The 70,471-nt window shown below is 35.8% G+C and overlaps 8 protein-coding genes and 2 pseudogenes across 13 annotated transcripts; 6 read left to right on the plus strand and 4 right to left on the minus strand.

Moving 5' to 3' along the window:
- The first annotated feature begins 1,060 nt into the window (after positions 1-1,060).
- Positions 1,061-2,550, plus strand: LOC125192012 (phospholipase A(1) DAD1, chloroplastic-like). Its single transcript, XM_048089463.2, has one exon. The coding sequence runs from the start codon at positions 1,091-1,093 to the stop codon at positions 2,345-2,347; it is 1,257 nt and encodes a 418-aa protein (XP_047945420.2). The 5' UTR covers positions 1,061-1,090; the 3' UTR covers positions 2,348-2,550.
- Positions 2,551-8,524: 5,974 nt separating this feature from the next.
- LOC148927208 (non-specific lipid-transfer protein 1-like) lies at positions 8,525-8,832 on the minus strand (annotated as a pseudogene).
- A 3,176-nt stretch (positions 8,833-12,008) lies between these two features.
- LOC125192808 (heat shock cognate protein 80) lies at positions 12,009-14,975 on the plus strand. Its single transcript, XM_048090468.2, has 3 exons — positions 12,009-12,328; positions 12,785-12,926; positions 13,029-14,975. The coding sequence occupies exons 1-3, from the start codon at positions 12,206-12,208 to the stop codon at positions 14,861-14,863; spliced, it is 2,100 nt and encodes a 699-aa protein (XP_047946425.1). The 5' UTR covers positions 12,009-12,205; the 3' UTR covers positions 14,864-14,975.
- A 1,163-nt stretch (positions 14,976-16,138) lies between these two features.
- Positions 16,139-18,440, plus strand: LOC125194412 (uncharacterized). Of its 4 annotated transcripts, XM_048092607.2 has the most exons (5): positions 16,139-16,450; positions 17,033-17,146; positions 17,252-17,542; positions 17,724-18,171; positions 18,345-18,440. In XM_048092607.2, exons 1-5 carry the CDS (start codon positions 16,382-16,384, stop codon positions 18,353-18,355), a joined length of 933 nt encoding a protein of 310 aa, XP_047948564.2. In that variant the 5' UTR covers positions 16,139-16,381; the 3' UTR covers positions 18,356-18,440. The 4 variants fall into 4 exon arrangements, with proteins under 4 accessions (XP_047948564.2, XP_088926208.1, XP_088926209.1 ...); XM_089070082.1 differs by having other exon boundaries at positions 17,724-18,440; XM_089070083.1 differs by having other exon boundaries at positions 16,139-16,378; positions 17,038-17,146; positions 17,724-18,440.
- A 1,929-nt stretch (positions 18,441-20,369) lies between these two features.
- Positions 20,370-24,207, plus strand: LOC125194413 (uncharacterized). Of its 2 annotated transcripts, XM_048092608.2 has the most exons (12): positions 20,370-20,600; positions 21,286-21,370; positions 21,696-21,747; positions 21,838-21,858; positions 21,934-21,987; positions 22,117-22,167; positions 22,557-22,619; positions 22,852-22,917; positions 23,186-23,224; positions 23,415-23,531; positions 23,623-23,715; positions 23,833-24,207. In XM_048092608.2, the coding sequence occupies exons 1-12, from the start codon at positions 20,504-20,506 to the stop codon at positions 24,067-24,069; spliced, it is 975 nt and encodes a 324-aa protein (XP_047948565.2). In that variant the 5' UTR covers positions 20,370-20,503; the 3' UTR covers positions 24,070-24,207. The 2 variants fall into 2 exon arrangements, with proteins under 2 accessions (XP_047948565.2, XP_047948566.2); XM_048092609.2 differs by lacking the exon at positions 21,838-21,858 and having other exon boundaries at positions 20,545-20,600; positions 21,912-21,987.
- A 98-nt stretch (positions 24,208-24,305) lies between these two features.
- On the minus strand, positions 24,306-27,289 carry LOC125191704 (phosphatidylglycerophosphate phosphatase PTPMT2-like). Of its 2 annotated transcripts, none has more exons than XM_048089111.2 (7): positions 27,050-27,289; positions 26,690-26,895; positions 25,935-26,057; positions 25,414-25,507; positions 25,216-25,298; positions 25,028-25,117; positions 24,306-24,911 (listed from the first exon to the last, which is right to left on the minus strand). In XM_048089111.2, the coding sequence occupies exons 2-7, from the start codon at positions 26,885-26,887 to the stop codon at positions 24,591-24,593; spliced, it is 909 nt and encodes a 302-aa protein (XP_047945068.2). In that variant the 5' UTR covers positions 26,888-26,895; positions 27,050-27,289; the 3' UTR covers positions 24,306-24,590. The 2 variants fall into 2 exon arrangements, with proteins under 2 accessions (XP_047945068.2, XP_047945067.2); XM_048089110.2 differs by having other exon boundaries at positions 26,690-26,949.
- Positions 27,290-31,012: 3,723 nt separating this feature from the next.
- On the minus strand, positions 31,013-32,926 carry LOC125194615 (uncharacterized). The gene has a single exon (XM_048092864.2). The coding sequence runs from the start codon at positions 32,898-32,900 to the stop codon at positions 31,215-31,217; it is 1,686 nt and encodes a 561-aa protein (XP_047948821.2). The 5' UTR covers positions 32,901-32,926; the 3' UTR covers positions 31,013-31,214.
- Positions 32,927-39,136: 6,210 nt separating this feature from the next.
- Positions 39,137-40,087, plus strand: LOC125192966 (homeobox-leucine zipper protein HAT4-like). The gene is made up of 4 exons (XM_048090653.2): positions 39,137-39,254; positions 39,369-39,514; positions 39,596-39,675; positions 39,766-40,087. Exons 1-4 carry the CDS (start codon positions 39,161-39,163, stop codon positions 39,983-39,985), a joined length of 540 nt encoding a protein of 179 aa, XP_047946610.1. The 5' UTR covers positions 39,137-39,160; the 3' UTR covers positions 39,986-40,087.
- Positions 40,088-52,389: 12,302 nt separating this feature from the next.
- LOC125194616 (uncharacterized) lies at positions 52,390-53,449 on the plus strand. The gene is made up of 4 exons (XM_048092865.2): positions 52,390-52,678; positions 52,759-53,033; positions 53,120-53,191; positions 53,276-53,449. Exons 1-4 carry the CDS (start codon positions 52,390-52,392, stop codon positions 53,279-53,281), a joined length of 642 nt encoding a protein of 213 aa, XP_047948822.1. The 3' UTR covers positions 53,282-53,449.
- A 9,959-nt stretch (positions 53,450-63,408) lies between these two features.
- On the minus strand, positions 63,409-70,084 carry LOC148927209 (uncharacterized; annotated as a pseudogene).
- Positions 70,085-70,471: the final 387 nt, after the last annotated feature.

The raw sequence follows: 70,471 nt of genomic DNA on the forward strand, positions 1-70,471 counted from the left end.
AAAATTAGTTACTCCCTCCGTTCCAGATAATTCGTTCCAGTTTTCTATTTCGGTCCGTCCCACATAATTTGTCACATTTCACTTTTACCATTTTTGGTACTGCACCCCATATTCCACTAACTCATTCCTACTCACATTTTATTATAAAAACTAATGTGTAAAAGTAGGATCCATATTCACTAACTTTTTCAACCCACTTTTCATTATAATTCTTAAAACCCGTGTCCGGTCAAAGTGACCCGAATTATCCGGGACGAAGGGAGTAGATTCCTATATGAAGCAATATTTTTACAATTTTTTCTATTCCCCACTTCTATTTTATCTGTTTTTTGTCATTCTTCCATTTTGCCAATTCTGAATTAAAACTTACGCCGATAACAAATAAGACTATTTTTCATTGATAGAGGAAATATTATATATTCTCACATTATGCTTACCATCCTTGTTGCCGAATTCATATACTTCCTTCATCCCCTATTATGTATCTCAGTTTTCTATTTTGATATCTCCTTTATAAAAGTAGGACCCACATACTACTAATTTTTTAAATTCACTTTTCTTTATATTTTTTAAAACTAGTAATAGTTCAAAGTGAAACATGTATCAAGGGACTATTGTTTGGGAGTGAAAAATGTCAAATTCATAAATTTAAGAAAATAAAAATCTCATTGAAGATGACTCTTTTTTCTTTTTAGTTTGCCCCAACCAAAATGATTCATTATTTAAAATGGAAATACCTTTTATCTCTACTTTATTCTATTTCTCTAATTTTACTATCTTCATTAACAAACAAAATAAAGCTACATAAAATCCTGTGCTGTCCAAGGAATGGGTCATTTTCCTTGGGACGAAGTGAGTATTTATTTGTACATATATGGACGTATGACTTTAGTTACACTAGTACTTAATTTTTAGGTGCTCCACCAATGTTGACCAATAATAGTCCACATGAACACTTTACTACACAGTACTCCCATCTACCCTATAAGAATCCCAACTCAATACCCGCGAATCAGCGAAAAAACTCAACATCTCCGATTCTCAACAGAGAGAGAAATTCCTAAAGTTCCATAACTAATCATAGAGAAAAATGAGTTTCCCAATTACAAAATGCGTACGGCCATGCAGCCGAGCATCCATGCCCACACTCCAAAATGTGAGCACCACTATTACTCCTAAGCGTACCAATATCAGCATGAAGCCTCAATCTCCAAATAAGTTTGAGCAAATGAAGTGGTCGTCGTCGTCGCTGGCCGCGGGCAAGCTGAGCCAGAGGTGGGAGGACTACCAAGGAGTCGACAACTGGGAAGGCCTCCTCGACCCCCTCGACGACACCCTCCGCAGCGAGATCATAAGGTACGGCAACTTCGTCGAGGCCGCCTACTGCTCCTGCAACTTCGACACCTCCTCCTCCTCCTCCTCCTACGCCTCCTGCCGCTTCTCCAAATCCAACATTCTCCCCAATTCAGGCTTCCCCAACACCGGATACCGAGTCACAAAGAATCTCACGGCCACTTCAGGAATCCAGCTTCCAGGCTGGGCCGAGCGCGGCCCAACCTGGATGGCCATGCAGTCCAGCTGGATCGGCTACGTGGCCGTCTGCCAGGACCGCAAGGAGATCGCCAGGCTCGGCCGCCGCGACGTCGTTATCGCCCTCCGCGGCACCGCCACCGGCCTCGAATGGCTAGAGAATATGAGAACCAATCTCACTCCACTGTCCAACGACGACGACGAGCCAATGGTGGAAAGCGGCTTCCACAGCCTGTACACGTCAGCATCCAGCAACAAGCCGAGCTTGCAGACTCTATTAAGAGACGAAATATCAAACATTCTACAGAAATACGGCGACGAGCCGCTCAGCCTCACCATCACGGGCCACTCCCTCGGCGCCGCGCTGGCCACCATCGCAGCCTACGACATCAAGGAGACGTTCAAGCACGCGCCGCTCGTGACCGTGATCTCCTTCGCGGGGCCGCGCGTCGGGAACTGGAGCTTCCGCTGCCGCCTCGAGGAGCAGGGGACCAAGGTCCTCCGCATCGTGAACTCCGACGATCTCATCACGAAAGTGCCCGGGTTCGTCATCGACAACAACGACTTCTCCGGCAGCTACACGGCGGCCGCGGCCGGGTGGGTGAGGAAGCTCGTGGAGGACATGCAGTGGGTGTACGCCGACGTCGGGTGCGAGCTGCGCCTCAGCAGCCGCGACGCGCCCGACCTCAGCGGAATCAACATCGCCGCCTGCCACGAGCTCAAGACCTACCTCCACCTCGTCGATGGCTTCGTCAGCTCCAATTGCCCATTCCGCGCAACCGCTAGAAAAATGATGAACAAAACCCTTGCTCAATAAATTCACCATTCATCTCTAATTAAATTTAACACGTACAGTAGTACATTTGAATGTATACATTTAATTGATTTTTATTTTTACTTTTACCAAGATCCCAAAAATCTGTAAAAGGCATGAGTCATTCGCCACTAGTTAACGTGGAGTGATCATTGTACAAAAGATCAAGAATAGGAAAAATTCGATCAAGATATTTCTATATTTGACTAGCTTCGTGTGGCATGGCTAAAGATTGAAACTTTTTGCTTGGGACTTTTCTAGGGTTGGTAAAAGTGCAGCGCTGATAGAATAATTAAAAAAAAAATCAAAAGGGCGCACTAAGTGGAGTAGCACGTAGAAATATAGGAGGGTGAGTTTTGGGCGGTACTCAAAAAAGTTTTATTTTGTCTTATTTGGGAAAAGAATGAGAAAGGAAATCTTATCAATGATTACTAGAAAAAGGTTAGTGAATGAAATATGGCACCCAGCTCCCACCGACCCGGTTCAGGACAGCTGCTATCGAACCGGGCCGCCGTCCATATGCATCCAATTTTCTGACGGGTCTGAAGATAATCAACATTCAAAGGCCACCGTCCCATATTTTAGGAAATTTATATACTCCATTCAATTATAATTAAAGTAAATAGTGACCTTAAGTCATAGTCTGAATAATGGGAGATTAGTTTCCGTTCAACTTAAAATACTACTCCTTCACCAAATATATATCCCACTTAGATATACATGGATTTTAAGAAATGTAAAGGAAGTGAGTTAAAAAAATCAGTGATATGTAAGCCTTATTTTTATATATTAGTTTTATAATATAATGTAAGGAGAAATTAGTAGTGGAATGTGGGGTGCATAACCAAAAGTAATATACGTGATAAAAGTGAAGTGAGACAATTAATAAGGAACGGACCAAAATGAAAAACTGGGACATATAATGAGTGACAAAGGGAGTACAATACGGGCAAGTTCGGTTTGCAAGATTGTATCTCAATCGAAATTAAATATTAATGTGTTTGGTTCATGAGTTTGAATCTTACAACTCATTTCTAGATGTATAATCATTAATTATTCATAGTCAACGCCCTCCAACTAAAATAATCTCATAACTCAAAACTCACTTGGTATAGTTTTATCTCAGAAACCGAACACTGTATACAATTAATTAAAGATGGTCTTATGAGTTAACTTTTGTTTGATTATTAGATTGTCTAATCAACATTCTGTTGGTGTATTTGAATATTAATCCTTCTACAAAACAGACTCCTCCATTTATAAAAAAAGTAAGATATTTTCATTAAGTTGCTTGTTATAGAGGAACAAACATATGACTTCAATCAACATTTTTAGATCAAAGTATGTGTACACACGTTGAGTCGTTGAGATAGTCCTATAAGTAAGACATTCAGGACAATTCAAGATCTATACATATCAAGTCGAGATCTAGTAAATTCCAGCACCGTCTTACACTACCCAAAAGAAAAAATTGAATTACGCCAATCCTTCAGGAATTACCGACGGATTATTAACAGAAAATAATGGTACTGATGAATTTGATGGATCACTGATGGAATTATGTAGTCTAAATTTTTACCAACATGTAAATTACGGATAGAATTTTCCATTGGTAACACTGTTTACCAACGGAAAGTTGCGGTAAATCTGTTATTTTTTTTATAGTGTACAGTTTTTGTTTCGCCACTTCACACATACACACAAACACAACACACCATGTAAAGATACACACGCGCACGCATACATGAACACATTACACACACAAACTCTATGGGTTGGCCTGATTGAGTTTAAAATTGATTTGGTGTTGATTTCTCAGTTTGACTCCGATACAATTCCATATCATATCTTTGGAAATCCCAATTATTTAGTTATATTTTGATTTACCGTATCTTTTCTATATTTGTTTAGATATTTGTATCTTAGTATTCTAGTCTTATAAATAGGAGATATTGTATTCATTCATTAAAACCAATTAATGAATTATTATTTCTCCCCAAAAATAATGTATGTTTTCCAATCCTAATTTGGATTCCTTCCGCCGATCCTGATTGGACGCCGGAGTACTCTATCAGCCGCCTAGTTATCGTGTTGCCCGACGGGAGGAACTCGCGCACAACTCGAAACTAATATTTCCACCGACCCGACGAAGGGCGCCGGAACACTTTTCGATCGCCGCAAACACGTTGCAGATCGCAGTTAAGGAAAAGGTCCTTAACAACTGGTGCTTTCATCGTGATCTCACCCTCCCACCATCTTTAGAAATCCCAATTATTTAGTTATATTTTGATTTACCGTATCTTTTCTATATTTGTTTAGATATTTGTTTCTTAGTATTCTAGTCTTATAAATAGGAGATATTGTATTCATTCATTAAAACCAATTAATGAATTATTATTTCTCCCCAAAGATAATGTATGTTTTCCAATCCTAATTTGGATTCCCTCCGCCGATCCTGATTGGACACCAGAGTACTCTATCAGCCGCCTAGTTATCGCATTGCTCGACGGGAAGAACCCGCGCACAACTCGAAACTATTATTTCTGCCGACCCGGCGAAGGGAGCCGGAACACTTTTCGATTGCCGCAAACACGCTGCAGATCGCAGTTAAGGAAAAAGTCCTTAACAGACTCTCTCTGTCTCGTAGAAATAGGCTGAAATTTACTTTTTCATTCGTTCCATAGAAATATCCATGTCAATATATGTGTATATTTTCTCATTCTCTTTTAGTGTACTCCCTCCGTCCCTGAAAATTTGTCAATTATTTCCTTTTTTGTCCGTCCCTGTTCACCTTTCACTTTTACCATTTTTGGTAGTGGACCGCACATTCCACTAACTTATTTCCATTTACATTTTATTATAAAACTAATATATAAAAATAGGACTTATGTGTCACTAACTTTTTCAACTCACTTTCTATTATAGGAGTATTTCTTAAAACTCGTGTTGAGTCAAATAGTACCAAATTATTAGGTACGGATGGAGTATCATTTATGAACCCCATCATCCACTACATCATTTTAACTACATTTTCTTCTTATTTACTTATCAATTATACATTAAAACTTATATCATCTTCAAATGGCATATTTTTATAGGACGGAGGGAGTAGTATAAAAACATCGCAGATGTCTATCTCTTTTTTCTAAAAGATGGATCAATGACTGATTAGTGAGATGAAATTGAATTTGATTCATGCTTCATGCAATCTGAATTATCTGATGGAAATACATAGAGAATTAGAGACTGATTGGTAGGCCTGTAAATTCGGGTACCCATAAGTAACCAAATCCGAAAATTCGAGTACCCGAACTCGAAATCTTAAAAATATCATACTCAATATCCGACCTGTATGTAAATTTGGGTACCCTAATACCCGGTACAGGCACCCGAACCTAACTAATCGGGTACCCATAAACCCGAAATTATTTCAAATTTATTCTTTTATATAAATTATATTGTGATAAGAATATAAATTATTAAAAATAACACAATAATACTATTTATTGACTATTATTAAAAGTCTAAACTTCAATTCTAATTCTTAAGCTTTCTCTAGATTATGATTCTATGACTATATAAGGGAGTGATCAATTGCTAACTAATTAGCAATCTCAAATTAAGACTAAATTTTAGCCATTAGATTAGAAGATCTAATGGTTGAAATAATGTCACATGGATTATATTTTTAACTAAGAAAATTAATAAATAAAATTAGAGGGTATTAATCTCAATTCCCTCTCATTAATGTCAATTCCCTCTCATTAAAATCATCTTAAAACTTTAAATTTACATTACTCTCTCGATTTAAATTATTTTTTCGCAAAATATATATCAAATTATAGATAATTTTATAAGGATTCCAACGAGATCTCAATTGCATATGTTCCGACGACGTTCGGATGATGAAATTTGATATTTTTTATTTTAGTTTTCATAAATGTTGAAAATCAAATTTTTATCAACAAATACATTAAAAAATTTCAATATAATGCATATAAAATCTCAATAAAACCATGTGAAAATCTCAATAAATATGTGTTGATATTTTCTTGTACTGGTGTTGATATTCTTATGTAATATTATTGATATTTGTAATACACTATGTTGATATAAAAAAAACATTCACGAAAATTATCATATGATAACATAATGACGATATTACCCTTTTGTTGATATTTTGTCTACTATTTATTGAAATTCGTAAGGTTCAATTTCATCCACTCATTTTAAAATTTAAGGGTGAAGATTTGGTCTTGATTTTGTATTAGGATGCCATAAGCAATAGAAGATGACCCTGACTATATATATTTATATATAGTATATAATAGACGGGGAGTGATCAATTGATAACTAATTAGCAATTCCAAACTAAGACTAAATCTTAGTCATTAGATTAGAAGATCTAGTGGTTGAAATAATGTCACATTGATTATATTTTTAATAAATAAAATTAGAGGGTATTAATGTCAATTCATTCTCATTAAAATCATCTTAAAACTTTAAATTTACGTAACTCTATCGATTTAAATTATTTTTTCGCAAAAAATATATCAAATTAAAGATAATTTTATAAGGATTCTAACGAGATCTCAATTGCATATGTTCCGACGACGTTCGGATGATGAAATTTGATATTTTTTATTTTAATTTTCGTAAATGTTGATAACCAGGTTTTTATCAACAAATACATCAAAAAATCTCAATAAAACCATGTGAAAATCTCAATAAATATGTGTTGATATTTTCTTGTACTGGTGTTGATATTCTTATATAATATTATTGATATTTGTAATGCACTATGTTGATATAAAAAAACATTCACGAAAATTATCATATGATAACATAATGACGATATTACCCTTTTGTTGATATTTTGCCTACTATTTATTGAAATTCGTAAGGTTCAATTTCATCCACTCATTTTAAAATTTAAGGGTGAAAATTTGGTCTTGATTTTGTATTAGGATGCCATAAGCAATAGAAGATGACCCTGACTATATATATTTATATATAGTATATAATAGACGGGGAGTGATCAATTGATAACTAATTAGCAATTCCAAACTAAGACTAAATCTTAGTCATTAGATTAGAAGATCTAGTGGTTGAAATAATGTCACATTGATTATATTTTTAATAAATAAAATTAATAAATAAAATTAGAAGGTATTAATGTCAATTCATTCTCATTAAAATCATCTTAAAACTTTAAATTTACGTAACTCTATCGATTTAAATTATTTTTTCGCAAAAAATATATCAAATTAAAGATAATGTTATAAGGATTCCAACGAGATCTCAATTGCATATGTTCCGACGACGTTCAGATGATGAAATTTGATATTTTTTATTTTAATTTTCGTAAATGTTGATAACCAGATTTTTATCAACAAATACATCAAAAAATCTCAATAAAACCATGTAAAAATCTCAATAAATATGTGTTGATATTTTCTTATATTAGTGTTGATATTCTTATGTCATATTGTTGATATTTGTATTACACTATGTTGATATAAAAAAACATTCACGAAAATTATCATATGTTAACATAATGATGATATTACCCTTTTGTTGATATTTTGTCTACTATTTATTGAGATTCGTAAGATTTAATCTCATCCACTCATTTTAAAATCTAAGGGGAGAGTTTTGTCTTAATTTTAGACTAGGGTGCTATAAGCATTAGAATATGATCATATAATAGACATTAGATGAATAGACACTATTTAATTTTAAAATAAAGAAATTTTTGGCTTAAATCTACATGTGATAAAATAAATTTACTCTAGATTTATCCTACGGGCCAAGGCCCTATACTAAATAAAAATATTTATCACAAATACATAATTAATCGGGTTTAATCGGGTATTAGTCGGGTACCCTAAACCGGAAAAATCCTAGCATTAACTACCAAAACTCGTACCCAAATCCATAATTTCGGGTATTGGGTCGGGATCGGGTACACCCGAAAACCGCAGACTAAATTTGCAGGCCTAGTGATTGGATATAAGTAAATATTACATCAAGTTCTTGAATCATTAGTCTTCAAGAGCATGACTTCATTTTAGAAATTTATGTTTACTATTAGCATTAATTATTGATTATTGGTGCATATTTAACACATACAGGACTGTCTCTCTAAGTGTGTGGTATCACTAAAACACCAATAATTAGTTAGAACCACAAAAGATGTGGGACAAGACGGGAGTGTCGAGTTTGACACCACACTTGTCGCCTGTCGGAAAGAGTCTGCGCGACCCTGTCGATGAGGCCGGTGGCCTTCACGCACTCGCAGGCCGCCTTCTTGTCCCTAGAGGAGACCGCCATCGCCTTAACCACCCTCACCCCATCACAGCATCTGTTGCATGTCCCATCAAGAAGTCCACGCACGGCACCAACGCAGCTTCCACCTCACCACAGCTCACCACCTCGCCTCTATGCACCACTGCCACTGCCACCACCAGCATCGCCAGGATTGCCACAACACCCTTTCTTCTCTTACTTCATTTTCTTTTATCTTTCTTCCTCGGAGAAGTCTTGTGAGGAAGTGTGTGTGTGTGTGATATATACATGTGGAATTTATAGGCTGTGAATGTTGGTATACTATTTGTTATGGTGTTTTGGATTTTTTTAGCTACATTTCCTTGAAAAAGATTAATTAAGATGAGAATGGCCACCTCTTGGTTTCTTGTGTGTAGCCTTAGTTTTTCTTTTCATGCTTCATCATCACCGCTTCTTCTATTACAAACTTACACCGCCAGTCGTATTCTTTTTCGGATTATCCTAAGCTAGTTGACTCTCATTTTCTCTTTAGTATCAATTTCTTTAGTTTTACATTCAAAAGAAATATCTCTTACCTTGAAACAACGAGAGTTCCATAGTTTTGAATATACAAGATTTAATATGAAATTTATGTGTTGATAGTGAATTATTTTCGGCCATTCCATCATCAAGGAGTGAATATATTAGCTTTATATATTTAGAAGCTAAAAAATGTAGTTTTACGGTATAGGTCACTTTCAATATTCAAATATTGAAAAGATATTGAGTACTACTTATTTAATGTTCTTTGGAAAATGCATATGTATACACACTTTAATTTTTGTCCAAGTTGTTGATTAAGCTGTAAAAAAAAGTTTGGAATTACTCCCTCCGTTTCATAGTAATAGAGTCATTTCCCTTTTTAGTAAAATTCCAACACATTTTTCCACGGCTACTTTACTCTCTTTTACTTTTTTCTCTCTTTATCTCTCTACTTTTTTCATTTTTCCACTTTATTCTCCCTTTACCTAACTCACTTAACACAATTTTTCTTAATCTCTGTGCCGAAAAGGAATGCCTCCATTACTATGGAATGGAGGAGGTATATGTTTAATTTTAAATGCTCAATGCTCGACTTTATTTAAACTAGAAAAGTTGTTTCAGTTATTTTAGATTCTCAATGACATTATAATCACCCAAGGCACAGTTCAGTTAATCGGTCCAAGATAAAGTCTGACTAAAGCCATAATTATTCGTTTCGTTGGCAAGATATCAAATTTTCATGGCCCACCACTAATTAAAGGCCCGCAACAGGCTCGTATGGCAGTAACCATTTTTAATCTTTTAGGGTGCCGTTTGGTTGGAGGGATAGCCCAAGACTTTTTCTGTCCATACCCACTAATCTAGCGTTCGGTTTGCTTTACCCCCACAACTCGGCCCATGACAAAAGTATCTCGGCCCGTCTCAGCCCGCCTCCAACAGTAATTGTTCTAGGTGTTATCCCATGACTAGCCATCTGGGGCTTAAAACCACCCCCCCCCCCCCCCCGACAAATTAGTCGCGCCTATGGCTTTTTCTTTCTCCCCCTGGCGCCGCTAAACGACTTTCTGGGCCTAGAGGAGAGAGAAATTTAAATTTTTCAGTAGAATCCACATCTTTCTCTCACTATATAGGCATACATAGGGACGTCAATTCAACCCGAAACCCATGGGTTAGCTCGAATAGCCCGGTAAAATAAGCGGGTTAGGGCTGTAATCTAATTACCCGAATACAAACGGGTTGACCCGAATGGATTGACGGGTTAAACGGGTTGGCCCGAACGGGTTGCGGGTCGGCCCGATGGGTTGCGAGTTTTAATTATAAAATATTAAGTTTTAAGAGTTTTTTATATTTTTTAATCCCCAATCTTCATTCTACACAATTATTAGTCTTATTCAATTTTCATTCTATACTTTTCCACTAGATCCTACAATATCAGCTTTCAAGTTCCACCTCAACTCATTATTGCGCCGTCTTATCATCTGCCAATAGTGTCTTACCACCACCAAAGCCAATCAAGACAAAATTAATAACTAACCCATCAAAATCTCAATATAATTATCATTTTAATAATGATTCTTGTAAGATATGACTTTTTATTTTCATAAAGAATTAGTTACGAACAATGTCATAATAATGACACGAACACAAGCTTTAATTTATGTTGTAATTGATCGAGACGAAAGGCTTCTTTTCAAGTATTATTGAAGAGAACTATAAAAATTTGAAGATTTTATATGATTCCAAACTAAAAAGAAAAGAAGTATCTAAAATTTAAATCATTTTATAGAAGAAAATTTTGATACAAGAGATTATTTTCGAAAGCTTTTAGGCCCGAATAGCCCGATGGGTTAGCCCAAAACCAGGCGGGTTAGGGTTAGGGTTGAAAATTTATGACCCGAAAAATCCATAACCCGAATGACCCGCATCCAAATAGCCCGACGACCCGAATGGGCTGGCCCGAACCCGAACGGATTAGCCCGATTGACATCCCTAGGCATACATATATTACTCTCTATTTTGGTTTGTAGTGGAGAGATGGTACAAATGGTTTTATATGCATATTTTTGGTCTAGTGGGGTTTAGTGGAATGCTCAATTATTTATTTCTTTACAATAATTTAAAATTATAATTAATATTTAATTTTATTAAATACTAGTAATGAATATATAATTAGTCAATCAATTAATTAAACTTACTATTTTTATAATTTGTAAACTAAATTAATAGGAATCTCATTAATCAAACACATTACTAAAATAGTCTTACATATAATCTTAGCAACCAAACAACAAGATAAAATCCATACTAATTTAGTCTTAGACAAGACCCATATTATTCTATCTCATATTGTATCTCACTACTATTTAATCTATCAAACCGAACGTGACCTAGTCCAATTAGCCTAGACCCTGCGAGTCTCCAACTATTTAATCTTACAACCTTCTTTATTTTCTATTGCCTTTAACCCAAATAAAGTCGATCTTATTTTATCCTATATTGTATCATACTGTGATCTTATCTTACAAAATCGAATACCTCCTCACTTGGTGAATGCTAGGATGCAACTATAACTTGGGCTTGTTAGTGTTGCATTGGGCTAATATTGAGTAATTGGGCCACTGTGCATATTTCATTGGGCTGAAATAGACGAATTTTATTCATTACTCTAGTAATTAAGAGATACGGAGTAAGTGGAGTACTATATTTAGTTTTTTGTTCGGATTTTATTATTGTATTATTATTATTTTATATTTGAGGTAATTCCTCCATACACCATTTAATCATTCATTTTATTCATAGAAAAACAAAAGCGAAAAAGTCAATAAATAGTAAAATTCGGCGGGAGAAAACAAATAGATATGTTAATCAAGCTCCAGAAGGATCTAGGATCTCTAAGAAGGAGGAAGCCCCAGAATGATCTAGAAACCCTATTTTCTACTGTATAAAATCTTACTCGCTCGTGTTTCCTCACTACCCCGCGCTCTGTTCAACATTTCTCCAATCACAGCTCATATCTCTGTCACTGCAATTTTTTAGTTGTGAATCGCGATAATGGCCGAAACCGAGACGTTTGCCTTCCAAGCCGAGATCAATCAGCTTTTAAGTCTCATCATAAATACTTTCTACAGCAATAAGGAGATCTTTCTGCGTGAATTGATCAGCAATTCCTCCGACGTAAGCCTCTATCTCTCGTGTTATTTTGTGTATCGCCGTTCAAATATGTGGATCTGTTTTCGTTTGCTGGTTCTTACGTAAATTATGTGGATTGTTATCCGATCTGCGTCCTCTTCCCTATCCACGGGAAGTTAGACAAAAAATTTGGATTTAATTGATGTATTGTCGAGCATGAAGTTGTTGATAGATATAGCAATTTTGTCATTTTTTAGTAGGTAAATTCGTATGCTGTATGTTTCTACAATCATGAAACTGTGGGAATTTTCTGAGCATTTTATAATGGTTGCAGTTAATCTCTGTTACAGTGTTAATAGTGCTTCGTTATTTTCTTTACCTGGATAATTGGACTAGTATTATGTCATAGATCAGAGGTTCCAGGGCATTTGTATATGATTGTTCTAGTATCACATTATGCTTATGAACTCATGTGATTGTTTTGTGTGTGTATGCATTCAGGCTCTTGACAAGATTCGCTTTGAAAGCTTGACTGACAAAAGCAAGCTAGATGGTCAGCCAGAGCTGTTCATCCATATCATTCCTGACAAGACCAATAACACACTCTCTATCATAGACAGTGGTATTGGTATGACGAAGGCTGGTCAGTAATTTGTTCTTGGTTCTTGTTGTATTCCGGCTTCTGCTTAGTTTTATAGCCTTGGTTATGGAACTCACCTTGTTACCTGTTCACTTTGATTTTCAGATTTGGTCAACAATCTTGGTACAATTGCTAGGTCTGGAACTAAGGAATTCATGGAGGCCCTTGCTGCCGGTGCCGATGTGAGCATGATAGGGCAATTTGGTGTTGGTTTCTACTCTGCATACTTGGTAGCAGATAAGGTGATTGTGACGACAAAGCACAATGATGACGAGCAATATGTCTGGGAGTCGCAAGCTGGTGGTTCATTCACCGTCACCAGAGACACTTCTGGTGAGGCCCTTGGCAGAGGCACCAAGATCACTCTCCACCTCAAGGAGGACCAGCTCGAGTACCTTGAGGAGCGCAGGCTCAAGGATTTGATTAAGAAGCACTCTGAATTCATCAGCTATCCCATCTCTCTTTGGGTTGAGAAGACTACTGAGAAGGAAATTTCTGATGATGAGGATGAGGAGGACAAGAAGGATGAGGAAGGCAAGGTAGAAGAAGTTGATGAAGACAAGGAGAAAGCTGATAAGAAAAAGAAGAAGATCAAGGAGGTCTCTCACGAGTGGGACTTGGTGAACAAGCAGAAGCCCATCTGGATGAGGAAGCCTGAGGAGATCACTAAGGAAGAGTATGCTGCCTTCTATAAAAGTCTTACCAATGATTGGGAGGAACACTTGGCTGTCAAACACTTTTCGGTTGAGGGGCAGCTCGAGTTCAAGGCTATTCTGTTTGTTCCTAAGAGGGCTCCTTTTGACCTCTTTGACAACAAGAAGAAACCCAACAACATCAAGCTGTATGTCCGTCGTGTGTTCATTATGGACAATTGTGAGGAATTGATTCCTGAATACCTAAGCTTTGTGAAAGGTATTGTGGACTCGGAGGATCTGCCTCTCAATATCTCCCGCGAGATGTTGCAGCAGAACAAGATCTTGAAGGTGATCCGCAAGAACTTGGTGAAGAAGTGCATCGAGCTATTTTTTGAGATAGCTGAGAACAAGGAGGACTACAACAAATTCTACGAGGCTTTCTCGAAGAACCTCAAGCTTGGTATCCATGAGGACTCCCAGAACAAGGGAAAGATTGCTGAACTGCTTAGGTACCACTCCACCAAGAGTGGCGATGAGATGACCAGTTTGAAGGACTACGTCACAAGGATGAAGGAAGGCCAGAATGACATCTACTACATCACTGGTGAGAGCAAGAAGGCTGTTGAGAATTCTCCATTCCTTGAGAAGTTGAAGAAGAAGGGATATGAGGTTCTTTACATGGTGGATGCCATTGATGAGTATGCTGTTGGCCAGCTGAAAGAATTTGAAGGCAAGAAACTGGTGTCTGCCACCAAGGAAGGATTGAAGATTGATGAGAGCGAGGATGAAAAGAAAAAGAAGGAAGAGCTGAAAGAGAAGTTTGAGGGTCTCTGCAAGGTGATCAAGGATGTCCTTGGTGACAAGGTTGAAAAGGTGATTGTCTCAGATCGTGTTGTGGAATCTCCTTGCTGTTTGGTGACGGGGGAGTATGGCTGGACTGCTAACATGGAAAGGATTATGAAGGCTCAAGCTCTGAGGGACTCGAGTATGGCTGGGTACATGTCAAGCAAGAAGACTATGGAGATAAATCCCGAGAACCCGATCATGGAGGAGCTGAGGAAGAGGGCCGATGCTGACAAGAACGACAAGTCTGTGAAAGACTTAGTTATGCTGCTGTTTGAGACTGCTCTCCTCACCTCTGGTTTCAGTCTGGATGAGCCCAACACCTTTGGCAACAGGATTCACAGGATGTTGAAGCTGGGACTGAGCATTGATGATGATGCTGGTGAGGCTGATGTTGATATGCCTTCCCTGGAGGAAGCTGAGGCTGATGCAGATGGCAGCAAGATGGAGGAAGTAGACTAAATCCGCTCTTTTGCATTACCTTCTCTACTACCTTGTGTAATTGAACTAAACTTGACTAAACTTGTATGCTGCTGATGGATTTTGTAGTATGCAATTAATTAGTCTTTTCAAAGTTGTCCACTTGCAGATATTGATTCATCATTATGCTCATCTAATTGCATAATAGTACTAATATTTGTAACTGTAACCAAGTAAATTTGGACTGGTCTGCCTATGTTATTCGGCCAAGTTGATTCATGGTTCTTAAGTGTACTAGTCCAAAACTATTAATTTTGGGCGTCTAATAACAACTACGACGAACACCCTTTACAGTGGCTTCTTCACGTTGAAAAATCGTTAAAATCTTTAATGAGTGAAGAAGAGGGCATGAATCAGGGGTCCGGGGAGCTATCCCAATTAAAACTAAATTGAAAAAATATTTTTAGGTGATACGGATTGTTAGGAGAGACTTTTATTACATAAAATTTGCATAAATTGAACTACTCTAAAAGAAAGAAAAATGAAAAATATAATAGATTTATTAGGGGCTTAAGCCCCTTGATGGATACATATGCACTGGCGGATCAAAGTGTATTGGGGGAGGAGGTGTAAGCCCTCAAAGAATAATTTTTTATTTTTCTATTGATGGTTTTTAAAATTTAATTCAAATTTAGTGGATACATATGCACTGGCGGATCAAAGTGTATTGGGGGAGGAGGTGTAAGCCCTCAAAGAATAATTTTTTATTTTTCTATTGATGGTTTTTAAAATTTAATTCAAATTTAGTATAAATTATAGTGTAAAAGTCCCTACAAATTATCTAAATTACTCAAATATATTCTTTAAAACAAAATTTAAAAATCTCAGTCACTATATAAATATTTCTGCATTCGCCACTGTATATATGTCCGCCATTTGTTGAGGCTCCGAGCTAGATTGCAATGCATTTTTTTTATTACTTTGAAAATTATTTATTTTAATAGCATTTTAATTGAAAAATAATTTATTTTTTTCGATAATAATAATAATACCTCCTCCGTCCTGAATAATTCGTTTTACTTTGACCGGGCACAAATTTTAAGAAATGTAATGAAAAGTGAGTGGAAAAAAATTAGTGAAATGTGGGTCCTATTTTTATATATTAGTTTTGTAATAAAATGTGAATGAGAATGAGTTAGTGGAATATGAGAACCACTTCCAAAAATGATAAAAAATGAAATTGGATAAATTATATGCGGTGGTCCAAAATAGAAAAATGAGACAAATTAGTAATTGAAAACTAGGCTTGAGTCGGTAACTAAAATCTTCGCAGTCTAGATTCGATCCACACTACTCAGAAAAATTAGGAGGCACTTACCCAACTCTGATTTCCCTCTTCCCCATCTCTTATCAGATTTGCGATGAAGCAGCAGGCATATCGAAATCCTGTGGTTCGATAATATTCCACCGTTTTTTCTCCCAGTGTCGCCATCCGTTTGTTGAAATGTCTCTCTGACTTCACGTGCTTTTTTGTGCATCTTTTTCCGGCTTGGTTGGGTAATGATTTTTGATGTCGGATTGATGACTGTTGTGCATATTTTGGCATGGATTAGTTTCAATTTGAAGCTGGTATTTTAACTCAGTTTTTATCATCTCTACCTTATCCTATTCACAAGTCACAACTATCACTTTTCATTTTCTTAACCAAATCTAAGGCAAGTTTTTGTTTCATGAATGGAAAACGCTTTGCTCTTATTAAGATTGTGCGCCTCTAACTTGTAACCTGAAGTGATCATATGGTTAATTGATCTTACGTTTTATGAACCGTCATCTTTTCAGGAAATCTGAATGTAATTACTGAACTTTTTCTGAAACAAGACTATTTTGTTAATTGCTCTCGACACTGATTTGTCTACTATTTGCATTAATCAACGGTAGGGATGAGAAGTAGCTTCATGACAAGAGTGTAACTTCTCAACCGTTAGGGTGCAGCACCATCAATATAAGGATTTTTTTACCTTAACACCATTGATTGGTATCATTGAAACATGTTTCTCAATTATTTTCATGCACATGTATGTCATAACACTTTGCTTTTGGCTAATTGGATGCTCTTAACTTCTCCAAACAAATAGCTATTTTCTTTTATACAGCTTTATTTGCTTAAGCTAATGGAGTTTTAACATACTTACTACAATACTACTTGATCAGAAAAGCATGGATCGTTGGAGTGGCATCTTGAAAATCCGGTTGCATCCTCATAGCACTACTTCCTACCGAATTGCAGCATCCCTCGCCCTATCCCCTTCTTCGAAAAAGCTTGCAGTATGTGTTTTGGTTACAGTCTTGCATAGCTGAAAAAAGCAACCCAAAAAGAAATAAAGTTGTGAATGGTTACCTTAAAGTTTTTAAATGATTTACGTGAGATAGGTACCTTCTGGAAATGCAATATTCTTTAGTGGAGACCGGGTGGAAGGAACGGAAAATCCAGTGATTGAGAGATTATCTGATCCTCAGAAGATTGCTGAAGTTTTAGTTTCAAAATTTGGTGGATCCATTAATGCCTTTGTTGTGGAGGCTGCCATTTTTAACGGGCCATTTGCTGTTTATAAGGATTTCATCCCCTCTGTAAATGAGTATGGCGAGCCAAAATCGTATGATGCAACTGGATTCCCAGCTTCTACATCACTGGTCTTGCTCTTGTCAAAGTTTCTTGCAGAGGTAATGAACATATCTTATTTATGATCTACCTGTGCGGCTTGTATTGTATGTTTCGATCCTGTCATTTTAAAGATAAATTTAAAAACATCTGTCTGCTTGAGTTGAGACTTCTTCTTGGGACTATACATTATGCTGCTCGCTGAGGTATAACCTAAGTATGGCATTGGCCACTGCATTGCAGGCAAAAAATGTCGTTTCAGGAAAACAAAAAGAGCCATACCTAACTGAAGCTTCTTCGTCATCCCCATGCAAACCACAGACAGCGCTTCTTGGGTTCAGCAAGGGCGGTACAGTACTTAACCAGCTCATAACTGAGTTTGCCTTCTTCTCAGAATCTCCATCCGCTGTCAAAGAAGACAGCTGGATTGTGCCCACTTCAAAGGAGCGCCTCTTCAACAGCATATCCGAGATTCATTATGTGGATGTCGGTTTGAACTCTGAAGGGGCGTATCTCACCAATAAAGACGTGATTGATAGGATATCGGAAGGTCTCCCTCAGAGGCACCTGGGAATCAGGTTTCTCTTCCATGGAACGCCAAGACAGTGGTGTGATGAGAGGCGGATTTGGATCCGTAAGGAGAAGGACGCCCTCGTTCGACTTGTGAAGCTTGCTGCGAGAAGGAATACTGGTAAATTGCATCTCCGTGAGAGACTATACTTTCCTAGTAAACTCCCTGATATGCAGATGCATTTTGAAATTATTGATGCCTTGGATGTTAGTTAAGCTCAAGTTCGAAATTTTTACAGGATTTGATATCTGTGTTTATGGATATTCATCTGATTATAGATTTTGTGTACATAGGAAAAAACTGAGCATGATGAGATGCAGAAATAAGCATGCCATCTCGGATTAGAATCCAGTCATTTTTGCTGTTTATGCATCAGTTATTGAAGCATCGTTCCTTGGGTTTGCTTTAAAAATAGATTAAATAGTCCTGAACTCTAGGTTTGCGTTTTGCACTAAGGGGTGGGATTTCATATTTGGTTATAATCTTTTACTACATTAAATAGATCCAATAAAATGAAATCCGTTTTTGATAAAATGGGTGGATTATATTTTTCCTTGGTTTTTTGCATGAGGGGTGTATTTTTATATTTGATTGGAATATTGTTTTAGTCATTAATAATAAAATGATTTAATTGTAAAACATGTCATTCTATAATATTCTCTCTGTTTCTGAAAAATAGAAACTCTTTTTATTTTGGCCCTTTCATAAAAATAGAAATTTCCATTTTAGTGAACCTTTTTTCTATAAGGTGGGACTCATTTTCACTAACATATTTTTTTTCCATATATCTTAACCAATTCTGTATTTTTAAGAAATTAAGAGAGTATAAAGCATGTCATTCTTTAATATGAATATGCCATTCAATATGTAAACTAGGTCATTATGTAATACATACTCTCTCCGTTCTGTCTTAATAGAGGTCTTCTGGCACAGAGTCTAAAAAATACTCTCTGTGTCCCAATAGATATTAAATGTTTGCTTTTTGGTATGAGATTTTATGTAGTGTTGTTTTGTAAGTTAAAGAAAAGAGAGGAAAAGGTAGAGAAAATGTTATTTTTATTTTAGAAAACGTTTCATTTTTAATGGAACAATCCAAAAAGGAAAATGTTTCAGTTTTAACAGGACAGAGCTCCGTCCTATTAAATGGAGTATGAAACATTTGGGAATCGACACGAGATTTTGTATAGTGTTGCTTTGTGAGTTAATAAAGAGAGAGTAAAGTAAGAGATATGAAAAAGTAGAGATAGAGTTGTTTTTATTTTAGGAAACATTTCATTTTTAATTGAACAATCCAGAAAGGAAAACGTTTTATTTTTAACGGGACAGAAAGAGTAAATGTTTAATGAGTTAAATGGGTGGTCCGTTAATAAAGTAGATAAAGTAATGTGATAGTTGCCTTTTATTATTTGAATTATTATTCATAATATTGGTGCAGTGATACAGTATTTTTAAAAAATTTCTACTACTAATTTGAAGTCAAATTTGACAAATTAAATTACTGGTTTCGAGAACTAAATGTTGCATTTTTGAACTAAATGCAATTTTACTCACAACTTAAATTTGAAAAATTAAATATTGCATCTTTCCAAAACGTATTAAGGAATATGGATAACACTATCCATATCGATGAAGTATGTTTTTACATACTCAATGAAGCCAAAGTGATAAAAAAAATATATAGAGTATGACTGAACTAGCAGTTATAAAGAACTCAACGAATCGAGAACTTCAGAATATGAAAATTCAAAGTAAAATAATATTCAAAGTTTGTCTTTTTAGTCCAACAATTAGACATTTATATAGTAAACTTATGGAAAAATAAAACTTAAGAAAATAACTAAAAGAAAAAATAAACAAAAAGGAAACTCTAATTTTGTAGAAGGAAACACATTACTCCATCCATCCCCAAAGAGTATGGACATTTGGTTTAAACGAATTTTAATGCACAATTGGTAAAAGAAAAGAAGAGATAGAAAGAAAAAGTTTTAAAAGTATTATTAGTGGAGAATGAATCCTACCTTATTAAAGATAAATGAGTTTAAAAAATTAGAAAGTTCATAGTACTACTAATATTTTTCTAATTGAAAATATATTTTTTAATGTTGAATATGTAGATATATTTTATTTTAAATAGTGGAGTGAAATTTTGTTGTGAAATAAAATTTAAGTTAAGTTAAATTAAATTAATAATTTTTAATATGTAAATAAATAGTACTTCATAAATTTAAAGATGAAGATCCATTCAGTACAAAAGTTGACTTTAAATTAGTCAAATTAATAGGAGTATAAAATATGAGACGAACACAAACCAAACCTTGGCTCAGGTTTTACCACGGTTATTGGTCAAGTATCGTGTTCAATAATTTAGAGAGCCAACTACCTCTCATCTGCGACAAACGAACTAAACCATCCCAGCATTTCTGGAGCTAGAGGCCACTGATTTCAATAATCCATGGCCTCTAACAATCATTTCTTGCTTATGTTTGCTGTAGCTGTGCTGTCGTTTCTTCCAAGAACTTCTCTTTCCATCCCCTTTGTCGTTTTTCATGGTGATTTTCCTGTCTGCTGTGATAGATTTACTTCTGCGTTTCTTGTTGGGTATATTTGCTGTTTTTGGTTTTATTTAGTTTGCTGTTGGCAGTATTTGATCAATGAGTTTTCCGATCGATATTTTTTGGAGTTACAGATTAGCATATTTTATGAGCTTCTCTGCCTTCTGGTGCATCATTGTTTTGTTTATTTAGTGTTGGAATATTTGTTTTAGTGTCTCTGTTTTAACTACCATTGGGAGAGTTGAAGGCCGATTTCGATTTGGTGTTTTTCAGTTGCTTTGACTCCTATATGGAAAGGATAAAGATTACTCCTTTATGGAGTTTTCACTTTTTATTCATTGGGGGTTTGTTTGGAAGCATTTCTAGAAAACTCGATATTAGTATATATTCTTTAAACAGAGGCCAAAGCTGAGGTTGGTTAATAAGATGTTGACTGTAACAAAAGAATGAGTTATGGTTGCAAATGAGAAGAATTATGATAGCCTGAACTCTGAAGCACTATTGAAACTTGATTTTCGAAGGTGTTTTTGTGTGTGTGTGGATATTGCTTCCTCTTTCTGGAAATAGCATGTTTTCAGTTCTTGTAACTAGAATCTGAACCATTTACTTTCTGCATTTTCAGTAGTTGACTTATGAATCCTCATTGTAATATATGGCTTTGTTGTTTGGCTTAATGTTGCAGGAATATCGGACAAATGTAATAACAAAGGGATTTCACAGTTCACCAGTCTTCTCAGCGATTGGTCTGGTGCACAGGGACATTGCATGTATGTTATTGCTGTTTCGATTGTCTAATTATACGCTACTCATTTCTGCCATGGTAGAAGAATTGTGCATTTTAAGACCTAGCATTAAATCGAACTTGTTATGATTCCTGGGAATAAGATTTTGACTGTAGCAAGGGAATAAGATTCTTTGTGTCTGTCACCAGAAAGTTTAGTTTGCTAGTTGAGGACAAACCAGTTTAGATAGACATTGCTTAATATCTTTAACCGAAGAGTTATTGACTCTGCAATGCCAAACCATCCTTGTTAATTTTGTGGCAAATGGAACTAATTATTTCTTGTTATCTTCTCCTTGCCTTTCTTTTAGTGAAATAGGAAATGGTGCACTGGATTCATGGACTATGCCTTTCTTTGAACAGGTATTATTATTTCGTCATGAAATGACTAGATAATCACCTCTCTTATGAACAGAAACACAGCAAATGATGCATTCTGATTTTGTGATGTAGACAGCCATAGCCTGTGAGAAGGTACTGTAACTTTGTCCAAGGAGTTACTCTATTGACAAGGAATTCTTTCTCAGGGAGAATGCGTTCAACTTACAGGTCAAGAGCATGAGTGAGCTCAGTGGAGGATACAACATTGTCGGGCTCTCACAGGTGATATCAGATTGTCAATTTGCGAGTTCTGAGCTTACTCTCTTCTTCAGTCGTAAAACCTCCCTGTTGAATAATGTCATCTTTAAACGGTTTCCATCCTCATGTAAATCTCGATCTTATACTTTTCAGGGTAATTTGGTTGGGAGAGGCGTCATTGAGCTCTGTGACGGAGGACCCCCTGTAAGTGTATCACTGGATTTGTTTTGAAAGATTATTTTTTCTACATATATTTAGGATTCTTTCCTGCAGTCTACATATTTTTAATCTTCCTTTCAACCTTTTAGTAGTATGTGTCTAAAATTATTATACATACAAATTATTCAAATAGAAGAGACTAAATATTGCACATCCTTTCAGATATATGTATCTGGAATCCTTTCAGATATACTAATCATACTTTAAATTGCTGTTGTGATTGCTTCAATGCTCTAGTCTCAACTGGCAACCAGTAGTTTTATTTGCACATTCTGTTGTCAATAAGAACGGACGCATTCTTGTTCAAGTTCTAACTGTAATCTGCAAGCTGCACTTTTTATAGAAATTCTTCATATTTGTCACCTTGGCAACAGGTCAGAAATTTTGTATCTCTGGCAGGTCCACATGCTGGAATAGCTGCCATTCCTCTCTGTAAAGTAAGTTTTCCTTTTAGACTTGTTAGACGTCATGCTATTCAATGTCTTGTGATCACTAAAACAATAACAGCTTTAATACCTCATTACTGGGTTTTAACGAAGTTCCTGTGGAAAGATCTGAACAATTCATATGGTTAGAGATGGGCCAATTCTCTATTTCATATACCAATTGTTTCTCATGGCCTAAAAATTGTGTAGTGTGTACGATAATGTATTGTGCCTGATTTTGCAGTCAGCTTGGTTTTGCATTTTAGTGGACTCTTTGATCGAGTTGGCAGTTTACAGCAACTACGTTCAGGTTCACTATTCTCCACATATTGGTTGATTCAAATATTTACAGATTCTGCTGGTACATTCACACAAATAAAGGAAATTATGCTTTGCTTTCTGGGCCAACTTTAATTATATGTATATTCCTTCCGACTATAACTCGTTCGTTGTGATTAGCCACCAACATGTTGATCAATATCTAACCACGCTTCATTTCATTTTCTTGGCTGAAGTACTCAATTCAATTAAACACACTTCTTCACCCTTCTGAATGTCTAGCTTTATGTGGTTTGCAGGAACATCTAGCGCCTACTAACTACATCAAAATTCCAACAGTGAGTTAATATGATCTTCTTTTGAAACTATAGTTCTGCAGTATTTCTTCTTCAATCTCGATACGCCCTCACTACATCATTTTATTCTATCTCATTTTGAAGCTTTCTTTCACATTCAGTTAGTGTATAAGTTGCCATTCATTGTCGGATTTATTTGATTGGAATGGGCACACTTCTTTCTCATGATCAGGACTTAGATTCCTATGAAAACGGATGCAAATTCCTCCCCGTGCTAAACAACGAATTTCACAAGAACTCCACATACAAGAAGCGATTTTCTAGCTTGGAGAACTTGGTGCTAATCAAGGTGAAGTGGAACATAGTGCTTAATTAGTAATTTTTTGTTTTACTAATTTTTGTAGTATGGCTCAAGATTTTGTTTCTTCACTTTCATTCAGTTTGAGAACGACGTTGTTTTAGTGCCGAAAGAGACCTCTTGGTTTGGGTATTTCCCTGATGGCTCCTGGGACCCCATTTTGCCAGCACAAGAGGTATTACGCTTTATTTCAAATATTTCATCTTTTTCATAGATTTCATATTGATTGTTACATATTGTAAGGTCATTAGCTATGACTCCTTACATTTATATCCAAAAACCAATCTTGCAGACAACCCTGTACACCGAAGATTGGATTGGCTTGAAGACCTTGGATGAGGCTGGGAAAGTGAAGTTTGTCAACGTGTCAGGGTCTCATCTAGAAGTTTCCTACGGCGAAATGAAGGACTACATACTCCCATACTTGCTCGAAAACAGCATTGCACTACCAAGACTGTCTAAATCAGCCCATGCCTCGGCCTGGTCTTCTCATGATGGGAAGAAGCTCAAGCTGTATGCTTCTGATTGAATACACTAAATTTTGTAGACCTATTTCAGATCAGTCGAGATCTTCTATACCACGACGATACTGTGATTTTAGTTGTACTAACATGAACTTTTTAATGTATCCATTCTCAGTCCTAAATAAAGATCTGCCTTGAGTTCAGATTCTGACATTCTTGTCTGAATTTGTTATGAAACCATATAGAAATGGACATATTGTTCTTAAACCTAAGGTTCAAAACTCAGAGAGAGAGAGAGAGATTTAAAAAAAAGCAAGCAAGGCTGATTATATTAGATGAAGAAGTGTTGTGCTTATACATAGGGAAAGATGAGCCAAGAAGTGAGCTCAACTCGAAGTTACAAGACAAAATAAAACCCTGGTAAACAAACGCAGGATGACCACAACCTCTGTGACTGTACACTAACCAAATCCGGTAACTCTTCTTTGGCAATTGTACTCATACATAGATCCCTCTCACTTAGATGGACAACCATCAACCACTCGGAAAAAAAACCCTTCTTTATTCCCTAATCTCTCACGCCCCATCAATAAACATGTATGTCCACTCCCATACTCCTTGACACTTTCTGCCCTGTCTGGCAGCGAACCCACAGGTACGACAGAGTTGATATAGCTGCTTGACTCACAACCTGCACCCTGCAAGCAAGGTTTACTTCACTCTCACCTGCTTCCCCTAATTCATGGTTCTCCTCGTATCCATCAAGGTCCGACTCAGTAATCAACACCAATGAGTTGTCGTCAAATTCTTCCACATCCCATCTCTCAGGTAAGCTCAAGCTAGTTATTGGAGAATCACATTTCTCAATCCCAGACTCGTTCAACCTATAGTAATAGTCTTCAACAGCCTGTGATTTGACAAGGCAAAGAGAAATGCTACATTAATTCCAAGTGATCGATATTGTAGATAATTTCAACCATAAACATATAAGGCAATTGTTATGCCTTGTATAATCAAGCACACCTGCCGCTGGGAGGAGGCTAACAAGACCCTTGGCCTGATAGATCTCACATACTCATATGCAGCTCCAGGTGTCATGTGCTTGTATTTAACCTGTTATTATTGAAAGATAAATTTCGAAAGAAAATAAAATCTTTGAAACAAAACTGGATTTTGCAATTATGTGAAGATTCTCAGGTTAGGTTGTATACAAGGTAACAGAGAACAATTGTAGTGCTTCGTCCTCGGCCAGCCTTACAGTGAACATATGTAGTTTTGCCACAAAGTGCATTGCCTGTGACAGATGCACGAGTATATGTGAGAAAGCAGTGAAAGCTCGTTGAAAGTAAGAATATAAAATTACACTATGAAAACTGTGTTATGTGACTAAGAATCTAACTACAACTTACCATGGATAAATTCTACAGCTTGGCATATATCTCCTAGTGATGGAGCAAAAAGGTAATCTCTTGTAGGTATTAACAAGTGTTCAATGCCGTGATCCTTCAAACGGTAGACGAAACACATTATTCAACATAAACAAAAACCTGATGAGAAAACAAACCTACTAGCATCGCATGATAACATTTTATTTATTGCTCCAAATCTAAATGCCTAGAGAAGATAAAACTTCCCACTTTCATTAAAAATCAACTCAATGACATCAACTTATATGTATTTTAAAGCCTCTACAGCATGTCAGCCAAACTAGATGAATAGTTAAATCCTTAACAAATTGGACATGAGGTGAAAATATATGATGTTTGTGATGAGATATAGTATGAAGAACTAGGTAAAAATATTACATTATCATTCATCGCTAAATTATCTCATAACAAAGGAAATATCTCACAAATATCAGATAGAAGGAAACATTAAATTTTTTTAAATGGTTGAGTGTAAAATGGTCAAGGGAGTAAAATAAACTTACGTGATATAGTGAACTCGGAACTAAAGTCTCATATGATTCGTTTAAAGTAACAACCCCACCTACGCCAAGAGCTCTCAAGCGCGGCACATCAGTTGGAAATGGAACAGCTCCTAGCAAAACATACTGGAATAATAGAAAATCCAATAAAGGCTTGACAAAAAAAACACGAACAGAGAAGTACTTTATAAAAACTACGCTGTAGAAAGTTCAAATGTTTTGTTTCATGTATCAGGTGCCTACATAATTTTATGCAGGTTGTTATAAATTCTGTGTAAATTTACAAAATTCCAATAACATTCATAAATAGAATCATCTAACACAACCAGAAAATATGCAGAAAAGTTTCCAGAATCATAACTCTAGACCATTGATGACGACAAGAAGGAATACCTAAACGACACAAAAAAGAGATACCCAAAATACAAATAAGAATCTTCAACTGTCTCCACAAGATTTAATCAGATCCCCTTACAAGGAAATCATTTCCTTTATATGGGCTGAGGCTCAGGTAAGCATACCAAGTGCATTCTCTATATTAGTAGTAATATCTAGACAGGGTGTTTTATTTTTTTTATGAAAAATGAGTCTTAATTTCCAGACAGGCTAAAGTAAACACAAGACCAAGAGCCTTACACAAAGAGGAATACTAACACTCATTCATCAAATCAATGACAAATAGATACAAAGAAGAAGAGCCATAAAGCTAGAAGATATACTGATAAGTGGAATCAAGGGGTAATGTAATTAATATATACCTCATCAACCCTATCCCACCACCTGAACTCGGACTGAATCTTATTCCTGAGAACATTATACAACAATGTGGGATAGAAAAGAGCACGAGCCCCAGCCCCCACCAACAGCCTTTTCGGATCCCAAATAACCAAAGCCCCTTCACAAACTTGCTCTTCACCGCACTCAGAATCCCCCTCTTTCAATTCCTCAATATACATCTTCTTTACTGCAGTTACAACCCAGATTCAACCACACCCAAACGGAAACGCTCAGCGCAATACTAATTAAATACAACAGGCCCAGAAATTTACATTAAAAATTCAACCTTTTCACTAAATGATCAAAACCACAAGAAACAGAGATTTAGAAGAAAAACCCACTACCCTTTCACCTCGAATATCAACAACAACAAAACCTCCTATGTCCCTTAATTGTACACCAATTTCGATAATCCCTAGGAATAGAATGCAAATCGGGATCAAGAATGAGCATGTTCAGGAGAGAGGGCTATCAGTGGTTGTTGGGTGTAGTTTTCTTGCAAAATGTGTGCGACCCAAAAAAATAATGCAATGTAACGCCACTTCAGTTTTTCTCTCTCCACCTTTCCTTTTCACTCAACTAAATCTGCTGAAAACCGGAAAGCCACAAAAATCGAAAACTTTACATGTGTGGTTTGATGTCCGAAATTCAAATCGGATATACCCATATTCGGATCCTGGATACCCGGGTCCACTTGTCCTATAGTTTTGGATCATTTAAATTTACAAATGAAATCTATTTATAGGAAATATTCGAATAATTTATTGTGGAATAATTTAAAGAGGAAATATTCGCATAATTTATTGTCACAATAAAATTTCAACGAACAGCAATAATATTTGGACAATGGGGAATGTTATGTTTGATCAATTGATCACTTTTTGGTTTGTGGTTACATTTCTAGTGCCTCTACTTGAATAATTAAGTGTTTTCTTGAATGAATATTTGTCCAAAATTTATTCTCAACTTTGGGAATATTGCAAGATCTCTTATAATTTATAAATTCCATTTGTGCGTGACAATTCTTTAAGACAAGGTTGGTGAAGAAGTATAATCACGTTATTTTCAAAACAAAATTCCCATTTAGGAAGAGTTTTAGACCAAATTAGGTGTCACGAGTTTATTTATAAAGGTTTGACATTAACCCGGGGACCAGGACCCGAACCGTACCCGTTGGTATGGGTAACGGTTTAACCGATTAATTTGTGTATTCATTAATGCTGAGCGTTACTATGCTCTTAATTTCCATTTATTAAGATTTCATTAGTGTACAATATTAATTAGTAAATAATTAGAGAGTTGAGACTTCCCTTTGACCGTTACTTATCTATAAACCATTGTTTTACATGAGCAGCGGTTTTCTATCAAGCCGCATCCTGTTTTCCTATTATTTTATTTTAAATTACCATAGGACAGCTAAGCTGTCATTTGATAGTATTATTTGATTAGTTTAAATTATTGTATTTTGTATTTCAAAATTATAATAAGATTTATTTTTTTAAAATGAATCATGAAAACCAAATCTAATCTAGTATTTCCTAATTAAATCAATCAATCATCTTATAGTTATGAAAATTATAATTTATACTATGGACTTTGAAAACAATATGAGTTTTAATAAAAAATTGATTAACTATGAAAGAGATAAAAAAAAATTGAATGGATTATTGTTATTAGAAAAATCAAGTCCACCTCATAAAAAAAATATTGGCAAAAATAAAATTGATAAGTTTTATAGGATGAAATTACTAATATTTAAGAACGGAGGGAGTACACTCTAACAAAGAATAATAAAAATAAAAAATGATATTTAAGAAACGGATATAAAACCCCACCTTTGTTGTAGATACTTAAAATGTTATAAACATGAATAGTGGACCAGAAACTCAACATATAGATGATCTTATCCGTTCAGATTACTGCATATTGTGCAGATTCAGACGCTGATTATAATATTGGTAATTTAGGAGTACATATTGTGACTTGAGATATCAGAGAGCGACTGCAACCTATATAAAATACTATTCATACTCCAACCTATATAAAATATTCATAGTCCAGAATGTGCTTTTCAGTTTTCAGAGAGTTAGTCGTCTAGGATTTATTTTAACTTTTTGAATAATTATATACTATTATGAACAGTATTTATAACTTATTCATGTAATAATATGTGAAATATGACATTTGGTAATCGATATATCAAAGTTAAGGTGGTCTTTTTTTTGCAACAAAATTCCATCAAGCCAAATTTGTAGATTTTATGCATACTCATTACTCCATCAATATTCTTTGGATGAAAATCCATCACTCAAAGTGCAATTGTACGTATTAATTTTCACAAGCTAATAAATATCAGAAAATTTTCAAAACCATTTGGTACGTGATTCCATTGTCTGCTCATATATAGTCATAGATACGTTAGATTAGTTGAGTTGGTACATAAGATGCTAAAACAAAGTTACTCCTATTTCTTATCTACTACAGTAATACTATAATTAATATTTTAATTAAAGAGAATCAATATGATCAGTGTCAAACCTTTACGTCATTATATCACATGAAAATTGCTGGTTTTGCTTTGTTTATCTTCATTTTTGTGTTTAAAATAGATGTTAGACAGTTAGACTTCCATGGAACAACTTTGTTTACGTACGTAGTGTTGGCATAGTAAAAATAGTATAGTAAAAATAGTACTTTTAAATTGTTATAACTTAATTGACTCATTTTTCTTTATGATAAAAGATAAAACATATAATTTTATTTATTTTATTTTCATTCATATTTACTCTTAATCTCTTATATTCCATCCTATTTTTTATTTTATTTTTATCTTCATTTTATTTTTAACTCACTAAACCCAATTTTTTTAAATCTCATAAAAAACATTGGAGAGAGATAGTAACCTTTAAGCCGTGTTATGTAATTATATTAAAAGGATAACACTTTTAAATATACAATAAAACCATGCAATGATAATATGGCCTGCCACAAATTTTTGTTAACAAATGTAGTCATAAAATATTAAAAAAATAGTATTTTTAAATACATTTACATGGTTATTATATTTTAACAAATTTGGATAGAGAATGAGACTGTATATTTTAATTTAAGCAAGAAATAAGACAAACACAGGAATCGCAAACCATATTCTCAAAGTTGTGATTCTTATTCATGGCATTTTGGACAATGAACAATACTCCCTCCGTCCCCAAAGAATATGCACTTTGAGTTTGGTACGGATTTTAATGTAAAATTGATAAAGTGGGAGGTAAAGTGAGAGAGATGTAGAGATAAAAAGTAATTAAAGTATTGTTAGTGGAGAATGAGTCTCACCTCATTAGAGAGAAAAGACTTTTCAAAATTAGAAAGTGCATAATCTTGTGGGATGAACTAAAAATGAAATAGTGCATATTCTTGTGGGACGGAGGGAGTAGAAAACTAATACTACTATACAGATTTCTGGAAATTTACCGACCATGGATTGGGAATCTTCTCCGGCAGCAACAGCGAAGCCTCACCGGAGCTCCAAATAACTGCTGACGATGTCAGCTCCCTTGACAACAGAGCCGAAACCAAGCCTTTTTAACAACTAAGCAAAATATTTCACCATTCGCAAACAATAGCAGAAGAAGGAATAGTAATCAATGATTCTCAAGATTCACTTTCTATCTTTTGCCCGTTGCAATTCTAACAAGTTGAGCAGTGTGTCCATTGCTACTTCATTTATATCCTCTTCAACACTATCCCTACAGCTAAAGTCAACCAACCAGCCTAATTAAGAAATGGCCAAAAACAAATGGTTGATCAAAGATGGACTTTTGTCAATCACCGAGAGCTAACTCCTAATAAGCATACAAAAAGGGTGTCCTAGTCTACATAATCATACAAGAATAAAATGAACAAAATGCATAGCTGAATCCATCTTCATATAAAGCTTATCAGCATTCTGATGGCCTACTAGATGGAGGAACTAGATATTTTATGGAAATGTTGTAAAGATCATAACTTGCAATCCAAAAATAATCTTGACCTTTAAGAACATTCATACTTACAATCATAGAACTTGAATGGAACTATCATCCTGCATTGATGGTTAAATACAGCAGCAGTCCAATTGATAGCACAAACAAATCTCACCAAAAGAAAATTTTGAAGGGATTCAGCAGATCAAACCAGGCTAGATTCAGACCTGTACTCAGGTCACCTGGTTCACTTGAGCCATTAGTCGGACAAAGAAGCATCATCTTTAAATATTAAACCAGCAATAGGTCGTTGGATACATGGAGCAGAAAGATTTAAAACACTTGAACAAAACAGTAATTCATGATACCCATAATTTAAACATAATATATCCGTGCTAAGGTGCTATGATTGATACATAATTGACAGAGAGAAGAATAAAAAAATACAATGCTGGACTGATAAGATCAGCTTCCAGCTAATAATGATACAAACTTACAGCTGCAAGCAAAGCAGCACAAGTCTTTGAGTTAACTTGACTACTTGCTACCAGCCACTATATCCTTCCACAGATGAAGTCGAAGCTTTCTGGCCCCTTATTTGCTTTCTGAACTTTGCTATAAACTCGTCGGCCTTTCTATCAACTTCACTCCCAAGTTCACCATCTGTGTCAATGTTAGGAATAGTTTCATCCTCAACCAAACTCTTGTCAAACCCTATCTCCCTATCAACAGACTTAGTAGAACTTGAGTCATCAATGCCTTGTTTCTCTTCACCGTGGAGCTTGGAAATAGTTGGTTTTGGCTTCGGCACGGAGAATATACTCCCAGATTCTTGGTTTTGATGATCAACTGGGGGAATTTCTGGTTTCTCCTCTCTTCTTTTAATCAAAGAATCTGCTGCTTCGGTTTTAACAAATCTACTCCCAAACTTGCTTTCACCTCGACTAGGGTACTGCTCCTTCTGATTCACAAAGTACCTCTTCGGTTTGATTGTCCTAACAGACTTAGCTCTTGCTGGGACCTTAGAAAGGGTTGAGGATTTCACATCACTGTCAAATGATTCAATAGATTGTTTCCCTTTTCTTACTTCCTCTTCAACACCAGAGCTTTCAAGGTTGTTTCCCAAATCCCCAACACTGTCCATGTCTGAAGAAGTACTACTGCTAAAGGGGTCAGAATCTATGGAGTCTGCTTTTGAATGTGAGGCAGAAAACACCCTTTCACTTGAGCTTCTCAATTCAGGATTACTAGAAAACTTCTTACCACGGAGTGGCCTATACTTGAGATGCTCAAACTCAAATTCCCCAACAGAGTGAGGCCTACAACTATGTGCAGGTAGCTTGGAAATACTACTACCACTTATTTCCTCCTCAGTTTCCATACTCCCGGATCTCGAGCGCCAAGGTATTGTTGATTGTCCAATTACCTCCCCAAGCTTCTTATCCAAATTGACAACAATCCTAGCATCATCACCATCTTTATCAGTGCCCATAGTCTCATAATTTTTACTACTAAACTCATCTACTTTCTTGAATTCTTGCTTATCACTAGCATTATCGGCAGTCCTCGACTTCAAACTCCTAATGGGTAAATTCAAGAGCTTAAACTCAGTCTCAGAGCTTCCACCATTAAAACACTTAGCATTAGAGACAACTACCAAAGATTCGGAGCGCCATGCTAGATTCCCATTCCTCTCATTTTCATCATTTGGCACGAAAGATCTAATCTTTGCAGCACTAGGAACTACACATTCATCGTTTCTTACAAACTGATCATCACAATTCACATAATTATGCAAAATATCATTTTCACAGCATGCATTTTCATAACCATGGTCGAAAATTGAAGTTATGTGAGAAATCCCAGATAAATAGGAGAGGGAATCATCACCAGTTGTGGGATCTGCAGATTTTGGGGGGACTAATCGAGAAGTTCTTCTGCCGAAGATGCCGTAAGAGACGGCGATTCCGATGAAGAAGTGGTGGATAATCTCCCAGCAATCGGTGAAGACGGTGTGGGTGATGAAGTCGGGCGCTTGTGAAGGAAATAGTGGAATGGCGAGAACAAGGACGAGGACTATGAGGGTTTTGCATAGGGCGTTAGAATCGGACTTACTTGGGATGTTGCGAGTGTTGAGTTGAGGTTCAAGTGTGAACGGAGAGTAATTGGGCGGCGGCGCTGCTGCCATTGTAGTTATGCAGATTGGGTGACAACCAGGTAAAGGAGACATATTATAACCATAGGCACGACTCTGGAGGAAGTGGGCGACCAATTTTTCAAAAATAAACAGAAAATACAAATATAATGGCATCAATTTTTAAGAAAAGAGTCAACTGCGTAAATCTTTCACTTTCGCACATAAATGGTACCTGATCTTTATTTTATATCGTTTTTAGTATCCCATAACAAAAATAACCCTACGTACCAAAAATGTGATTTTTTGTTATAAAGGATATTTTTGGAAATTTCAATTAAATAAAACCAAATATGTGATTTTTTTTTCTTCCTTTCTTATTTCTTTTTTTCTTCTTTAATTTATTCTTCTTTCTTTTTTTTCCTTAGTTTATGTTTCCTCTTTTTTCATTTCTCTTCTTTTTTCTCCTTTCTTTTTAGAGTTTTATATACATCTAATTGCATTCATAATATAAATCAATAACAAAACACCTAATTAAATTAATTATTTAAAGTAATTAAATCAATATAATATTTTTAATTAAATTATTTATACTCATTTTAGTGTTGAAACACCTCACTAAAAATATTCAACTCTTTATCTTTATCGTTATGAATACAATTCACAATCTTAGATTTTGATTAAGACTATACCGATTAGTTATTAATTTAATATAAAAAATAATTATTATTTATTAATTACTTCTAAATTTTTACTATTATAACAATAATATTATTATAATAATTAAATATAATTATAACTAATTATAATTAAATAAATTTAAATGATATTAAAAAATAAATTAATTATTAATTTATAACATCAAAATAATAATAATAATAATAATAATAATAATTAATAATAATAATAGTATAAAGAGTGAGAAGAATGAGAGAAAGTATTATGATATCACTTTTGGTACTAGTTTTGTCAATGCCCAAAATACCCTTTATGACACAAATGGAAAAATTAATTTGTTTAGATGGTATTTTGGGGTGAAAATTGCATCAGTACCAAAAATGTGATTAATAGGTACCAAAAAGATATAAAATAAAGATCAGGTACCATTTATGTGCAAAAGTGAAAGATCAGGTACCATTTATGACCCTTCCTTGGACGACACTGGATTTTATGTATATTTATTTTGTGTGTTAAGTGGAGAAAACAAAGTAAGAGAGAGGGAATAGAGTAAAGATAAAAGTGTTTCTATTTTAAGTAATGAGGACAAACCAAAAAGGAAAGTGAATCATCTTTAGTAGGACGGAGGGGGTATAAAAATAGTTTAAAATATAATTTTCATAAAAAATTATAAAATAGCATCAATTTTTGTCTATCTAATAGTAGCTCTTTTATATTTAACCTCGACTAAAATAAACATGTTAGGTGTATTACATTGTGGCATAACGAAAAGCTCACAGTTTTTGTTTATGGACAGAAGGAGTATTATACTACTATATACTAGTATAATACATACTATACGAAATTGCAAGTTGTAGGTGTTAAATGAGGACAATGATCCGTGGTCTCAACTTTTTAGGCATATTTTTGTAGCATGTGTTATTAATATTAGTTTACTTCATGCATTTATTATCGTATAGTGTCGATGTTCCTAATTATATTAGGAAAAATTGTAACTATGATTCATATAAAGTTGAAACTATTTATGTGATAAATTCTTATTGAGTTTATATTCGTGTTACATATTATGAAGCAAATTAAATTATGAGAATCACATGAACTAAGTGCATCAAGAAAGGGCCAAATTACTATTAATGCATTGAATCTTGTTAAGATAGCAATAACTTGTCGGGGAAAAGGTCGAGAGGTTTTACTTACTGAAATTTCTAAGTTTTGTATTAGTACGTATGAAATAATTAAGCTTAACATAGAAGATGAGTGTATAGTTCGAGGAAGATGAACAAGCTCATAAGTTAAATCACGTTTTGATAAAGTCATCACATATTTAATGCATGACATAGTTGATCATAACGATTCCATTTATGCATTTAGAAGAACGGACTTGGATCATCTGTTCTGATCTTTGGCATTTGTGGTTTAAACGCACAAGCCACAACATAAAACACAACATGTACGATTTTTTTATTTCAATTTTTTTTATTTGAAGTACATTATTTCTTGTTGTGCAACAAAGGAATCTAGTCATAAAAGAACCTAATACTTTGTCTTGCAAGATGTAATCCATCATGAAGTTTGCGTTGTATGAGTTTGAAAGTCAGTACGAAAATTTATTTGGATGTGTATATAAATAAAAGGTTTTTACTGATTTTATATGAATTGGAGATCTTGCTTAGAAATATTATTTTAAGGTAAAGATGAAGTTTTTTCAATGATATATTGTTAACTAAATTGTCATCGATCATACCAGTATTATTTTAGTAGGAAAAGCTTGATTCAATAATTGAGTTCATTAATTGTTTTATATCAGAGAATAACTGTGAAATTACCGTATATTGAAAAAAATGGAGTATATGTATATAGGGAGATGTTAAAATGACAACGCTATTTGTGATGATACCATATCACCACTCTCAGCCGTTAGATCTTGGACAAGATGCATTTTTAACATGACACCTGGCAGACTCAATTTTCTTAAAAAAATAATTAAAAAATTGCAAAAGGCTATAACTGGGAATAACAATTCCAGCCGTTTCTCTCTTCACGCCAATTACGATCTTTCTCTTCCATCTCTCTTTCTTCTATTTTCAGCATTAATCTATCAAATCTTTAGCCAAAAACCGCCACCGCTATATCCAGTCTCTGCAATTCTTTTTATCTTCTGCGGTATTTGCATTCAGTTCTCTGTGATTTTTCTTTCAATCTTTAGTCAGTAGTCAATCCATGGAGAAGATGTTTCTGCCGATATTCATTTCACTGATTTTGCATCGCATGTGCGCTAATACCATGTATTGCTTGCCTCATTTGTAGCTATAGCTTATTCTATATCCTACGCAGTTCCTTGTGTGCCCGATTGCGATGACAAATTAAAATCATTAGCTGGCAAGAAATTCGACACCTTGGACTACGAAATTGCTTTCTATGACGTTTATGCTCGTGAATCGACACGCGGAAACATGGAACCAAATCTTCACGTGAGTGTGTTACTTGGCAATATATTGGGTGCAACAGGGAAGGGTTGAAGCATGGGATTGAAATGGATCACATTCATGCACGTGAAGGATTCATTAAAAAACGCAAACGACCACCTTGAAGAGGCATGGAAGAAGGGACCCGTTGATGTTGAAAAGATGGTGGCAGAGTTCCCCAAACCTTGAATGGTGACTGTCATTGTTTTATAAAAATGATAATAACTTTGTTTTGATTTGGATGTGTTCAGAATATTGCTTTGTTTTGGTTTACGGATTGCTTGGTTTTAGAATTTGGTTTTCCGCTTTGGATGGTGAATATCAGCTACTTTATTTCAAGCTTATTTATTGCTTGGTTGGCCATTTAAATTTGCTTATCTGTGGAGTATATACTGATTTTTGGTTGGTTGTGCTTTTTTCCGTATTGAAAAATATGTTAACACTTTAATATATGCAAGCAAAATAAATTAATGTTTTACAAACCAAGCAAATCCATAAACATAGCCAACGGAAATAAACTTATAAATCCAAGGCAGTTGCAATGCTAACTCTATGTTAATTGTGAAAGTACATCAAGAACTATTCGAATTGAAGTAATTACAGATGGGCATGCTATATTTGTAATGCTATTTTGGAATAAGAATCAAGCAAGAAAATAAATGTAACCGAGCAATAGGTTATACGTACTATCTAAAACCTTCTTCCAATACAGGTATTCCTTAGCACAAATTGTTTGTCTTAATCATAAAGCGGGATGAAGCAATAATGGCTAGTCAAAGTGTATCCATAGTATGCGACAGAACATTATTAAGAAGCAATTCAGTATAAAATAACATGCAATATGCGATCATTCATTTTGTTTGCAATAGTAATGACGAATTTAGTAAACACTCCACTGCTAAGCAATTCTAAACGTCCAACCCACCAATAAATAAGCTTCAAGCAAAACAGCTGATATTCTACATTTGAAATGAAATAATAAAATATACTCAAATAAGAGAACATTCTAGCGCAATAATATGCAACTGAGATACAATGTTCAGCAATAAAAGTGAAGTAACACAACAAAATGAAATAATAGTTCCCTAGAATTACTAACTAATTTCCTATCCGACGACGAGGTTCAGCAGATTATCTTTGGCATCCCTCTTCGGGCGTCTTTCTCACCATTGTATAATCGTGTCCTAAAATAAATAAGAAAAAAAAGATTTTATTTTAGAACAAGCATATAATAACTTTTGACCAAGCAATTGGTCAGTCAGTAACAAGCAATCACAGCAAATTAGGGCACAACCAAGCAAAGAATTAGATAGAACAAAACACATCTCATCAGAATTACACACGGTGATGTCTCTGTATCAAGACAAGCAAGAATTACATTAAAACAAAGCACTTACAAGGTAACAATGTGCCATTAATATGTATGAATCCCAACGGCACCCCGTTAATAAAATGTGTACAAAATCTTCTTCCAACAAAGTAACCAACACAATAAAAACAAGCAATTGTTAATGCTCATCACAGCAATTCACAGGAACCATGACTACAATGAAGCAAACAGTTCCTACTGCTCAACACAGCAATTCTTAATGCTCATCACAACAATTCGCATGAACCCTATCTACAATGAAAGCAAGCAATTCCTACTGCCCAACACAACAATTCCTAATAACAAACAAACACCGATTCATACAAATGCAATCCAGAAACAGATCAAGTATAAATCGCCAAAAGAACCCTAAGGAAACATGGTCTATCATGAGACCAATCATTTTCTAACTCTAGAATAAGCAAAGAAATCAATCTTCAATAAGCAACGAAATGCATTTTAATAACACCCAGCATTTCCTAACTCTAGAATAAGCAAAATATCAATCTTCAATAGGCAAACACATACACTTTAATGATACCCAAGCAAACAACAACATAGAACAAAGCAACAAAAACAATAAAAACAAGCAATTCTAAATGATCAAAAAACGTAACAAAAACGTGTGAAACAGAGTTTGTCATGAGACCAAGCATTTTCTAACTTTAAAATAAGCAAATAATCAATCTTCAATAAGTAAACAAATACATTTTAATGACACCCAGCACTTCCTAACATTAGAATAAACAAAATATTAATCTTCAATAAGCAAACAAATACATTTTAATGACACCCAAACAAACAACAACATAGAACAAAGCAAAAAATAAACTAGACCAAAGCATCCAATACAGTATTTCAGAAGATTAACCAAGCAAAAACCGATTCATACAAATGCATTCCAGCAACTGAGTACGATTCATTCAATTAAATAACCCAGAAAAAAAAAACGAATATTCAACCCAGAATTTTGGAATAATGTTGGTGAAAACAGGTCCGAAATTAACCCAAATGAGGATAATCACTACTCAATAAACCCTCAACCTTCAATAAGCAGTCAGACTAACCAATAATGAAACACAAAACGCTTGGATGGAGAAGACGCCGGTTGAAGAGACTGGCTGCAAACTTCAAGCGCCGATTTTTTGGAGAAACCGCCGGTGTGACAATCGCTCGCAGAGAAGAAGAGACACAAATCGCTGACGGAGAGTTTTGGTGAGATATGCAGAAAGAAACCGCCGGTGTGACAATCGCTCGCAGAGAAGAAGAGACACAAATCGCTCGCAGACTAAGGTTTGATTAAATATATGAAAAAAATCGGCAGATGATAGTATTTGGGAGATTTGGAGAGAGAAGCGATTCAGTTTTTCACGGAGTGGGCGTGCGTTATAGCTGAGTGGAAGAGAGAGAGAGTGAATCAGCGCCAAAAAACACCGGGAGTTTCCTTTCCGTTTCGAATTTAATTCCAACAAAAAAAGACACAATTACCCTGGTAAGCAACACAATAATCACAACCAAGCAATATAAACTCTATTTCTTCAATCCAATCTAAGTCATCTATACAGGAGATCTGACGGTTAAGAATGGAGTTACATTGTCACTTTAATATAGGTGGCACCATAGTGTGCCTCTATGTATATATGCTATAATGCAGTGATTTTAAGAAAATGAGTATTTTAGTTTTATAAGTATTAGTATAGTATTTATATTTAATTTTGTTATAAGAAATGAGTGTTCCTCACCCATGTAGGTCCACACCTATATATATAATAATTTCTTGCCATGGGACTAATTAAAAAGCTGTAACTCGTATATCCAAATATTGTGTTTCGGCTAGAGGAAATATGGCACGCGAGGGAGACGATGGGTTAGGTTTGAGTTTGAGCCACAATCCGCTCACTCTCTTCACGTCTCCTTTGCCCTTATCGTCAGGAGCTGGTAAATTTTGCTCTTTTAGATCTAAGCATTTTATTTTATCGAAATTCGTAAACATGCATGGTTTACCAGCCAAACGAATGTGAGAAGAATTGTTTAAGTAATTTGAAATTGCAGATGAATGTGGAGGAATCGATGTGATCGAGGAAGTGATGGTTTCTTCGAGAGAGGGCGAGATCGACGATAGAAAGAAGCTCCGGCTGTCCAAGGAGCAGGCGGCGGTTCTGGAGGAGACGTTTAAGGAGCAAAAGACTGTTAATCCGGTCAGCCATATTCCGAGGAAGGTGTTTTTGGTCATTTCATGACAGTTCCAATTAACTAACTCATTTGCGTGGACGTTGCAGAGGCAGAAAATGGCGCTGGCGAAGCAGCTAAATCTGCGGCCTAGACAAGTGGAGGTGTGGTTCCAAAACACAAGGGCAAGGTCAGGAATTTTCTTAATTTCTCCTTTTCCACATCATCATATAAATATTATTATATAGAGAGAATTGCTCTTGTTTGTGATTTGGAGCAGGACCAAGTTAAAACAAACGGAAGTTGAGTGTGAGTATATGCGGCGATACTGTGAGAATCTAACGGAGGAAAACAGACGCTTACAGAAAGAGGTGAACGAGCTGAGTGCATTGAAGCTCGTTACGAATATGAGTCCTCCGCCTCCTACAACCCTCACCATGTGCCCCCAGTGTCAGCACCACCAGAGGCCGCCCACTACCCCTCACCATGAGTCAAGTTGAGAGATTTTATGAAAGTTTCGCAATGTTTTTTTGTAGATGATGTAGTTATAACAGTATACTCATGTCTAGTCAACTCTCCTCCCTCCAAATACACACACAAATCAACAACTGCATTCACATGAAAAGACTGCAACTTTCTTCACCACAAGACGAATTCCCGAACGTCAAAAGAGCTGAAGAATCGAATTTAGAAATAGCCATCCAAAGAAATGGAGTATAAACAACTCCTTATTATAATCGATAATTAAGACCATATGTGCATTATCAAAAAAATGGTGTCTTGATTAGGACAACAAAAACGATAAAGTGTTCATCTTAAATAAATAGACAGCTTAATATGCTTAATCAATGATATCCTTGGCCAGTAACCACATTAAGATGGTCTCAAACAACAAATATTATGTTTTAGATTTGGCAAAAGTTTCATTTGGCGACAATAATAATTTTTTAGCTAATCAATCATATGTATTTTAGATCGAATTTCTATAAATGCTCATAATTTTTTGTATTTAAAATAATCCAATTTTAGTAAGAAATGTTAGGACTTGAGTTAGATTGGATTTTTGTACTTACCAATTCGAGTGACTTGGTTTAGTAAAGGACAAATTTGGGTCATGTGTGATGACAGCTTGAGTGCACGTGGCATACGTGCGTGACACGCTCCCTTTTCCGACACCCACTTGCCTACCAGCATTCTACACTCTTTTCTATCACTTTCCAGCCTTCAATTTCCTAGATAAAATAGAGTTGTCCCAATTATGGTGGTTTTGGTGTATTTCAACTCGCAATAATTGAATGGAACAAGATGCATGTGATAAAAATTAGAGTTGCCCCACGTGTGTAGGGCTGGAAATTAGTGCGATATCTGACCCCTTCAATTCCTTCATGTACTTACTAAATAGAGAGCAATCATGTGACAACAAAACTTCCAATTTTGCAGCATTTGGTACCACAACCAATCATATGATATGCATGCTCAATCCTTTATTTCAATAATTTATTCTTTTTTACCTTTCCAATTTGTTCTCAATTCCGATATGATTGTACCACTTTTAAGATCTTCTCATAAATTATACTCCTATGTAAGTCGTTTAAATATTTCATATAAATTCACCAAATGTATATACCTACAGCCGAATATTCCGGCATTTTTAAATTAGAACATTCCCATAGACTAATTCGCAACACCATAAATCATTATGCATGTTTTTTTTGCATTATACTAATAACCTTCAAAATGCGGGATATATTTATAAGAATGTTTTTGCATTATATAATAAAATAATAGTGAAAATGGGATTTATGATGATGTTGAATTGGAAAGGGACATAGTAGTAGAATGAAACAACGTAGAGTGGGGACTATGAATATAAGGAAGTGGTGTTCACGTGGGCAACTCCTATTTTTTTCTCAAATTGTTGAGACTTCACGTGCGATGGGATTTTTCTTTTTCTTTTTAACTTTTTCAGTTTTCTTAGTATTTATTTGGAAAAAATATAACGTCACAATTTTCATTTATTTGGCCCCTATTGTTAATAATTAATAAGTTATGGTCCCAATTTTTGTAATGGTTGTCTCACTCTCCCCTACCACGCCCACAAATCCAAATCCAATCTTTTATCAATCATTGGATATTACGATATCATCAATGATCAACCTCACCTTCTTCTTCGCCGCTCATTTTCATCTTTTAGATTTAATTATAGTAGTATTAATTTTCTTTTGTATAAGATCCATGCACAATCGTATACTATGATTCATTAATATACAAATATAGTATCAAACGGTGGCGGACGCATGATTTTTATACTGGGGGTTCTAAACTACTGTAACAATTGTTACATATTTTTGGTGTTAATATAGGCAGAAACAATCCCGATACGATCAATATAATACATAATATATTTTTATGAGGCTAAATAATATTGAAGAATATTTTTTTAAATAAAAACATAACTTTAAAATTAAATTTACTGCTATAGTATAATATCTTTGTTCCTTGTTAATTGAGACACTTTTTTTGGACACGGAGATTAAGAATAAAGTGTTAAGTGAATGATGAATAAAATAAGAAAGATGAAGAAAGAATAAAATAAAGAGATGAAAACTTTTTGGCATAAATAGAAGTGACTTAATTATTTTAGAACTTTTAAAATAGAAAAATAGTAACTCAATTAATATGGAATGGAGGAAGTATATTTTTATGAAGCTTAATAATTAAAGTCCACAAAAAGCGCAAATATAAACATATAACAAACAATGAGAAAAACTACTACGTAAAAATTAAAATACAAAATTGAAAATCTATTAAAAGCAAACATAAAGAAATGAGAAAATTAAAAAACATAACTGAAAATCCAAACATGGAGAAGTGAGAAAGCTGAAAAACATAACAAAATGGAACTATTCTCGGCGCTGGGACGTGAACCCCAGATCTCACTGATAAGAGAGAAACTTATAAACCAACTGGGCTATGTCGAATTTTTGGTAAATGTAGTATAAATACGTAATATATAGGAACTTTTAAAATTGTTGGGGGTTCCCGTGGACCCCAAAGCCCCTCTGTATGTCCGCCACCGGTATCAACCGTAATGTTCAAACTTCAATTGATATATTAAATAATGGCAGAAATTATTTCTGATGTTATTTTAACGAGTTTGTTAAGTCTTGGAGGAACTTGACCAAAAATGATCATTTCCAATTAGCCTTTATAAACATCAATATCTTTGCCCAGGAAAGAGTTTAGTGTGTATCTACTATGTCATAATCGGAATGTTATAGAGAAAGTTATTCCTATTTTGCAAAATTGTCTGATGCAAAGCAAAACCAGTGGACCTGTGAGTTGATCTAACCCAACCCACAACTTGATGACTTGGTCCAACAAAAACTGCCGATGCATGCAGTAGATATTTGCAATTTTTTAGGACAGGCTTCCCTTTTGAAACTCAATATCTTTCTCATAAAAGATTATAGTGGGGTGCGCTAGGGTGATATCACTCTTAACACATCATGACAACAACGTATCATGCAATCTGTGATACACGGGTAAGCAATCTGCGATACATATAGGCAAGCAACTGAGAATAAGGTTTCAAGCAACAACGATACAAAATCAGAGCACTATGGTGACACCGTAGTTAAAATTACAACCTAAGTAAGCAATCTGCGATACATAGGCAAGTAATCTGTGGATACATAGGAAAGCAACTCGTCATATAGTTCCAAGTAATCTGCGATACGAAATCACAGTTAATCAAGCAATCTGCGATACATAGACAAACAAGCTTGCCACGTGGCAAACTAAGGTTGAATCTGCTTCTAAATCTAAAGATCATCATTTGTGATAGATTGTTATTTTAATTTGGACTGTCATTTTAGTATAACACTAGAGTACTATCTTATGAGATTTAAATATTATTTAAAAGACAATGATGTCATGGTTATTTTTTTTAATAAAGGCAATGATGTCAAGATTTCTGCATGAGACATGAAATATTATATCTCGTGGACCAATCTTTACCGTAAAAAATTATTGATGCACCCAAATTTGTAAAATGCCTTATTGTGGAAAGCAAATTCATTTTTTTGCCACATTTGAAATCGGCATGGACCACAGTAAATGAGAGTACAAATACACATACCATACCTGAGAAGTTTTTCACATATATTACAGTTACAATACATGCTCCCTTCCGTTTTATTGATTGTTGAGTCATATTTCTTTTTGAATTATTCTAAGATATTTGAGTTATTTTCTTTTTTTATAAAAATTCTATCTTTTCTTATACTTTACTCTCTCTTCATTTCTCTTACTTTATCTTCACCTTACTCTCTCTCACATTTTTATCACATCAATTTTTTAAATCTTGTGCCCCAGTAAAAAGCAACTACCTTGAAGCGGATGGAGTATTATGTAGTCATATATACTCCATCCGTCATAAAAAAATATGCACTTTGGATTCGGCACAAGTTTTAATGTAAAATTGGTAAAGTAAGAGAGATGTAGAGAGAAAAAGTAATTAAAGTATTGTTAGTGGAGAATGGGTCCCACCTCATTAGAGAGAAAAGAGTTTCTAAAATTGGAAAATATATATTTTTATGAAACAGAGTAAAAAAAAGAGTGCATATTCTTGTGGAATGGAGGGAGTACAATGTTTGTTATTTTCAATATAGTAAGTACTGTTTTAACTTTCTAATATATCAAAGGTACACCTGACCATTACCATGAGTGTGTATTATCAACTTTATTACTTCCTCCGTCCTATTACGAGTAAGACTTATTTCTTTTTAAATTGTCATATTATAAGTGAGACATTTTCTTTAATAGCAAAAACCAACACTCTTTCTCTCTTACTTTTTCTCTTTACTTTTTTTTCACTTCTAAAAACCTTGCCATAATGAAATGTCTTACTACATGCAATGAGACAGAGAAATACTAATATAATTACAATATTATTTTTAATATTTATACACGCACGTACATTTCTAACCTAAACCCAACTTCCTCCATTCTATAAATGTTACATTTGATTAATGATTCTCCTTCCGTTCTATAGTAATGGAGACGTTTCTTTTCGGCATAGAGATTAAAAAAATTTATGTTAGGTAAGTTAAGTAAATAAGGAATAAAGTGGAAAATGAAAAAGGTAGAGAGATGATGAGAGAGAAAAGTAAGAGAGAGTAAAATAGGTGTGAAAAAATGTGTTGACTTTTATTAGGAATGAAAATGAATCTATTACTATAGAACCTACCAAAATGATAAAATGACTCTATTATTATGGAATGATGGAGTACAAAATTTTAAGATTAGTAAATGATACACGCAAAATTTAGTTGGTCCTCCATTGCTTTTTAGCCACACATCCAAAACCAAAATAGAAATAAGTCAATAACCAAACAATGAATGAAAATAGAAAAAACATCACAACACAGTCCCATCAGTGCACCCTACCTTAATCGAACCAAAACCCCAAATCTTTGATGTTATTCACGTGATCTTGTCCCCCACCTCAGATTCCACAAACTAACATACAAACGCTCTATGTTCTGAATTCTGATTATCAAATGGAAACTATTTGCTCCGTCAATATATCCGTTGTTGTTGGTACGAAATTTTATATAATTTTGTTTAATTTAAGTTTTATAAATTAAAGAAGATTGACAGAGATAAGAAAGATGACAAATTAAAAATAATGTTATTTATATTTTAAGAAAATATTTATTTTATTTTTTATGAGATAATTTTGAAAGAAATATATTATATTTTTAATAAGATAAAAAACATATATAGGCGTACTCGTCGACACAAAAGTCACAAATACTACTCCCTCCGTTCCATAGTAATAGGGGCGTTTTTCCATTTCCGTCTGTTCCATATAGTAATAGAGTCATTTCACTTTTTAGTAAAAGTCAACACATTTTTCCACACCTACTTTACTCTCTCTTACTTTTTTCTATCTTCATCTTTCTACCTTTTTCATTTTTCACTTTATTCTCTCTTTACTTAACTCACCTAACACAATTTTTCTTAATCTCCGTGCCGAAAAGTTTTGCCTCCATTACTAACGGAGGGAGTACAATTAAAGTATGCTGGATTTATATACATTCTTAGGGTAGTGATAAAATGCAAACTTATATATTGTACAAACTCAAAACTCTTCAGCACAGCTTCAACACTGTTTCAATACAATATTAACATTGTGTAAAATTTCAAGATTTTAATATGATCTGTTGACATTTTTCAATGGTCCAGATCATAATTTTGAATTTGTATAATATTTAGAGTTTTGCAATTATCAATTAAGATATATTTATTTTTGACAACTAATTAAAGCATGCACAATTTTGCAATTGCAATTCATGGAAACCTTAACCTTGCAATTGAAGCTTATGCACTCACATTCGGCTCTGCAGTCTGCACCCACCCAAATACTAACAATATGTCGAAATTGCAAAATTGGTTATAATTAACGTGTAACTTATTCGACCAATTGATTGGTCAAATACTTTGATTCAATCCACAAAATGACACAATTATGAAATGTGTATGGGATATGCATAATTGAGTGCACAAAAAAAGGATAATTTACAGAATATAAATATACGAATAAAACATTCCGATCCCTATTATCGTTTCATGATCTATTTTAGACGAAAGAAAAAGATTTCGCGAAAAAAGTTTCATGCTCTTTGTAATTGATAAAAATAAGTGTGAGCTACAGCTAGGAGATTGATGCATGTTCGATTGGGGTAAAGTTTTTATTTTTTTATTTCTAAAACAGAAGAAAATCAAGACTGTTCCTAGGTTTTGGAGCAAAATTAAGCCCGCATATGAAAATTCAAACACCTTTTTCTTGGGCTCGGCCCAATATGTCATTCATTATGTTGTATACATGCAATCATCAACTAACGGATTATTGAAATTTTGGATTCACCCCAAACTATTTAGTTTTTCTATTCTAGAATATTTTTTTCGTTACAAACGTGGAGTAGGATGATTTATACTACTATGCTATATTATGTACTTCCTCCTTTTACAATTTTTATTTTATTTTATTGGGTCCTGATACTTCTGCTTTTTACTTAAGGAATTTTTATATTTTTACTTTTAATTTGATTGGATTTTATTTAATAGATTTTAGAACTTAATTATGTTGAATAAATTTAATTATTTTCATTTTTTTTGGATTTATTCTTCAAATTAATTCAGTTGCCCTATTGACTTACAAATCATTGAAAGAATGAAAAAATGTATCGATATTGCCCGTTACCAACTTGCAAATTTATAAATTTTCAATTATTATCGAGTCGATATTGTAACTGAATTAAATTTGAAAAAATGTGAGTATAAAAAAACAATTGAATTTAATCAACAGAAGAGATGTTAATTAAGTTCTGAAGTCCATTAAAAAAAATCCAATCAAATTAAAAATAGAGTGAACTATAAAAATGGTCCCTGGACTATGGGTTTATCTCGCCCATAGTCCCTGAACTTTAAAAATATCGCCAGTAGTCTCTGGACTAAGGGTTTATCTCGAAATTGGTCCTTTTGGTTTTTTTTGGTACGGAAATACCCTTTGATATTATTTTGGGGGGTTTGGGCAATTTGGTCTTTTTACACTTTTACATTTTAAATATGATATTATCTTAGTTATGTACTAACTTTGATATTATTTCAAAATTATCATTCTTCTTCCATTTTGTTATCCTTCACTGAATTTGTTTTTTATTTATTTCAATATTAGATTTAATTTTATAAAATTAAATTTAATATTTAGATTTTAAATATCAATAAATTTTTTTAATGAAAACTATTAATTCATGGACACTATAAATATTGATTAAAACTATTAATTTTTGTTATTTAATATAATATTCAATTGAATTGAAGAAGTACAGAAAAATAATATTAATCATGATGGAAAAAGTAAGAGTTATTCTATTTAGCCTCCGTTCGGTTGTTATAATTGCTTGTGATTAAATATTATGAAGTTGACTAAAAATTTAATACTACTAAAAATTTTATATAGGAGTATTTTTGTTGAAATTTTCTAGTAAATTTTGATTGTTTTCAAATTAATAAACGAAAATTATATTAGTCTTACATTAGATGCATATTTATTTCAAAATAAATTGTCTTATATAATCTATTTATGATTAAAGCTACTGTATTAAATATTGATTAAAACTAAGGCGTTGTCATACCTTATTGATTACATAGTACTATACACTATCAAATATTGATTATAACTATTAATTTTTGCTATTTAATAATTTTTATAATTTTAAAAAATTATTGATATTTAATAATTAAAATTTAAAATTTTGTAAAATTAAATCTAATATTGAAATAAAGAAACAAAGTGAAGGATGACAAAATGGAAAAAGGATGATAAATTTGAAATAATATCAAAGTTAGTACATAGCTGAAATAATATCAGATTTAAAATGTTAAAAGTGTAAAAAGACCAAATTGTCCAAACCCCCAAAAATAATATCAAAGGGTATTTTCGTACCAAAAAAAGCCAAAAGGACCAATTTCGAGATAAACCCTTAGTCCAGGGACTACTGACGATATTTTTAAAGTCCAGGGACTATGGGCAAGATAAACCCATAGTCCAGGGACATTTTTGTAGTTCACTCTTAAAAATATAAAAATAAAAGTACAAACACTTCTCAAATAAAAATGTATTAGTATAAGTATCTAATGATATAAAAAATTGTAATATGACCTAATAAAACTAATTGCATTAGTACAAGGACTTAATGAACCAAAAATTTGTAGAAGTATCTAATGAAATAAATGATGGAACTGGCAGCGGAAGCGGTGTATTGCATGGATTAACATGATTTAACAATTATTAATCACACCAATAAATCACATAATAATCAGATCTATTTAGCAGATTACTTAGACAAAATCTATTCGCGTAATTCTTACATGTATCATACTCATAACTTGAATTAATCATGCTTTAAGAATATTGAAATCTAAAACATACTTTTCTACGGAGCAGAAAAATACCTTATTAATTCTCCAAAGAATTGAAGATGACTAGCTGCTTCTCCACGTGACGCTTTGAATACTAGACCACAAATCTTCTCTCTGGTTCCCGAACTGTACTCCGATATCAGTGTGGGTTGATCTCACTAGAATACTAGGACTTAAATAAAGAAGACAGAAGAAATCCTTTTGGGAATAGAAGTAAAATTCGAAATCCTCTACAGCTAGAGGAGCTCGAAATTTTTGAAAATTTTAAGTATAAAAATTGTGTTTTTCTGTCTCCTTTATTCTCCTATTTATATTAAGTTCCTTTTGGGCCTAGACAGGGATCTATGGATGGTTTTGGATATGAGCTCATCCAATTTACTTTTTACTAATTAAATTGAACCCACAATTTAATATAAGATATAATTGGAATATTACGAGCAGCCACTACAGAAGTAATATTGAACTCTTCCCATCCAAATCCGAAATTACAAGTAATCTGGGTTTCCGTTTAACTTTCATTTCCCGTGCTTAAGATAAAAATGTCCATTAATTAATTAATGTCTGCTATGGACTTAATTAATTAACATCTTATTAATTCCAAAAGTGGACTTAGCAAGAAACATTTATTTATTATTCATAGAGTAATAAAACTCCAACTGGCCAGTTTTCCGAATAATAAAACCTTGTTCAAGCTCCTCTTGAGGACATTATCAAACGAGACTCACCTCGTGCACTATTCAACATAATAGCAATCCTAGCACCTCTAGATATTAATCACCACTACCCAATATATCAGGATCATTGGGTTGCGAAAAATCCGCACCATTTGATAAGTCAAAGTAGTGCATAATCAATACCGTATGCTCAATGTTAACCTACATTGATTAAGAAACAAATATTTATCAAGACCTCGCCTTTCAGTAGATAGCCTAAGGGCAAGTCTTGCGGTTAGATCCGTTCAGTGCTACACCACACCAATGTCATCTTATTTCAGTAAGGCTTAGAAATATGCAGACTGACATTGCAACCTTTCTCGATGGATAGTCAAATTCCAACTAGGTTGTGAAATTCATCTTTTTCTTTATTTAGAACTGACCGTGTTACCTTAAATTGGACGCCGCGCACAACCGGTCTATTAAAACAAAGACTTAGACTTTGTTAAGTTAACTTATACATTTAAACATGCATTAACATCCATTAAATGTAAAACATAACAACATTATGACAAAAATAATCTGTTTTATTCATTGGAAAATAAAATAAGAGTTTTACAGTATTCAATCACTCGAAACTTGATTTCTAGTATACAAACTCTAACAACAAAATGGTACTTTCTTAAGTCCCATAAAATAGATATTTTTTCCATTTTCGTCCGTGTTATAAAAATAACACTTCTATGTTTGGTAACCTCTTTCCCTCTAATGAGGTGGGTGTATTCTCTACTGATAATACTAGTTACTTTTTCTTTCTACATTTCTATTACTTTATCAATTGTGTACTAAATTCCTTTTGTCTCAAAGTTTTCTATTTATATGGAATAGAGGGAGTATCTTATTTTCAAAATACATAAAAAATTGTATATATAAACATACACCAAAAATACATTATCGACATGTGACATTTCATTGTTCTTTTATTTTCTATTTAATTTGATATCTATATAATCTTTTCGTTTTAATAGTGTAGAATTTCAATTTCACTTTGTGCTCATTTAATGGAAGGGTTACTTTTTCATCATATATTATGTGGACATAACACATCTTTTTTTACTAGATATAAAATTTTCACGTCATAAAATTATCTTATTAAAACTATAAAATATCATAGGAGGATGTAACAAAACAAAAACAATAGACATCATTTTGATTTAATAGTTTTAAGATATGAAGATAATACCACTTCAAAAAAGAGATATCGACAGAACATGTAAAACAATATTAATTTCATCTACAATATTGTGATTTAATAGTTTTAAGATATGAAGATAATACCACTTCAAAAAAAAAAAAGGAGATATCGACATAATACTGTAAAATAATATTTCAGCTATAATATTGCGGAGATTGAAACAACATATATATAAGATGCTAGATATATGATAAAGATGTGAAATTCGGATTTATAAGAAGACTCACAGAATTATAACATGACTATGAATAAAGTGCTATGCTTGACAATAATAATTAATTACATAGTGATTCTGGCAAAGAAAAATAACCCCAAAATGAGTTTATTCATAGCCTTGGAAAATGCTCATAATTTCAATAGCTCGTCAAGATAATCTGGCACTAAATTAAAGCAACCTACCAAATGTGAACAAGGAATGTCCGTTGAAATCTATATTAAAAAGGATTTACGCAATTAACATAACAAAATACGTATCAAATAAAATTGCAAATGATTTAATTACATGTATGGAGACATTCAACCAAATTTTAAAAATAATAGATATCTCATATTTTTGACCGGATTTTAAGAAGTTATTCGATTTTATAAAAATTGAGTGGAAAAATTAAGTGTAGTGTAAACTTTATTTTTATTATAATAATGGAATGTGATATTCACTTACTTAAAAAATAATAAAAGTGAAATAAATATTTTTTTATCTAGATAAAAAAAAATGCTATGACTATTTAATAGTAGGGACTACAGGGAATATATATTAAAGATGAATAGAAAACGAATTTAGTATGACAACGCATCATTTTGCCGCTGGTATGTATAGATAACTACCAACTTATCTACAGCCCCTAATTGGGATTATTACCTTTTTTTTCATTCTTCATTTTTGTCATTTTACTTTGATTTTCCTCATCATTTTATCCCTAGCCGAAAGTGTCATATAGACAGGTTCTGATATCAATACTTTACACAAAAAAAATTATAGTGTATATATCTGTAATCTATAACAGCTTTTAGTATTTGACCAATTTAAATTTCTCACTTGAAAAAATAGTTATGTTCACACAACTCAAACATAAGTTTACTAGTGCAATATATATTCTAGGCATGGCTTATATGTCGAACACTATGAATAATCACTTTCAATAATACTGCTACTACTATTTATTTTATTTGTGTTTTATATTTTATTTTATTTGATGAAGAGGTACAACAAATTTAATTCAAATGACATTGGTAAAATTCAAACACATTACAATCAATTATAATTAAATTACTATAGTTGAATTACATTAATTAAGTTTATTAAAAGATATATTTATTGCGGCCTATACATTAATAATTTTAATTTTTGTCGTTTGCACGTCTTGACATCAATAACTCGATCGTATGACTTTAGGAAAGTAAACGAGTCAACTTTTACGAAATACTAGCGACATCTTCAGGCAACAACTATTTCAACTAATATTTACGTAGACACGCTAACGACAAAAATCAACATTATTGACACATACGTCGCGACAATACTGACACTATAGCCGTCATTAAGAACTGAGGTGTACTATAACTAACTAATTAAGAACATTGTTTTATACAATCATATACCCAGTCCAAAATAATATTAGAGAAATATATACATTTTCATTATTTCAATAATGAAAAATATAAGAAGTAAAGTAATTTAGTACTAATAAATCAAAATCTGAAAAATATTATTGAATTACTATTTCATGTGATGTAAAATCAGCGGAGATCTCTTCAACCTACAAAAAATAAAACCATCAACTCTTATGAAACCCTTGCGGCTGAGTATGTTTGTGTATATATACACACACACTTCACACTCCACATTCACACATAAATATTGGTAACCCTTCTCTCTTCCAAATATAACTCTTACTATTTCCGATTTTGTATGCTCACTCAAACTAGTTTCTTTTTTTTTCTATTAACTTTCTAATGCATTTCTCTATCTAAAAACATACATTGCATCTGTGCAGTTGCATCCATCATGAAGTCCCTGTCTCCAGCCAGCGATTCGCCCCAGCCTTTGTCGGCCGTTGAAGGCGTGAAGAAGCAAGTTGATGAGCTGGTGTTGCCCTATCCTCATGTGAAGAAATCTGCGTCCGCTTCTTCTTCAGAAGCGGACGCAAATCCTCAGGCTGTGAAAACAGATGACTGGAGAAATGTATACAAGAGAGCTGCATTTGCCCCTTCTCCTGCAAGCTACTCACGTGAAGAAGGTGATGCAGCATTCCCAATTGATGGCAAGGGCAAACAAGCCATGGAAACCCTAAACAGTACGGAATTTTTTTTTTAAAAAATGATTTGCTTTAATTAATTCTAGTAATAATAAAAGCTAACAATAATTTATATGCAGACTCGGAGGTCAAAGAAGAGGAAGAAAGCCCTAAGAAGGAGATCAAAGAGCAAGAAGAGGTTAAAGTGTGGAATTTAAGGCCGAGAGTCGCCAAGAGCAAGACCACCAACAACGCAAAAACAACGAAATCTGCGGGAAACAAAAAGGATAATAAAGTCAGCATTGCGATTGCTCTAGCGAAAGAGGAGATCGAGGAAGACATCTTTGCTCTCACCGGAGCTAAGCCGTCGCGTCGCCCCAAGAAGCGCCCGAAGAACGTTCAGAAACAATTGGATGTGAGGAATTTAATTTAATTAATATTAATATTAATATTAAGCTTATCTTCTTATTGATATAATTTAATTTTATGTTGAAATTGCAGGCTGTGTTTCCTGGATTATGGTTGCATTCCATATCTGCAGACTCGTACAAGGTATCGGAAAATTCTCATAAGGTATGTGTGTTTCATTTAATTTGGACTGGTTTCACTCATTTAATTCAATTCATTAATTAATGGCTGCGTTCAATTTAATTACAGGGCTAGATTGATGTTTCGAGGAAGAAGATGCTCTAGCTGAATAATCGTTGTATTTTCATGTCAACTTAAGCCCGGATCACTACTCAGATTCGACTTTGCTTGTTTATTTTCATGTTTTTTTGCTTTTAAATAAATGTTATTTCAGCGGTGTGACTAGCTGATTTATTTAGTAATAATATGAATCTTCCTATTTACGGAGTAGTATTTTCATTTTTGTTACCTTTCTCATTTCCAACCAACACCTATTTCAAATATTTTCCCGAAATCAATTCATTATTCCAGTTATTAGTAATATTTTGTGGAGTAATAAATATAACAAACTTTGGATTCTACATAGGAAAGAATTAAAACATTAAAACTAGAGTAAAGATTATTTATGAGGTATTGATTCTAATTTAATTTCAAGCCGAGGGTAAACGACATATAAAATAGAGGCGCTAGCTAAAAATGGACAAGTTCAGAATTCTTTTCATTATTGTAATCGTTGTGTAGGTAGTCCAAGTCATGAAAGCACTCTTGATTTAAATAATTAATCCTTGACTTTCACTTTTGCAGCAGCTACATGTAAAACCCTAAATACTCAATGTACCGATCGGCAATCGTGTTAATTGTTAAATACTAGTAGTAATCGTCTTTATAATGTTATGCAAAAATTGAATACATTCGTATACATAGTCACATAAGTATATTATTACTATTAAAGTTCATCAATCCTTGATTGTAGTCTGTTAATTTTCAATTACTAGTATATTTACATCATGCTAGTTATACAATATTAACCATAGTTACGATTAAGATATGACGGATATATTAATGAGGTGAAAGCAGCCGTTAATGATTATATTATGACATACATATATAGCACTATAACATTTTCTTGTTATTACACAGAGAAAGAATTACAATTGTCGCTATATCAAAAATAATGTTGACTATTTTGTTAAAGTGAACCATGGATTATGAGGTCAATTCTTTATATGAAATGTGGTAAAATAGAATGAAGGTAGAAACCGAAAGAAGGTAGAAATGAAATAACAATTTATTTGCTTAGTTTATAATAGACATGATTTTATAAAGTAACAATATTAATTCATCTTGTATGCTGATCATCGTTACCTACCCAAGAAATTATGATTATTGGGTTATTAAAAATGCACACATATTACAAATCTAAGTAATGTTGGACCAACATTTTATGCTCAACTTTACTTATATAGATTTTGAAATAAACAATAATCGAGATCGCATACTTGGTTTAACCAGCATGAAGTAGTACTTATTTTAATACCCCCTCTGTCCTTATAAAATAGAAAAAACTTGTAAATGACACAAGTTTTAATGTGTAATTGCTAAAGTAAAGAGAAATGAGAAAAAGTAACACAGAGAGGGAAAAGACAGTAGAAGTAATATCAGTGGATTGTGGATCCATATTATTAGTGATGGGTAATTGATTAAAAACTTTCCATATTTAGACCTAATCTAATTTTGGGGGATGAGCCAAAATTTGTATGTGCACAGTGTCTATATTTGTACATGTGCATTCAGTATATGTATTGCGTGTAGTGTGCGTATGATGTGTGTGGGTAACCAGTGCGGGTATTATGTATGAGTGTTGTAAGTGTGTATTACGTGTATGCAATATATATATATATATATGTGATTACGAATTTTCAAATTTTACAATCATGTGAAATTCCAAATTACTCCTTCCATCCCAGATAATTTGGGACACGTTGACCCGACACGGGTTTTAAGAGCATCCCCATCAGCTAAGAGCACGGAGGTGGGCCCGGACCCACTTTTACTCCTTGTCCTTAGCTAAGAGCACAACACCCACATCCGTGCTCTTAGCCAAGGACAAGCTCAAGGGTCCCACCATTCTATTATTCAATTTAAATACTCCAATTATTAAAAACATTTCTACATTATAAAAATACATTAAAAAATAAAAATTACATAATTAAAATCCTAAAAAATAAAAATTACATAATTAAAATACTAAAAAATAAAAATACATAATTAAAATCCTAGAAAATAAAAAAAATACATAATTAAAATCCTACAAATTAAAAATTACACACGTGGAAGACTACTCCTCTAACCCCAATTGCCTCTTGAGACCCCGGATCATTTGCTCATGTGTTGCAAGTTGCTCCAGAGTCATCTTAGACGTATCGTTCAAATGGAGTTGGCTCAAGAGGGTCCTCAACGAGTTGTTCGGGGGTGGAGGAGGCACAAAGGGAGCGGGAGCGGGGGCGGATGGAGTCGGGGTGTGACGGCGGGGGCGGTTGGCCGCCGCCTTCTTCCTTCCTTGCGGGCGGGAACTGCTCGGGCCAGCGTCGGGGCTACCCAAGTTAGTTCCGGCAAGCTGGGTAGCCACATCATCGGAGGCGTCGTCGGATAGGGCTACCGACCTGGACCGTTTGCTGGAGGAGCTGGAGGAGGATGCAACTACGCCACCCTTATACTTCGGATGTTGGCGCCCCTCCTGCCAACAAGAGAGGTACTTGAACGGTTTAAACTCCAAGCTTTGGTAGGTCGCCAAGGCGACACTGATGATGTCGAGCTCGTTCTTGCCGCTCCCCGCCGCCCGCTCTTCCTGTTGGAAGTACCCCTGGAACTTACCGATCTCTAAGTTGCATCTGAAGATGCAATTGCGCACCATACTATCATTGCGATAGATGGTTCCATCCGGGCGGATTTCATTGTAGAGGCGAGTGATGCGCCACCAATACGTATCCCCGGTTTGGTTCGTGCCGACGTCCGGATCTTCGGAGACTGCCAAATAGGCTTTGAACATCGCTATCATCTCACCCGGAGTGAATGGGGTGCGGGTGCCACGAACAGGAGGAGTAGGAGTAGAAGTAGGAGTAGGAACAGAGCTGCTGCTCCCTCCCGATCTGGGTTCGGGTGCTGACTCAACTTATTTTAACACAAGTGATACCCGCAAGTGTACGGGGCTAGTGTAGCAATTAGCAAGCAAGAGTATCGTATCCCACAGAGACAAATTCGTATCAACTTAACTACCACGAACAAATGTTGACTATTATCTAGAGAATCATGAAAGGTTTGGTTGTTTTCTAACACTACGAAAAGCATATAATGAACAAAGAGATAAATAAAAACAAATAAACACGGAGTGAAAAGATAATATGGAGAAAATTGTAGAACTCAAGGATCCGATGCAAAATTCCAAGCTCTTATCCAATCAAATTGTCTTACCTTTTGGTGTCTCTAGAATTACTAAGTCGACCACAATTGTAGATTAAAACCCCCTCCCGAGGTGAGAAACCTGTAGATTAAGTGCTAGGATTGAAGTCCCCTTCTAATCCTAAAACCCCTAACTCCCAAAAGCTCGATTAGGTCAAAGACCTCACTCAAATCCTCAACTCTCCCAAGTTTTATTGCATTAAGGTGTGAACTATTCCTATTTCCAGATTAATTATTTCATCTCCCGATTAATCTAATTAATCATACACAATCAAGTGGTGATCAAGCAATTGAAAGGAATAAACCCAAGAATAATCAAATAACTACAAGAGCAAGGTAAGAATAAAATCAATTGGATAAAAACTATGAAATTAATGCATCTTCACCAAGAATTCTACAAAAGGTGTTTAGCTACTCGTGTTCATGGAGAAAACTAAGTTTAACACAAAGAATCCGAACAAAAACATGAAAGATAGATACTAAGAACTCCTGTGGAACGAATCTATGGAGTGAAGTCTTCAATCTTCCGATTTGGAGTCTTCAATCTTAAATTCTCTCTCTAGAAGTGTTCTTGGGGGGGTGTGTGAGTGTTGGAGGCGGTAAGGTAGAATGAATCTCGTCCCATCCAACCCTAGCCTTTTTCTCTTGATTTTTCCGTCAAAAATCGCGTTTTCAGAAGTCAAACCCGTCAAACTGACTGACCCGGCCGGGTAGGATTTTAGTGCTGTAAATCCACCCGGCCGGGTGACCATTTCAGACCCCTTTCTGGACTCGTCACGCTGTCTTCAGGATACCCGGCCGGGTGTAATATTTGTGTTGTAAATGCACCCGGCCGGGTGTCGTTTTCCTGCTCCTTCTGGTCCTCAAGTCCTACCCGGCCGGGTAGAATTTATAAGAGTAAAACTCACCCGGTCGGGTGTAGCCTTTAAAGGCCCTGCTGCCTCCTATCCACAATTGGCCGGATTTTTGCCTCTTTTTTATCTACTTATCCTAGAACACTCAACAAACACATGAAACTCCAAAAGATAGGTTAATTGACTGGAAATAGACAATTCAAGCATCAAAACTCAGCATTAAGCACCTCAACGTACCAATTAAACCGACTAAAACATGAGTTTATCAACTCCCCCAAACTTGAAACCTTATTTGTCCTCAAATAAGAAGAAGAAGATCACAACAATAAACTCATACAAGAGGTGAAATTGGGCTTTGCTTCAGATATAAATTTAAAAGACAGCGGCATGGAAATATGCAAAGATCAATCAAGCATTACCTTGAGTTACTGTCTCGTGTATCACTTGGTTTCAATGATTTTTTTTATGCTTCTCTCACTCTCAAATGTATAGAGGCTCAATATTAATCACTCAAATCAAAATACAAGAAGTGTTTACCATAGGCTTGCTCAAAATCAAACATCTCCTCTACTAGAGTGTGAAAGTGAATCTAAAATCAGAAAGGACTTTATTAAGGTTGTAATGTGGCTCTTTGGACGGTAGGGAAATTTTAGGCTAAGTGGCTGAAAAGAATACGAAGCACAAGTACCACATATTGAATCTCCCAACAAAAGACCATTTCTCAATACAATTCTTAGATAAGTACGACTTTGTCAAACTTCTTCCTCCCATCTGATTCCCACTTATTTAGAAACCCAACCAAAAACCCCTCTAGACTTCGTCTAGCTTATACCTCCACAATTTATAAGCTTTTTACTTTTTTTTTTTTTTACTCTAGACTTCGTCTAGCTTATACCTCCATTATTTTTTTTTACAACACCCGATATGTGCTTCTAAGTTTTGTAGGCTTGTCACTTTTGAGAGTGATTTAACAATGAATCAACAATCGACACTCTTTTTATAGGCTAGGAGGGTTGACTAAGGATTACGACAATTTACACACTTGTGAAGGGACAAACAAAGAATGCCTAACGTAATCTCCTAAATTCACATTCACTATGTAGACTTGAAAATGATTCGGAGCAAGTTCTAGAAACAACAACAAGTACTTGATAGAATCACACCGAAACGAATGTTAGACTCAAATCTCACTGGGAATTGGCATTGAATCAAGCAAACAAGCAATTCACTCAAAAGCATTTGTAACCAATTAAGCATATTCCCGCCATTTTCGCAAAGCATTATTTTAGACAACAAAAGAAATCATCATAAGCGCCCAAAAATAAACACCTCACAGTATGAATAATTATACGATCATTACATCCCCATATTCAAGTCCCATAGGAGGGACATACACAAATCAAATAGAAACAAAATAAAGAGAAACAAAACAGTTCACAAAACATCGACCAATCAAGAAGTTCATCATCACCAAAGATAGTGGGGGAAGCATCACCAATCCATGTCAGACCCCCCCAAACTTATTCAATGCGAAGGATAGAATAAGTTTGAAGAGGAGTGGTTGGTGTGGTTACCTCTATTCAGATGGAGGTTGAAACCTCGCATAATAAGCTTGGTAGAAGGCTTGTGCCTCAGCCCATCGTGTATCCCCCTGAGCTTGAAGGTGCTCAATCCGCGTCTCACAAGCCTCGAGACGGAATTCTTGACGAGCCATCATCAACTGATTCTCCTGGCGCAATTGTCGCATAAATTCCCATTGGTTGTCTTGGCCCATCTGCAGTTGCTGGATCCCTGAGGTAATGTCTGTCATTCGCCTTTCCCTAGAAGGGAGGCCTACTGGGCGACTTCTCTTCGGTCGGTTGCTCCCTTCTGGCTCATGCTCTGTAGCCTCCTCTTCTTCATCATCGTCCATTTCTTCTTCAGCTCGGGTAGGCAAGGTTCATCGGGGATCTCTGGGCGTTGGAGTAAATGGGCGCCCACACGCATAGGTCGCTGACCTTCGCCCTGGGGAGGATCACTCTCTATCTTTGCCAAATGGGCATCCGAGTTCATCTTCCAATTATCCTGATAAGTCCACCCCCCGACAGCAGTAAGTATAGGGTCGGGGAATCGTAAAAATGTCTTCGGGCCTAGGATGAAGTACCCGACGCCCCTACTGTCTACCGTGATCATACCCGACTTCTTCAAAAACTCCCAATCAATGGACATTGGCCCAGAATCGGGATCCCGCTCCTCCACATCGACCTGAAAATGGAGGGCCAGACGGGTGACCACATCCCCACAACATAGTTTCACACTCTTCTTCTTTGCTTTTCTCTCCAGGTGCTTAATCATGTAATATCCGATATTGATCCGCCGGTGGGGCCAAGATGTCCCATAGAATGAATAGTACGTCAGAAGAAATGCTGCCCAGTTCCTTGTGAGCAAATGGGAAGCAGACTAAGGCCTTGGCCATGTACCTCAGTACCGGATTCCGGATGGAGTTTATCTTTGCACGGGAGGGAGCATAAATAGGGCCCTGGCTGGACGTGGCCTCATCCAGTGTGATACGGCCCCAGAAATCATTCCTGTTATAGTCCTGAGGCTCTTCAATGCAGCCTTCCTCATCGTCGTCGAGCAAATGGAAGATAGAGTTGAACTCCGCCAACGTGAGTGTATGCTCGACATTGTCCAAGTAGCAGGTGATGGAGGCCAAGGCGCTATTGCTGTAGTTCAATTGGAGCCTGGACATGAATTCCAAAGTTAGGACCTTGTATGATCCATAACGATGTGCAAAGAGGAAGTTTAGGTGTCCCGCTTCCAAAAGAGCTTCCCAAGATGTTTGGATCCCCATGTCTGTGATCAAGTGGTCGACCGGGTATCGGGAAGGCATGCTATCCAATGGTGCAAGAGCTGCCCATCGTGCCTTCTGCTCCTTGCCCCTTAATGTGACACACACATTCCGGGGGTTAGCTAGGTTGACCATGTTAGATGTACCTGAAATAAACCACAACAAACAGCTAAGTCCCCCAAACTTTCGTCCATAAACAAAGATTTATGAATGTAGGCAAGATAAGGTGAAAATAGGAAGATAGACTCAATTCCTAAAATCAGAAGCACTAACACCAAGCAAGACATATAGGGTAGGCAAGCAATTAGGATTTTAGAAAGATAGACTCAATTTCTAAAATCTATGTCACAATTCCGTCAAATTAGGGAGATAGACTCAATCCCTAAGCCCATTCTTCGTACATTAATAAAAAAGGGAGATAGACTCAATCCCTATGGCTCACAAAATTATCACATTTCCCCCCATTATATAGCAAAAGCTCAAACAACAACACCACAAGCAATTCAATTTCACACAAGCATGAATTTCACATCCAACATCAAGCATCAACTCAATTTCAAGAACAATGTAACACTAAAATTCATCAATTCATAGTCAAAGCTTCACCTCAAGCAAAAATTCGCGAATTAACACCATAACTCTTCACAATGACAATGGGTTATGCCCAAAGAGAATTATCTTCTCGCTATCGTTGTGCCAGCATTTATTCGATCATATTGTTTGTTTGAACTTACATAAATTAGAATGTATGTATTATGATTGTCAAGACAGCCTTCTATAAATCGAAGTCTTGAGGAAATCATCTACTAGAACATTCTAATGGGATATGTAATTAAGGGCAAGAAACGCATGATTGGAAGCTTATATAGACCTTCGTGGTCTTAGGCAAGCATCTAAATCAGAGTATATGTGTTTTATCAAAATTGTCAAATATTTGGAATTTGACTTATGTCCTTAACAGTGTTGTAAGCACAAGGAAGTTGAAAGTGCATTATGTATGGTATTATTGGTACTCTACGATGATGAAATCTACAAAAGTTGCAAACAACTAAGATTGGCATCTGGCGTAGGAAACTGGTTGTCTACCCAGTTTAAGATAAATGATTTAAGAGAAATTAATTACATTCTTAGCATCTAAGTCCTTTTAAGATTGCTAGAAAGAATGTTGAGATTCTCTTAGGAATCCTATATCTATACATTGCTTGGAACATTTAAGCATTAGAAATTCCATGAAAAGGTTTATACCTTTCAAGGTGGAATTGTCTTGTCTCTAGTCAAGTGTCATTTGACGCTTAGCGAGATCAAGAATTATGAGACTAGTTTCGGAGATAGTTGTCTCATGTATGCTATAGTGTGTACTAAGTTTGATATTAGTTGTGCTTTTGCATAGCAAGTATATATCATAATAACCATGGCAAAGGATTTTGATTGAGGTAATGAATATACCCTAGTGCTTGAGAAAGACTAGTAACTATATTCTAGTTTACCAGTCATTCATGTAATGTCCTTGAGGTTACACTGTCTTAGTTTTATTACTAATCAGTGATCGAGTAAGTCATCCTCTGAATATGTGTTTACCTTAGGAATATCTTCCTAATAGCTTTAATCGTAAGTTTGAGTATGCCTATGAGTATTATTTTTTTATTACTCTAGTGAAGGCTAACTCAAGGGACACACGAGTTTATTAAGCTAAGCAATCACATACGGGGATGAAATTAATTAAAGATCAAGTACGTAGCAAAGACATTATGGTGAAAAAGATATTATCAGAAAACAACCAAGCAGATTTTTCTTTCACTTAGTGAAATGAATGGTAGTTCGATATATCTAAAATCAATACATGCTTTGTGTATAAGTGGGAGAGTTTTTGGCAGTGGGTATACTCGAAAGCATGTTTTGAGTATAAGTGGGAGATTGTTAGGTTTGGTATACTGAAAAGCATGTTTCGAGCAAGTTTCGCGCGAATAGAATCTTGCTTGTATACGTAAAACTCTACAATCCACTTTTAACCCGATTCAGTATTATTCGAGCAGTTCCGCACGAATAGAATCACTATTATTATTACATTGTGTTTGCTTGTGCATTTATAAGATGTTTTACAAACATTTAAATGCATAAGAAGTAAACAAAGTCTAAGTCTTTTTCTTAGTAGACCGGTTGTGGGCGTCGTCCACTTTAAGGTAACACGGTCAGATCTATGCAATACTTTGCAAAAGAAAAAGAAGAATTTCACAACCTAGATAGGCTTTGGCTACCTATCGTGAAAGGTTGCAATGTCAGTCCGATTATTTCTAAGCCTTACTGAAATAAGATGACATTGGTGTGGTATAGCACTGAACGGATCTAACAGCAAGACGTGTCTTTATGCTATCTACTGAAAGACTAGGTCTTGATAAAATACTATTTCTTAATCTACATATGTTAGCATTGAGCATACGGTATTGATTATGCACTACTTTGACTTATCAAATGGTGCGGGTTTTTTCGCAACCCAATAATCCTGATATATTGGGTAGTGGTGATTAATATCTAGCGGTGCTAGGATTGCTATTATGTTGAATCGTGCACGAGGAGAGTCTCGTTTGATAATGTCCTCAAGAGGAGCTCGAACAAGGTTTTATTATTCGGAAAACTGGTCAGTTGGAGTTTTATTACTCTATGAATAATAAATAAGTGTTTCTTGCTAAGTCCACTCTTGGAATTAATAAGATATTAATTAATTAAGCCCATAGCAGACATTAATTAATTAATGGACATTTATATCTTAAGCGCGGGAAATAGATAATACGTTTGATTTATTTGTTTTGTACAAGTCTTCCGCTGTGCAAGGGGCCCCAAACCCCAGCAGGCACCATTTCACAGACCCGGCCGGGTGGCCTTTTTTGACCCTTTTCTAGACTCAACGGCATCACTTCTATGACCCAGCCGGGTAGGGATTTTTGCAGTGTAATTCCACCCGGCCGGGTGGCTTCTTTTTCTGGGAGGTTTCTGTCCATTTTTGTTCTCCTCGATGCCTTCTCCGTGTAAAATTCGAATTCCTACACAAAAATCAACACCATACCCAGTATAATACCAATTCCGGCTACTCACGGAGAGAATTATTCTAAAAAAAATAAAGAAAAACACACCACCAAAAACAAAAACAAAAACCACACACAAAAGCAATAAAAATTACCTACTAGGGGTTGCCTCCCCTATAGCACAATTTTTACCGTCGTATGCTCGACGCTTCCATAAGCTCATTGGGCGCGTTCCAATGTGAGCACGAACACCTCTTCCCTCTGCTCATAGTTATGGAATTTCTCCACATTTTGGCCATTAGCTGTGAAGATCCTTCCATCATCACCTTGAAGCTCTATGGCCCCATTCTTCATCACTGTCTTCACCTTGAACGGCCCGGACCACTTAGATTTTAACTTTCCGGGGAAAAGCTTCATTCGTGCATTAAAGAGTAGCACGGAATCTCCTGGGGCAAACTCCCTCTTCTCTATCATCTTATCATGATAAGTTTTGAGACGCTCCTTGTAGATGGAAGAGTTCTCAAAGGCTTCATTTCTGAATTCATCGAGAAGGTTGAGATGAAGTTGTCTCTCATTCCCCGCTTTGTAGTAGTCCGCATTGAATTGCTCCACCGCCCAATAGGATTTGTGCTCTAGCTCCACCGGAAGATGGCAAGATTTGCCAAACACCAATTGATATGGTGACATGCCAATCGGCGTCTTGTACGCCGTCCTATATGCCCAAAGAGCATCATCAAGCTTCATCGACCAATCCTTCCTATTAGCATTCACCGTCTTCTCAAGTATCCCCTTAATTTCTCTATTAGCCAACTCCGTTTGGCCATTTCCTTGAGGATGATAGGGAGTGGTGATTCGGTGCTTGACACTGAATTTTTGCAACACGAGCTCGAGCCACCTATTCTTGAAATGGGACCCCCCATCACTAATCAGCGCTCTTGGGGCCCCAAACCTTGTGAAGATATTTTTCTGAACGAAGCTAATCATAACCTTGGAGGAGTTGGCGTGAGTGAGGATAGCCTCTACCAACCTCGAGATGTAGTCGATCGCCAAGAGTATGTATTGATGCCCGGATGAAGGTGGAAAGGGACCCATGAAATCGATCCCCATACATCAAAAAGCTCCACCTCCACAATAGTAGTCATGGGCATTTCCTTCTTCTTCGAAACTCCCCCGGTCCTTTGGCACTCATTGCAATAGAGTACAAAGGTTTGACAATCTCCATAGATACTCGGCCAATAAAGGCCGCATTGGAGCACCTTCATCGCCCTTCGGTTGGCTCCAAAATGTCCTCCACTAGGACTTGAGTGGCACTTTCTCATCACATGTTCCCATTCATCATTGGGAACGCATCTTCGTATCACCATGTCGCCACATCGCCTAAACAGGAACGGCTCATTCCAAAAGTAGAACTTGACGTCGTGGAAGAACTTCTTCTTCTGATATGACTTGTAATCCTCCGAAATGATCTTTGCCACCAAGAAATTCACAATATCTGCAAACCATGGAGATGAGCCTTGAGCATAGAAGAGATGCTCGTCGGGGAATTCTTCATTGATGGGAACCTTCAAATTCTCCCCTTCAAAACAGTGCTCCAATCTCGACAAGTGGTCAGCTACCACGTTCTCACATCCCTTCCTGTCTCGAATCTCTAAATCAAATTCCTGTAGAAGCAAGACCCACCATATCAGTCTCGGCTTGGCATCCACCTTGGCGAAAAGATGGCGGATGGCGACATGGTCTGTGAACACAATAGTCCTCGCCCCAATGAGATAGGGATGGAACTTGTCGAACGAATACACCACCGCCAACATCTCTTTCTCGGTAGTAGTATAATTTGCCTGCGCCGCATCTAGGGTCCGACTTGCATAGTAGATCACCCTGAAAATCTTGTCTCTTTTCTGGCCCAAAGCAGATCCCACGGCCACATCACTAGCATCACACATGATCTCGAACGGCTGTGACCAATCCGGTGAGATGAGCACGGGTGCACTCACAAGCGCCTTCTTCAATGTCTCGAAGGCCTGCAAACATTCAAGAGATAAATTAAACTTAACATCCTTAGCAAGTAAATGACATAAAGGCCTAGCAATTTTAGAAAAATCCTTGATAAACCGCCTATAGAACCTGGCGTGACCAAGGAAACTCTTCACAGCCTTCTCATTGGACGGTGGTGGCAACTGCTCAATCGTCACTATCTTAGCCCTGTCCACCTCAAGTCCTCCTGCAGATATTTTGTGCCCGAGCACAATGCCATCTCTCACCATAAAATGGCACTTCTCCCAGTTGAGTACCAAGTGTGTCTCTTCACATCTCTGTAAAACACGAGTTAGATTCTGTAAACAATTATCAAAAGAGTTACCAAAGACGGAGAAGTCATCCATGAAGACTTCCATTATATCTTCCACCATGTCATGAAAGATGGACATCATACACCTCTGAAAGGTGGCTGGGGCATTGCAAAGGCCAAATGACATCCTCCTGAAAGCATACACACCATAAGGACAAATAAAAGCAGATTTATATTGATCCTCTGGGCAATTAAGATCTGATTATATCCGGAGTAGCCATCTAAAAAGCAATAGTACTCATACCCTGCCAACCTATCTAGCATCTGGTCAATGAATGGAAGGGGAAAATGATCCTTCCTAGTTGCAGCATTAAGAGCTCTATAGTCTATGCATACTCTCCACCCGGTTACCAACCTAGTGGCTATCATCTCATCATCTCCCCCTTTTACTACCGTCATCCCACCCTTCTTAGCTACCACTTGGGTGGGACTTACCCAGTCACTATCCGAAATAGCATAAACAATCCCGACATCTAACCACTTAAGCACCTCCTTCCTCACCATGTCTTGCATTATCGGGTTAAGTCTTCTTTGGTTTTGAGCTTTGGGTTTAGACCCCTCTTCTAGAAGAATTCTATGCATGCAAACCGTAAGACTTATCCCCTTAAGGTCCGAGATGGACCACCCAATTGCACCCCTATGCTTCCTAAGCACTCTAAGCAATTTATCAAGTTCATTAGTAGTGAGTGAAGATGATACAATTACCGGGTAAGTAGCATTCTCCCCGAGAAATGCGTACTTAAGGTGTGACGGCAACGGCTTCAACTACTCTTTCTTTTCCTCCTTCTCCTCTTCATTCGGATCCTTCAACGGTAAGAATTTCTGTCGAAACCTAGGGATCTTCTCTGCTGAATTAAGGGCACCTACAAAATTTAACAAATTAGTATTAGGCTCATTAATATCATTATAATAAGGAGAGAAGATAGATTATGATAAGCATCGCTCCAATTGGTCTTGTGGTGAGATGGCTTGGGCCACCTCCTTTACACAATCATCGACCACTTCAACCATGTTGCAGTGCTCTATTCTCCTTGCATCTTCATCATCGTGCCTCTGCATTGCATTGTAGATAGAAAATGTGACGCTCTCATCATTAAGTCGGAGTGTGAGCTCTCCCTTCTGCACGTCGATCATTGTCTTCCCTGTAGCTAGGAAAGGTCTTCCCAGTATAAGAGGAACATTCCGGTCTTCCTCCAGATCAAGCACCACAAAATCCACAGGGAAGATGAAGTCATTGGCTTTGACGAGTATATCTTCAACAATCTCCCTTGGATACGACACAGATCGGTCGACCATCTGGAGTGTGATGGTGGTGGGCCTCAGTGTCCCAATCTTCAGCTTCTTAAAGAACGAGAACGGTATAAGATTAATGCTCGCTCCCAAGTCACACAGTGCCTTGCCCACTTGGCTATCCCCCACTATGCACGATATAGTGAAGCTTCCAGGATCTTTCATTTTAGCGGGCAGTTCTTCTGGATAATGACACTACAGCTTTCCGTCAAGTTGATGGTCTCGTGCTCCACCCATCTCCTCTTCTTGGAGATAACATCTTTCAAAAATTTGGCGTAGCTAGGCATTTGCTGCAACGCCTCTACCAACGGAATGTTGATGTGTACCTTTCTGAAAATGTCAAGAAATCTAGAGAACTGATCATCTAGCTTCTTCTTCTGCACCCGCTGTGGGAATGGAATTTTAACTTCGACTGGGGGTGCAGGTATCACAGTGTTTGCCTTGGGGGGCAGTGCTTCCTCCACTGGCTCTTCCTCTTCTTCCACTACATCTTCTACAACCACCTCTTCTTGTGAGATTTTCTCCTTCTCTGCAGGCATGCTTGGACCTTCATAGCTTTTGCCATTCCTCAGATTGATGGCTTTGCAATCCTTGCAGTCCTTGGGATTGACAATGGTATGTGAGGGAAACTGGCCCGGTTGATGTTGAATACCCACAGCCTGTGAATCTGGCTCATATGAGTATCGATGCTCTTCATGTGAATGCTCAGGCTCTGCACGTCTGTCTCTACCTGCTTCAGTCTCTTATCAGAATTAGTCATTATTTCCCCTGTCTGCTTCATAAACGTCATCAAGACGTCTCCAAGCTCATTCTTCTTCGGCTCAATGACTTGTCCGTTCGAAACTTGAAACCCCAAAGGTGGCTGCAGGGCGTTGTGAGGATTCCCATAAGACAAATTGGGATGTACCTTATTCCCAAAGCTGTTGAAGTTACCACCCTCTTGATTGTGGCGGTAGTTGTTGTTGAAATTCCGATTGTTGCCGCCTTGGTGCACGTAATTCACCTCTTCACTTTCGAGCTCGGTTGGCTCTGTTTCCATACTGCTGAACTTACTAGTCAAGAAATCCAGCTGCTTGGACATCATGTCCATCTTGTCAACATCCGATGTGGACGCCACCCTGTAGGTTTTGCTTCTCTCATTTTTCCACCCATCATCGTTGGATGACACCCTCTCAATCACCTCTAATGCCTCGTTTTCTCCCAACTTAAGGAGTGACCCCCCTGCGCCCATATTCAACTCGCGTATTGCCTCCGGAGTGGCTCCTCTATGGAAAGTTACGATCTGCTGCCCCGGGCTTAACCCGTGGTTGGGGCATCTCTTCATCAGGTGTTTGAATCTCTTCCATGCCTCGTGAATATTCTCTTGAGGATGCATTGCATAAGAGATGACTTCAGCTTGGCGCTTTAGTGCCTCGCTCGGTGGATAGTACTTATCCAAGAAGAGCTCAACCATTGCATCCCAAGTCTCGACCGAGTTGGGGTCCATGCTATCATACCAATCCCTTGCATCATCCTTCAGAGAAAAAGGGAACAATCTAAGGCGAATCTGATCATCGGAGACCCCATTAGCCTTCACCGTATTGCTGATTTGTATGAACTTTGTCAAGTGCTTGTTGGCATCTTCCGAACCTGTTCCTCCAAATGCATGTGCTTCTGCCCTGTTTATCAATCCTGGCTTTAACTCAAAACTGTTGGCCGCAATCCCGGCGTTATTGATTGGTGGATTAGCAACTCGTCTATATGCATACAGGTTCTACACGGGCTGAACTAGTGGTCTCGCGTTCTGCTCATCCAACTGCCTCTGCATGTTGGCCATCTGCTCACGAAGCTGACGAATAACAGGATCCTCATTGTTGTTGTTCTCCGCGTCCGCCATTAGGAGTGGAGATGGGCGTGGAGATGGACTTGGTGAAGGAGTTCTCTGGACAGGAGAAGGTAGACGCCTATGACCGGGTGAAGATACCCGAATCCTTTGGTTTAACCTCCTCAGTGCGTTCCTCTTCCTGTTGGATGCTTCGATCTCAAGATCGATTGGCTCTAAAGGTAGACCTTTAGAACGCGTGTGCATACAACCTGTCCAAGGAAACACAAAGATTAGAGAACTCAAAAATAAAAATAAAGCAAACAAAATCTAGATTAGTAATCTCTATTATTATCACGATATTAAGCTATATTGACACAAAATTGTCCCCGGCAACGGCGCCAAAAACTAGACTCAACTTATTTTAACACAAGTGATACCCGCAAGTGTACGGGGCTAGTGTAGCAATTAGCAAGCAAGAGTATCGTATCCCACAGAGACAAATTCGTATCAACTTAACTACCACGAATAAATGTTGACTATTATCTAGAGAATCATGAAAGGTTTGGTAGTTTTCTAACACTACGAAAAGCATATAATGAACAAAGAGATAAATAAAAACAAATAAACACGGAGTGAAAAGATAATATGGAGAAAATTGTAGAACTCAAGGATCCGATGCACAATTCCAAGCTCTTATCCAATCAAATTGTCTTACCTTTTGGTGTCTCTAGAATTACTAAGTCGACCACAATTGTAGATTAAACCCCCTCCCGAGGTGAGAAACCTGTAGATTAAGTGCTAGGATTGAAGTCCCCTTCTAATCCTAAAACCCCTAACTCCCAAAAGCTCGATTAGGTCAAAGAACTCACTCAAAACCTCAACTCTCCCGAGTTTTATTGCATTAAGGTGTGAACTATTCCTATTTCCAGACTAATTATTTCATCTCCCGATTAATCTAATTAATCATACACAATCAAATGGTGATCAAGCAATTGAAAGGAATAAACCCAAGAATAATCAAATAACTACAAGAGCAAGGTAAGAATAAAATCAATTGGATAAAAACTATGAAATTAATGCATCTTCACCAAGAATTCTACAAAAGGTGTTTAGCTACTCGTGTTCATGGAGAAAACTAAGTTTAACACAAAGAATCCGAACAAAAACATGAAAGATAGATACTAAGAACTCCTGTGGAACGAATCTATGGAGTGAAGTCTTCAATCTTCCGATTTGGAGTCTTCAATCTTCAATTCTCTCTCTAGAAGTGTTCTTGGGGGTGTGTGTGAGTGTTGGAGGCGGTAAGGTAGAATGAATCTCGTCCCATCCAACCCTTGCCTTTTTCTCTTGATTTTTCCGTCAAAAATCGCGTTTTCAGAAGTCAAACCCGTCAAACTGACTAACCCAGCCGGGTAGGATTTTAGTGCTGTAAATCCACCCGGCCGGGTGACCATTTCAGACCCCTTTCTGGACTCGTCACGCTGTCTTTAGGATACCCGGCCAGGTGTAATATTTGTGCTGTAAATGCACCCGGCCGGGTGTCGTTTACCGGCTCCTTCTGGTCCTCAAGTCCTACCCGGCCGGGTAGAATTTATAAGAGTAAAACTCACCCGACCGGGTGTAGCCTTTAAAGGCCCTGCTGCCTCCTATCCACAATCGGCCGGATTTTTGCCTCTTTTATATCTACTTATCCTAGAACACTCAACAAACACATGAAACTCCAAAAGATAGGTTAATTGGCTGAAAATAGACAATTCAAGCATCAAAACTCAGCATTAAGCACCTCAACATACCAATTAAACCGACTAAAACATGAGTTTATCAGGTGCCCACCTGAACCC

Source organism: Salvia hispanica, chromosome 4 (assembly GCF_029641045.1).
Source record: "Salvia hispanica isolate PSC_SH4W2 chromosome 4, Shi_PSC_v1, whole genome shotgun sequence".
Taxonomy (NCBI): domain Eukaryota; kingdom Viridiplantae; phylum Streptophyta; class Magnoliopsida; order Lamiales; family Lamiaceae; genus Salvia; species Salvia hispanica.

What these genes read in the sequence shown, in the direction of transcription:
- LOC125192012 (XM_048089463.2), top strand. Translation starts at nt 1,091, where the DNA reads ATGAGTTTCCCAATTACAAAATGCGTACGGCCATGCAGCCGAGCATCC.
- LOC125192808 (XM_048090468.2), top strand. Translation starts at nt 12,206, where the DNA reads ATGGCCGAAACCGAGACGTTTGCCTTCCAAGCCGAGATCAATCAGCTT. An exon ending in TGATCAGCAATTCCTCCGAC is followed by an intron (nt 12,329 to 12,784) that starts GTAAGCCTCTAT and finishes GTATGCATTCAG; the next exon opens with GCTCTTGACAAGATTCGCTT. An exon ending in TATTGGTATGACGAAGGCTG is followed by an intron (nt 12,927 to 13,028) that starts GTCAGTAATTTG and finishes TTTGATTTTCAG; the next exon opens with ATTTGGTCAACAATCTTGGT.
- LOC125194412 (XM_089070082.1), top strand. Translation starts at nt 16,382, where the DNA reads ATGATTTTTGATGTCGGATTGATGACTGTTGTGCATATTTTGGCATGG. An exon ending in TTAGTTTCAATTTGAAGCTG is followed by an intron (nt 16,451 to 17,032) that starts GTATTTTAACTC and finishes CTACTTGATCAG; the next exon opens with AAAAGCATGGATCGTTGGAG. An exon ending in CTTCTTCGAAAAAGCTTGCA is followed by an intron (nt 17,147 to 17,251) that starts GTATGTGTTTTG and finishes TACGTGAGATAG; the next exon opens with GTACCTTCTGGAAATGCAAT.
- LOC125194413 (XM_048092608.2), top strand. Translation starts at nt 20,504, where the DNA reads ATGGCCTCTAACAATCATTTCTTGCTTATGTTTGCTGTAGCTGTGCTG. An exon ending in CCCCTTTGTCGTTTTTCATG is followed by an intron (nt 20,601 to 21,285) that starts GTGATTTTCCTG and finishes TTAATGTTGCAG; the next exon opens with GAATATCGGACAAATGTAAT. An exon ending in CAGCCATAGCCTGTGAGAAG is followed by an intron (nt 21,859 to 21,933) that starts GTACTGTAACTT and finishes TTCAACTTACAG; the next exon opens with GTCAAGAGCATGAGTGAGCT.
- LOC125191704 (XM_048089111.2), bottom strand. Translation starts at nt 26,887, where the DNA reads ATGTATATTGAGGAATTGAAAGAGGGGGATTCTGAGTGCGGTGAAGAG. An exon ending in AGCTGTAGAATTTATCCATG is followed by an intron (nt 25,299 to 25,413) that starts GTAAGTTGTAGT and finishes CATCTGTCACAG; the next exon opens with GCAATGCACTTTGTGGCAAA. An exon ending in CAATTGTTCTCTGTTACCTT is followed by an intron (nt 25,118 to 25,215) that starts GTATACAACCTA and finishes CAATAATAACAG; the next exon opens with GTTAAATACAAGCACATGAC.
- LOC125194615 (XM_048092864.2), bottom strand. Translation starts at nt 32,900, where the DNA reads ATGTCTCCTTTACCTGGTTGTCACCCAATCTGCATAACTACAATGGCA.
- LOC125192966 (XM_048090653.2), top strand. Translation starts at nt 39,161, where the DNA reads ATGGCACGCGAGGGAGACGATGGGTTAGGTTTGAGTTTGAGCCACAAT. An exon ending in GCCCTTATCGTCAGGAGCTG is followed by an intron (nt 39,255 to 39,368) that starts GTAAATTTTGCT and finishes TTGAAATTGCAG; the next exon opens with ATGAATGTGGAGGAATCGAT. An exon ending in TTCCAAAACACAAGGGCAAG is followed by an intron (nt 39,676 to 39,765) that starts GTCAGGAATTTT and finishes GATTTGGAGCAG; the next exon opens with GACCAAGTTAAAACAAACGG.
- LOC125194616 (XM_048092865.2), top strand. Translation starts at nt 52,390, where the DNA reads ATGAAGTCCCTGTCTCCAGCCAGCGATTCGCCCCAGCCTTTGTCGGCC. An exon ending in AGCCATGGAAACCCTAAACA is followed by an intron (nt 52,679 to 52,758) that starts GTACGGAATTTT and finishes ATTTATATGCAG; the next exon opens with ACTCGGAGGTCAAAGAAGAG. An exon ending in ACGTTCAGAAACAATTGGAT is followed by an intron (nt 53,034 to 53,119) that starts GTGAGGAATTTA and finishes TTGAAATTGCAG; the next exon opens with GCTGTGTTTCCTGGATTATG.